General features: G+C 42.2%; 1 protein-coding gene across 3 annotated transcripts; it reads right to left on the minus strand.

Annotated features, from left to right (window-relative positions):
• Positions 1-18,364: 18,364 nt before the first annotated feature.
• Positions 18,365-52,138, minus strand: CCNT1 (cyclin T1). Of its 3 annotated transcripts, XM_063426054.1 has the most exons (10): positions 51,993-52,138; positions 44,863-44,944; positions 41,766-41,894; positions 36,940-37,000; positions 36,297-36,359; positions 35,257-35,302; positions 34,910-35,073; positions 30,901-30,971; positions 29,095-29,922; positions 18,365-18,821 (listed from the first exon to the last, which is right to left on the minus strand). In XM_063426054.1, the coding sequence occupies exons 1-10, from the start codon at positions 52,136-52,138 to the stop codon at positions 18,810-18,812; spliced, it is 1,602 nt and encodes a 533-aa protein (XP_063282124.1). In that variant the 3' UTR covers positions 18,365-18,809. The 3 variants fall into 3 exon arrangements, with proteins under 3 accessions (XP_063282124.1, XP_063282123.1, XP_063282125.1); XM_063426053.1 differs by lacking the exon at positions 18,365-18,821 and having other exon boundaries at positions 28,661-29,922; XM_063426055.1 differs by lacking the exons at positions 18,365-18,821; positions 29,095-29,922; positions 30,901-30,971; positions 34,910-35,073 and having other exon boundaries at positions 35,244-35,302.
• Between the last annotated feature and the right edge of the window lie 19,951 nt (positions 52,139-72,089).

Genomic DNA, 72,089 nt, shown 5'->3' on the forward strand with positions numbered 1-72,089 from the left:
AGCATCATCAAGCAGTACAGTGTCATGCAACATTATTTATAAAATATTTTATTTATTTATAAAATATTTTACCAGGAAAGATACATTGAGATTTCTCTCGTTTTCAAGTATGTCCTGGGTAATGCCACATGAGACATTAGTATGGCAGGCTAGGTCATTGCACATTTTTAAATTAAATTATAACTGGAGAAGCATAGCATATAATCCCATAAATCAGGGTGCCACACAGTGCTAAAGGTAGCTGGAGATGGGGTAACTAGATTCTCAAAACGTACTGGTCTTTTAATTAAAATTGCATCGCCTCTGAGTGTCACCCGGATGTATATATCTGTAAGGCAAAATTCGAGTGATGCATGCAACAGATCTATCTCTGAGTATTTAAACATTTGCCTACTGAGTACTACATAAACATAAGAAATTGAGTTTAACATGAGGATAGTCAAAGGTATAACTCGCTTGCAAGGTATGGCTGGCTAGGTGCAAATGCTTTAAGCTGTGTGTAGAGGGAGTGATCCCACCTGAGTGCCATAAACTAGGAGCACCCACACGGCGTTATAGTCAAGGCAACAACCAATATAGGGGCTTTCACGAGGTTAGATAACAGGCTGAGTTTCCCCTGAGCTAAAAGAAAGGAGTATAGCCTAGTTGTGGAGAGGAGTCTCAGGATATGAATCTTAGCGTGCTTTGGTAAGTAGCGACTGTGGATCAAGTGACTTGGTTACTAAGAGTCAGTGTCTGCTTGTATAATGGGCGATACTCAGCTGCAATTGTGTAGTCCTTTCCGTTTGTCAGTCCTAGTAAGGTGCTCTGATGTCTGCGTGTGGGTCCGGTGTGCGAGGCGCTGCTTCAGCCAATTCCCTTGGCGGTTCATGTGGCGGTCAGAGCGTGCAAGCTCTGGATGCTGCTGACAGGTTGTGAGATGCTGCTGACTTGACAGGCCTCATTGTCAGGATCCCGCGGGCGGCTGCGAGGGGAGGCAGCAGTCCGCTCGCGGCACTCACCCTCCAGCCATCTGCGGTCCCATTCCTGCTGTGCGCTCGGCGCAGGGCCGCCATCAGGGCATGACAACCATAACAGTTGTCATGGGCCCGGCGGCCCTGGGGGGCCCGGCCGCCCGGGCCCCACGTGTGGGGCCCATCGGGTGGCCCACACACTTAGGGCCACCCGATGACCCCCCTTCTTCAGGGGCCCGGTCAGCGCTATGGCCGTTGTATAGCGCGACCGGGCCCCTTTAAAAAAAAAAAAAAAGCAGCCGCAAGTGCTGCTGGGAGGAAGTGCTCACTTCCTCCCAGCTCACTCCGCGCGGGAGGAGCGCGCCCGCCCGTCCGCCCAGCCGTAAAGAGGGAGAGCCCAGCAACGAAGAGGGAGCAGCGCCGACTCCCATCATCCCCAGCCACCCTCCTGCAAAGAAAAGGTAAGAGACAGGAGGGTGGCTGGAAAATGAGCTGTGTGTGTGCATGTATGTATGTCTGTGTCTGTCTGTATGCATGTATGTGTATGTCTGTCTGTCTGTGTCTGTCTGCATGTATGTGTGTGTGTGTGTGTGTGTCTGTATGTATGTCTGTGTGTCTGTATGCATGTATGTGTATGTGTGTCTGTATGTATGTCTGTATGCATGTATGTGTATGTCTGTCTGTCTGTGTGTCTGTATGCATGTTTGTGTATGTCTGTCTGTATGCATGTCTGTGTCTGTATGCATGTATGTGTATGTCTGTGTGTCTGTATGCATGTCTGTGTGTCTGTATGCATGTATGTGTATGTCTGTATGTATGCATGTGTGTCTGTATGCATGTCTGTGTATGTATGTATGTCTGTCTGAATATATGTCTGTCTGTATGCATGTATGTCTGTCTGTCTGTATGTGTATGTCTGTATGCATGTATGTCTATGTATGTATGTCTGTCTGGATGCATGCATGTCTGTCTGTATGTCTATGTCTGTCTGTATGCGTGTATGTCTGTGTGTCTGGATGCATGTATGTGTATGTATGTCTGTCTGCATGTCTGTATGCATGTATGTCTATGTATGTCTGTCTGGATGCATGCATGTCTGTCTGGATGTCTGTATGCGTGTATGTCTGTCTGGATGCATGCATGTCTGTGTCTCTGGATGCATGTATGTGTATGTATGTCTGTCTGTGTATGTATGTCTGTCCGTATGTCTATGTGTGTATGTATGTATGTCTGTGTGTATGTCTATGTATGTCTGTCTGTATGTATGTATGTATGTATGTCTGGATGCATGTCTGTGTGTATGTCTGTGTGTATGTCTATGTCTGTCTGACTGCATGCATGTATGTCTACGTATGTATGTCTGTCTATGTATGTTTGTGTATGTCTGTATGCATACATGTATGTCTGTATGCATGTATGTCTGTATGTATGTCTATGTATGTGTATATGTATGTCTGTATGTCATTATATATGTATATATGTATGTCTGTATGTCAGTATGAATGTATGTCTGCATATTATTATGAACGTAGGTCTGTGTGTATGTGTGTATGGATGTCTGTATGCATGTATGTCTGTATATATGCATGTATGTCAGTCTGTATGTCTGTATGCCATTATGAATGTATGTGTGTATGGATGTCAGTGTCTGTATGTATGAATGTGTGTGTGTGTGTGTGTGTGTATGTATGTCGGTGTCTGTATGTATGTGTGTCTGTCTGTCACTATGTATGCCTGTGTGTATGTCTCAGTATGTGTGTGTCAGTATGTATGCCTGTATGCGTGTATGTCTGTTTCAGTATGTGTGTCTGTTAGTATGTATCAGTGTGTGCGTTTGTGTCTGTGTGTGGACCCAGTGAGCGGTATTTGGAGGCGGGCCCCAGGGGGCCCAGACCCTGAGCTGAGTTAGGGGCCCCAAAATTTCTGGTGGCGGCCCTGGCTCGGCGGGCGGCATCCTCCCAGCCACGGATGCCGCCCGCGTCTTCCTCTGCGTCCCCCAGCGGCAGCATGCATGACGCTGCACGCTGGGAGACCGCCCATTTTGATAAACGCCGGGGTCAGCCACCTGACCCGGCGTTAAAGGCACAGTGCCTCAATCACAGTGGGAGGTCTAGATATCTCCCACGTGTGATTGTTAATTCTGTTTGGAAATTATCCAATCAGAATTAACCTATGGATTTAAATACTTACCTTTCCTGTTACTGAACTTGTGTTTCTGGTTACGTACTCTCTGGCTTGTTTATCTGAATTGGTGACTTTCTCCTACCCTTTGACCTCGGCTTGTTTCTCGTTATTCTGTCTTCTGGTTCCCCTTACTCGGCTTGTCTCCTAACTATTCTTTGTGTGCTTAGCCCGGCCACTCTAAGGTCCGGTACTGCACCTTTTCTGTGTGTGTGTTAGCGTGTTTGGTTCCCGGAATCGTGACACTCATGTCGGGTCGGCTTCTGCGTGCCACAGACTCGGGCATCTATGTGAGCCAGGTCTTTCCCTGTGTGGGCGCCGCAGGTGGCCCTGGTGTTTAGCCGCCGCCAGCGGCGGGCGGGCTTCTGGTGTTGTAGCTGAAGCTTTGGAGGAAACCTCCGTAGGACCTCCAGCCCAGGTGGGTATACAGCGGTCATAGCGGGGGTAGGTTAGCATGCTTTACCCGGGATTTGTCCGCTCTGTCTCCTCTTCACCTTTACCTCTTCTTTTGCTCCGTGGGCAGGGGAGGACTTGGCAAGGAGTTGTTCCAGACGGGCCCAAAATTTCTGAAAAATCAAGTCCAGGCTTGAAGGTTGGGGTTGTGTAAGCGTGGGCCCAGATTTTGTAGCCGCCATATTGCTGGGTTCAGCGCACTCAGGGACCCAGCTTTGATGATCAGTTGCAGGCCATGTAGCTTTGTGTGCCAGGTGTGTGGGGACCGGGATAACCCCCACCGGTCTATAGGGGGGGGGGGACGGTGGCTCCAGCTGTGTCTTAAAGTGCGTTGGGGCGGTGGGAGAGCGGCCGTCTCCCCCATGTCCGCCTCGTGTGTAGGCCTCATTGGCTTGGTGGTCAGGACCGAAGCGTAAAACCTCGGGAAAGTTGTCATCTTGTGGGGCTTGATGTCCCGATTCACCCAGGATTCAAAAGAAGTCAGGTCACACGTTCTGTTCAGCAGGATTCAATTGTTTTTGCGTAAGCTTGCAGGAGCTGCAGCACCATGCGACTGCTCTGCTCTGTGGTTAGGCCCCCCCCCCCCCACTTTACACTTTTTATATTTAGAAAAAAGGTTGCATATTTATTGTTGTCCCACAATATTGATGTGTGTTCTTACAAAACTCAAGTGGTTCCCGACCTTTTCAAATAATAAGCTGCCTTTTAAGCATCCACAAACTGTTGGAGAATACACCCAACGTTGCAAGATCTAGACTCCTTGTTTATTAAAGCAGCACTGTCTTGCCAAACCTACCTTTCTCCTATTGTTCCCTCTGACTCTCAGAATTTGTTGTTGTTTTCTTTATTTCTGCTCTAGTTTTCTTTAAAACATAAGACAAAGTAGGGACTGCTTTTGTATGTATTTTTTTTTCTACGCTTGACTTTCTTTGACCAAAGGAGAAGCTTAAGTCAGCTCCTTTTCCTGTGTCTAGGACAGGCTTCCCCAAACTCCTGCCCTCCAGATTTGGCTAAACTACAACTCCCATGATTCTATGAATAATATAGATAGGCTGAGAATCATGGGAGTTGTAGTTCAGCAACATCTAGAGGGCCGGAGTTTGGGGAAGCCGAGTCTAGGAGAAGGAGTACTTTCTCTGACATAGGAAATGGAGCTGACTTAAGCTCCTCCGTGGGTCAGAGAAAGTCAGGCATAGAAAAAATACATAAGACAAAGTCCCTCCTTTATCTTATGTTTTAAGGAAAACTAGAGCAGAAATGAACAGATTCTGAGAGGAAGAGAAGAGGAAACAATACAATGATCTTATCACTGCTTAATCCCATGGCATCCTAATTCTCCTCGACCTCTCTGCTGCTTTTGACACTGTTGATCATCAGCAGCTTCTTCTCATCCTCCGTAGTCTCGGTCTACGAGATACTGCCTGTAAAGGATGCCTCCTTTATGGATTGCACCCTGTAGGCTTTTACTATTTATTTTTGTACTGCCTTGCTTACAGACACTGGTTGCGCCTTTTTGGACTTGGACAGTAACCCTTCGAGTTCCCTAAGTGGTTTGAAGCGGCACTTCGAACTCTCGAAGACGCATTCAAACACGTGGAGGCGGCCATCTTGTTTAGTCGAACGCATCCAGCAGGGTTTGGTCATCAAGTGCATGGAACTCAAATCGGACACTAGACGGCACGAACACCGCTCACTACTTGCCTTCCATGGATGTTCGGCCATTCGAACAGGAGTCGAACGGTGTTCGGTAAGAACAAACTCCCGAAGGAGAGACATAGACTAAGGGCCATACGAACTCTCTACGTTCAGTATTTTTATTGTTACTTCGAATGCCCGAAGTAGACCGACTTCCATAAAATTTGTGACCCCTGAACTGATCTGGGTGATTTTTTGGATATGTTAGTCACCCAGATCAAGGCTATCAGGGCATGCAACAATTGTGGGGATTTTATGTGTTTTGGGGTACTTTTGGAGTTTTATTAAAACTAGTTTTTTCTGCCTGGATATATTTGAGTTAATACATTATCTGACTCAATTATCTCCCAGGCAGAGGGAAGGGATTGTATGTTTGTTATAGGTGTGTCATGCATTTAATCACTGTTTTTATTGGTCTGTGTCTTTGTGTTGGAGTCCCCAACAAGGTCCATGTGGGCGTTCCCCTTTGCATCAGGATTGTCATAAAAGGTCAGAGTGGCACCATTAAAATTCAGTCCTTGCTTACCCTCATCATAGAGTCTCATCTCATGATTGTAGGGACCAGCTATACATGCTATAATCACTCCGCTCTTGTAAGAGCTATACTATACTATACTGCTTGTCTATGCTGCTGTCCTCTCTTGCCTTGAATACTGTAATCCACTTCTCAATGATCTAACGTGTTCCCAACTTGCCCAGTTACACTCTAGGCTTCCCAAAACTCTGGCCCTCCAGATGTTGCTGAACTACATCTCCCATGATTCTATGAATTAAATAGGCTGAGAATCATAGGATTTGTAGTTTAGCAACTTTTGGAGGGCCGGATTTTGAGGAAGCCTGCTCTATAATGAATGTGGTAGCAAGGTTCATCTTCCTGTCCGCCCACACCTCCCCTCTTTGTCAGTCCCTCTATCGGCTTCCCGTAAGATATAGGGCTCAATTTAAGATCCTGACACTTGCTTACAAATCTCTACACAATGCTGCTCCCACCTACTTATGCTCACTAATACACAAATATATCCCGTCTAGGCCCCTACGCTCTGCCGGACACCTACATCTAACCTATGTTCGTACTCCTAACTCTGATGCTCACCTTGAAGACTTTAGGGCTGCACTGTTCCTATGGAACCCCCTTCCCCTCTCTGTTAGACTGTCACCCAATCTCAATCTCCTTTTTTTTGAAAACTTCTTTAGGAAAGCATATCAAACTGTGAACAGCTTTCCCTCCCCGCACCCTGATTCCTCTCCTGAAACTGTCATCAAACCAAAATAATAAGCTCTCAATGAATACTATCCTAGCAACCTACCTTTCTACCCTACTCTTACCTTTTCTGTCACTATACCCCACTCCTTCTAGCATGTAAACTCATTGAGCAGGGCACTCAATTTTTTTGTTACTGTGTGTCGCTGCAAACTTTGTACCCATTGTACAGCGCTACAGGACTTGTTGTCGCTTTATAAATAATAATAATATGAGAAAGGTAAGTTCAGTGTGTCCGTGCCGCTTTAAGCTCAGTCCCCAGGTTTCTCATCGCTCTCTCCCTACTACTCTCTCTTCCTGCCTTAGAGGTTTCATCCACATTTTATTCATCAGCTCTCTTTTCCACTTGAGCTCTTCAGTGTCTGCTGTTTACACACCTTTCCCAGTCTTTCTTATTGTAAGGACATGAAGGGGTGCTGCCCTGCGACAGTACTGTCCCTTTAAATGTGGGAACCAACTTAGCAGAGAAATAATGCAAGGACACGATGAATGGAGTAATTAAGAAAATGTATTAAAGAAAACCAAAGAATATATATATACACAAAACAATATATGTACAATGCCACAAATATATAAAATAAATCAATATAATACAATAGAGCAGGCAGAGTACACGTGATAGTCCTTAGGCAAAGGTAAAGGCTTTAGTCAGGATAGTGCAGCCACCACAGAATATAAGTGGGGCACAGATCCTAAGCCACCAAGCACTAAATAAACACCAAGGAGCAAAGTCCGAAGCAGGTCACACAAAAATAAGGCAGCAAGGTCAGGATCACTGGAAAGGGAGTATGGGCAGGAACACTGCAGGCGAACACTGGAACAGGAGGCACAGGACACAGGACCAGGCAGAGACAAGAACACAGGACCATAAGGACATTGGAACACAGGATCAGGATCAGGATACACAGGATACAAGACACAGGAGCAAGGAGTCAGAATCACGGGAACCAGGAAACAGCAGGTACAGGATGAAGGATAGAGAATAATCATCTGACAGGGAGTGAGGGGAGAAACCAGAATATATAGGTGCTAAACAAGGGCCAGGTGTAGTGCTTAACGAAAATAAATTAGAAACAGTGCCAAACAGAAACAGTGGTGAGTGCGAGTACTGCTCGAGGGCATATTAACTAAGGAGTGTCGTGACACTTATGCACTCTGCTTCCTTTTTACATAGTTCCACCGGATCTTTCACAGTGCTTTCCTAATCCTTTTTTTTTATTGCATTCTTTACCTTCCCTTCATGTTGTTTCAATTGTTTTCCCAAATCTCTATAACTCCACGATTTTCCCTCCTCTCTTCGAATGACACTCTTCCTTTTCATTGCTCTCCCTCCACTTCATCCATGATTCTGTCATGGGAATGCTCTTTACGCACTTCCTCCCGCTCCCTATTCCTATTGCTCTTTATCAATCTCACTGAATAATGCAACAGAATAAAAATCGTTGAAATATTAGGACACACAAGGCCTGTGAAATAATAAAAATATATATAAATATGTAAACATATTTATAAACAATAAAAATCAGTGTGTGGTCATATAATCACCAAAATCTAGTGTTTTGTATATAACCACATAAAAAAGAAAAAAGAAAAAAAACCACATAAAAAAGCCTGCTGTAAGTAGGTGCCTCGCAAGCTCTTTTTTTTTTGTACCTTGAGAGTGATAGGTGTGATTTGCTCAGCAACATCTCTGTGGGGTGAAGTTCACTCCCTCCTCGACTATTTGCGTCACAATGTCGAAAATCTTCCTCCAGTATAGGGCTAGGTGTGGACATTCCCAGAAAATGTGTAGCAGTGAGCCACCTGGGACTCCGCATCTCCAACAGGCATTTCCGGGTTGTATTTATGGATTTTCTGGGGTGTGTCGTATCAGCGAGTAAGTATCTTATAATTTATCTTATTATTTTGCGCAGCGAGAGCCGAGGTGAGTGTATGTGAACATCTGGATCCACTCCTGTGATGAAAATGTCGTCCAATGAGTAGAGCAGCCTCGGTAGTACATTCATTTTGACGGCGTTTATGCACCCTGTCCATGAGAAGTGCGGAGCCAACCAGTTTTTCAGATCAGCCGAAAGGCGAGATAGCAGTGGTTGGAAGTTAACATTGTATAGCTGCTTAAGATCTCTGGGGATCCACAATCCTAGGTATTTAATATAGTTGTTGCACCATCGAAACATAAAGATGCCTGTGAGGTGGTTCAGGTCTCGCGCTTGGAGTGTGATGTTGAGAGCTTCTGATTTGTCCAGGTTTAATTTGAAATGACTCAAGGCTCCATATTTCTGGAATTCACTGATGATGTTCGGGGGAGTGATCAGTGGTTGTTCCACATAGAACAGTAAGCCGTCCGCGAACGCTAATATTTTGTGTTCTTGGCCGGCGTCCTGAAAATCTGCGGATGGAGGGGTTGGCCTGGATAGCCTCCAGTGTCAGCACGAACAGGATGGGTGAAAGCAGACAGCCCTGTTGTTTGCCATTTGAAATCCACACCAGTGTTGAGAGCCCCCCGTTAACTCGCACTCTAGTAGTCGGTGCCATATACAGTGCCCTGATCCATCGGCAGAAGGACTCCCCGAATCCCATTTTCTGCAACATAAGGAGCATGAACTGCCAGTCCATCCAGTCAAACGCATTTTCCGCGTCGGTGGAGAGGATGACCAGGGGGCGGCACGTGTTGTGTGGCCAGGTGTATGATGTTCAGAAGACGAATGGAGTTGTCCTTCGCCTCTCGCTCAGGTATAAATCCGCTTTGGTCTAGGTCAATCAGGGATGTGAGGGTTGGTTTTAATCGGGCTGCAAGGATCTTGGCGAGGAGTTTGCAGTCGCAGTTCAGTAGTGAAATTGGCCTGTAGCTAGTGCATAACTCATGGTCCTTGCCCTCCTTCAGGAGGATGGTAATATATGCCATGAGTGATTCCATTCCCAGCTTCTCGCCCTGTAGCAGGGAATTGAATGCCATCAGCATGTGCAGTAGTAGTACTTCCTCTAATTTCTTATAATATCGCAAGGAGAAACCGCCTGGGCCTGGTGCTCTGCTCGTCTTGGAGGTATTGATGGCCCCCTGTAGCTCTTCTATGGTAATCCCATTATCTAGTGCTGCCGTCTTCTCCGCTGATAGTTTCATCTTGACATGTGCGGAGAGATACACATCTATGTCTGCAAGGCGCACGGCCTCTTCTTGGGGGGGTTTGTGCCTTCCATATATTGTATAGGGTGTTATAGTATTTGCTAAAAGCTTCTGCCATTTCCGTAGGGTGCTCTGTGTGCCTCCGAGGTTCCAGTTGTTTTCTGGTGACGTTCTTGCTTTTTCTTCAGCATTTTCGATAGCAGTCTCCCGCATTTATTTGAGTGTTCGCAAAAGAAGCATCTGGATTTCTGTAGTATATGTAGTTGTTGCTGAGAGAGTAGAGTCTTTAGGCCCTTTCTGGCCTCTAGTATGAGTTTAAGGTCCGCATCTGTCATTGTTAGCTTGTGTCTCTGTTCTAATGTTGCTATTACGCTTAGTCGTGATCGGAGTTCCTCTGATCTGGCTTTTTTCCTGTTCGCGCCTATGGCGATAAATTTTCCCCGTATCACATTCTTGTGCGCCTCCCAGTGTACTGTCTGAGTTGTCTCCAGGTCGGCGTTATCGATGAAGTATTGGGTGAGAGAATCTTTTATTGTTGTGGACACGTCTGCTTCCAACAGCAACGATTCAATCAGGCGCCAGGTGCGCTCTCTGGGCTTGAACAAAGAGGATTTCATGCAGATTCCCATGGGGGAGTGATCTGACCACGTAATATTACCCACCTGGGAGTCTTGCAGAGCCGTCAGGAATGGTTGCGTGAGGAACATGTAGTCAATCCTAGAGTAGGACTTGTGTACTGCCGAATAGTGGGTATAGGTCCTTCCCTCTGGGTTCAGGGTCATCCAGTAGTAGATCAAATGTAGTCTCTGTAATGCCTTCTTGACTTGTCTGATGTGTCTGTATGGGGTAGCACTAAGTGCCCGTGATGTGACCATCTTGGGGGCTAAGGCCAAGTTAAAGTCCCCCCCCAGTATTAAGACACTGTCATGAAGTCAGTTAGTTTGAGGTGGGGGGGAAAACAATAGAGGGAAGTAGAGTCTTGGAAGAAGGAAAAAGTGATAGTAAAGTGGGTGTTGGTCGGTGTACCACCTCGGCCACGCGTGTTTACCTGCAAAGCGAGACCCCCTTCATTTACTGGGGTGGTCGCTTCCCCGGCAGAGTATTCCGTTAGGAGAATGTCACTGTAACAAAACCCCTATTTTTGCTCTCCTTATGCTGTGCTCATTCCCTGTCTGGGAAACTGGTATAAACTTTGTCTCTGCTTCACTCCCATTCGGTATTAAAAAGTACCGAACACCGACCACCCCTGGCTCATTAAGTACAAAGTGACCGCAAGAATTAAGTGCTCTTTCTGGGCGGCCGTCTTGTCACACGAAAGCAGGCAGGGGGACTTGGCTGTCGAGTGTCTGGGACTCCGAGGCGGACACTCAACGGCACAAACACTGGTAAAACATTGAATGCCTTCTTCAATTCTTGCGCACACCAGGAGAGTGCTGTTCGGTACGTTTGTTTGCATGGACCTCGCGAACAAAAGCTACCAATGAACCAGGGGAACAGTATCCCTTTTTGTGCATTTTGGAGCTCCCAAATATGACCGACCGCTACCTCTGAAACTGTGGAACTATTTTGGGCAGGAGCATCATGAGCGGTCGGTCAAAACTTCACCCCGGTGGCGATTCAGCTGTGTTCGTGGCATCTGAGTGCTATTTGGACAACTTGGGCGCTAAGATCCAGGCTATCCAGGGATGTAAGAACTATGGGGGTTACTCTATGAGAAATATGCATTTTGGTATATTTTGTAGAATGTCATTTTTTTCCCCAGTCATGGTGACATGTCATTTTGGGGACATTTTGTGGGTGTGCTGTTGGGAGTGTCAGGGGCGTGTTTTCTGTGTGCTTGAATTGTATAAAAGCTGTCCATTGAGCCTGAATTAAACACATTGATTTACCCCTTTATAAAGTCTTGGCTCATGTTTGGGGAACCGGGAGCTATATTCACAACTACTACCATCACTACAGCGCTTGGGACTTGGGAGATTCTGCAGGGATGTACTCAGCTAGAGTACTGGAATCTGTTACAGTCACATTGAGGCCTCCTGGAAGGCAGAGCCTCGATGCCTGGTAACACCTTGTTGTAGAAGAAGGTCTTGCCTCCACTCGACTAGTGAGTTAGTCCTATGTGGAAAAAACACTATATGATAAGTCCCCTGGGGCAAGAGCTGACTCCATCTCTTGGTCATGCTACTGTCTAATCTATATGCATAGGGTGAGGTAGAGGCAAACAATATGCCTAAACAATCACAGCCTGACAAAAAATGGTTAAACCTGTGCTGCAGAAGCTCCACACTGTAGTCCCAGCAGTGTAATTTGGCAAACAATTAAAGGACCACTCTAGTGCCAGGAAAGCATACTCGTTTTCCTGGCACTAGAGTGCCCTGAGGGTGCCCCCACCCTCAGGGACCCCCTCCCGCCCGGCTCTGGAAAGGGGAAAGGGGTTAAATCTTACCTTTTTCCAGCGCTGGGCGGAGAGATCTCCTCCTGCTCTCCTCCTCCGATCCTCCTCTTCTCCTCCCCGTCGGCTGAATGCGCACGCGCGGCAAGAGCTGCGCGCGCATTCAGCCGGTCACATAGGAAAGCATTCATAATGCTTTCCTATGGACGCTGGCGTGCTCTCACTGTGAAAATCACAGTGAGAAGCACGCAAGCGCCTCTAGCGGCTGTCAATGAGACAGCCACTAGAGGACATAGGGGGAAGGCTTAACCCATTCATAAACATAGCAGTTTCTCTGAAACTGCTATGTTTATGAAAAAATGGGTTAACCCTAGAAGGACCTGGCACCCAGACCACCTCATTAAGCTGAAGTGGTCTGGGTGCCTAGAGTGGTCCTTTAAGGAAAAAGAGTCCTGCGCATCCAGTATAAGTATGCACACCCAAGTGCTACCACAGTTTATTGGAGGACAAACAGCAAACATTTCGGGCAAGAGCCCTTTCTCAATGCTAATGTCCTACAGTGTACACAAGATACAGACAATATATACACAAACAAAGTGCTTACATGACCCAGAATGCCGCCCCCAAGTAATCAGATACACAAAAAGGATAAGATGTGTGGTAACTTTCCATAACCCCGGCCTGGGTGTGCACACTTATACTGGATGCGCAGGACTCTTTTTTCTTCGTTGTTTGCCATCTGGCGGCCCCATTTAGTGTTGCCTTACCTATGGTTCACGTGCTTTTGAACATAGCGTGGAGCCTGAAGGTGATGCCAGTTTCAGTTCAGTACCTGTCCTAGATGTCTGTGGAGCATCTTGTCGGGATTGTGTGCTGTCTGTTAGTGCGTATGATAAGACCCCACCTGTAACGGCTTTCAATGGGCAACCTGGGACATGTGTTGGGAGGCGGTTGGGCTGTAACCCGGTGCTGCCTGGCATGCTCGGGAGGGATCATTGCCGGTTGCCCGATTCTGTTGTGACACCCCTCTTTCCAGCAGGGCAGAGAGCCGGTGGATGTAAGCGGCCTGATCCCCCCGCCCGTCATTTCCCCCATGTGGTGGCCCATGTTGTACATCATCTTGTCCTCTAATGTGGGTGTGGCTGTGAAGTCTGTGGTTTCTCTTTCTGTCTGGGGTATGGCGGCTCCTCTTGGGGCTTCCTAGTACTTAGCTCAGTTGTGTCTCGTCTCCCTTCCTTGGGTCGTGGGGGAGCCAGTCAGCATTCAATAGTTTGAAACCATAAATGGCTCCCCTCCACCCCGGGTGAATCCTTCCTAAACTCCTTTTAGCCAGGCCCAGAAATTAACACTGTCCCAGTTACAGGTGCCAGCCCAATACCACGTGCTCCTTCTCAATGTGACTAGACCCCACCCCCTTATGCCCTTATGTAGTGCCCTCCAAATGCTTAATCCTACTTCAATGTATGTGCCTGTGATAACAGATTATACTGGTGTTAACTCTTGGCTATTTGCAGCTGTAGAACATCAACAACATCTAAACAAGTGTCCGCAAGTCATACATGTAGAAATGGGAATACAATACTCATTGATTAAACATCTATACATTTGTACCCATGACCCAGTCTTCTCTTGATAGGGCACGTTGATCGATAAGTAACTAGCTGGTTATCTCTTTCTCCATGCGATTCTCTCTAGAAGTGTGTGTCCTGTAATTGACTTTCTGTGGCTATTCCTCTAGGTCAGGCCCCTTCACCCCTAATCCGAACCAGAGGAGCATCGTAGTGCCACTATGTCCTTCTATATGTGCCATTGCTGGACCTCAGTGAGATTGCTTTTACCCAGTACCTCCCCATCCAAACCAACTTGGCTCCCTCCCCAGGAGCAAAATGGTAAACTTGTATTGGCACCCTGGAATTGCACATTTTTACCGGAGGTGCCCAGTGTTTTGGGACCTATCCTGGGGGCCCTGCATTGAGGTAGTGCCCTATTGGCCATTGAGGGAGCATTTCTCCCGACTCCCACCCCACCTAAAACTAGGTGTATCTCCACCCAATAGGGTGGGTTTGTGACCCCCAATGATGCTAAGCTTACCCCGTATTTGTGATGCTCCTTTCCGCTTTCTTGGGTGATCCTGCAGATCAGGGTGGAACTGGTGTTAGAGGCTGATTCACTCCTCCTACCTGCAGGGCGTCGCTCTCAGCGTGTGCGCGGCTGGTAAGTGAGGTGTTGCTTCTCTGCGTTGTCCAATTCTCTGTTCCCTGGGTGGCATAGTGGAGGGGTGCAGTATCCAATTCTGCACCTCGGTGTGGGGTAGAGCAAGGGTCCGCAGATAACTCAGGATGTCTTCCGGAGTCTTGATAGTAGCCCATGAATCCCCCGATCTAGCATGTAGGCTGAATGGGTATCCCCATCTGTAGGTCATGTTCTGTTCCCTCAGCATAGTGGTGATGGGTCTCAGTGCCCTTCTGGCCTCTAGAGGCAGAGGAGATAGATCCTGGTAGAGGCTCACGGCTGCGTTTCTGAATTGCTAGATTTGGCATTCCCGGGCTCAGTGCATGATCTTTTCTTTCTGCTGGCACGAGTGGACACAGCACACTGCATCCCTTGGAGCTCCATCTAATCTCAGTTGGTGAAAGGTGCGGTGTGCCCTGTCTAGCTAGATGTTTTCATGTTCAGCATTGCCCAGTATGTAGTTAAATAGGGCTTGGAGGGTTGCCTCCAGGTTTTCTGCTGCTGTATCCTCTGGGAGCCCGCGGATTCTTATGTTACTCTGCCGGCCTCTGTTACCCAGGTCTTCAACTTCCTGATGTCGAGCAGCATATTCCCTTGCCTGGTTGCCGCCAGTTCTGCCGCACCATGTTGGGCATTGGATTGTTCGGCGGTTGTTTCCAATACTGAGACCCTGTCTTGTAGTGTCAAGACCTCCTGGCATATTGCGGTCAGTTCCTCCTTTATAGTCTGCTTGGTCTCCAGTTCACCAGCATCCGTTTTAGTAAACATGGATGTGGTGATCGCCCGGAGATCCCTGATTTGTTCCATCTGGGTAAGTGCTGCTTCAACCTCTACGGCTCTCGGACTCCCTGGCTCTGATTCCTCATCCACGTGGTGAGAGGCCGCGGTGACTGGGAGTGTTGTTGGAGTTGTGAGGTAACTGTCCATGGACCCAGTCGCGAAGACGTTGATGGGTGCCTGGTAGGTTGGGGAGTTCCTACTCTCTTGGTTTGATCCATGAGACCTGAATAAAGGCACTTTTAGATGCTTTTGGAGGACTAGGTAGCGAGAGAAGTCAAGTTAAGCGTCCATCTTGCCCGAGCACGAGGACATGCCTCTTCCTCCCCCCCGAAGCCTGTTCTTTAAATACTATTTTATCCAAGCAGTTTCTCTTTAATCGTGTAATTTGGCCTTTCGGTACATTCGAGAGCCATGGTCGATAATGAAAACTAGTTCTGTCAATTGCAGTATTACAGTCTGAGCTCTTGAAGAAAGTTTTACTCTTTAAAATAAATGATCTTTTTGTACATAAAGGGTTATATCTAGAAAGTTGATTTGTTGTTATCTATAACAATGTAAAATTTAGATTATAACTATTGTTGTTTATACCTTCAATAAAAGAATTAAGGATGTCTATGGATCTTTCCCAAATGTCGATGTAGTGCCGCCATAGGACGAGACTGCCTCTACAAGCCTCGCCCAAATGTATGTTTTTTTTTACCTATTTCAAAGGATGTTACAATATTATTCCTGTCTTAGTGGTCATGGAGAAACTTCAATATTTGTATATGTGTAAATTTCCTTCCCCCTGTTTAGACCGTCCCTATATTAGATACGATCAGCGGACTTTGCATTCCACAGTGGAATTCAGAGTATACGGAAGTCCTAATGAAGTGGAAGTGACGACACTTCAGACTGGAAATCACAGAGCGTTCCAGAGTGGAAAACACGCCACGAGATTGCGGACACAGCCAGCACTCTTTTTGAAGATTTTTCATCCTATTTATAGGGAGGTTGACAAGAAGGGGACATATAGCTCTGAAGAAGTCAAGCCAGACGAAACGCGTTGGATACATTCACTTTTGACTCAGGGTTTGTTTGTCCTGGGATGTTATCTTATTTTATGTTATTGTTCCGGTCACAGACAGCTTTTGGAACTACCTATAACACTGAGATCCGCTGGTTGCGGAGATATGCTGGATTTCAATTTTTATCTTGTAAGTGCAATTTTAATAAACTGTGTATTTTACATACATCATCTGCATCTTGTGTTCTCTGTTTCTATTGCAAGTGAAGATTATCACGATGCTTAAGGTGAAACGGACCCCTTCTACATTCTGATATTTCCAGGCTGTTCTATCTATGATGGGTGCATATTTATCCAGGTTCCTGTGAGTGCAATTTATGATTTGCTGGTTGATTGGTTCCTGACGATATTACCATATACGTACTTTGTTTCCCTTCTAGATATCTGGATATATTTAGTTTACTGTGTTTTAAAGGTGGTATTACCTCCTTCATATAGGAGATATATATTTTCCCTCTTATTTATACCCCATGTAGTGGTTATTTTGTGTGCCTATTGTGTGATGTACAGGGGGCACACTGTTTTAAGTGGGTGTATACACTTTGCATTGATAGTGGTTATATATAGTATTTTTGTTATTTGTTTACAAGTAGTTTGCCACGTTAGGGGCTATTTTGCCCCAATAATGTAAAATGTACATCGTGGTCAAAATTTTTTTTTCCTAAAGCCAGTCTCACAAGTGCTGTACTGTATGCATGTGATCGCAAGGACAATCAACAGCATGCCTATCACTGGTAGCCATTGTCAGGACCTCCACATCTAACAGTACATAGAGCGATCATGGCATATTCTGTACTGTTACTGGAGGCTTCAGCAGACAGGCTTTCAGCAATGATTTAGAAAGTCTGTTTAACAGTAAAGAATTGTTGTGACACCCTTGGAACACCCTGTCACAGCGGTACTATGCTATTAGTAATAGCTGCTATTAAGCTCTGACTTATTACTGGGCTTCCTTATGAACAGCGCCAGGGCACTGCTGGCACCTGACCTCTATAACACGCTGTAGTGGTTATGGTGCTTTGAGTACACCGTTAAGGGGACACTGTGGGCACCCAGACCACTTCAGCTCATTGAAATGGTCTGGGTGCCAACCCTTAATCCTGCAAGTGTAATTATTGAAGTTTTCATAAACTGCAATAATTACCTCTGAGGGTTAAGTCCTCCTCTAGTGGCTGTCTACTAGAGGGACTTCAGGCTTCTTAGACGACTTTTGGTCGTCCTCACATTATGCATGAGGACCTCCAGGTTTGCCTGAATCCCCATAGGAAAGCATTTCCTATGGGAAGGTCTAATGCGCTTGCGGCCTTTACCGTGCATGCGCATTAGGTCTCTGGCGGGGAGGAGCATGGGCGGAGGGACATCGGCAAGGGATTCAGGTAAGTGTCTGAAAGGGTTTTAACCTCTTCAGCTACATGGGATGGGGGTCTGGAGGGAGGGGGCACTCCAGGATTCTCTAGTGCCAGGAAAACGGGGTTGTTTTGCTGGCAGTAGAGCAGTGATGGCTAATCTTGGCACTAGAGAATCCCTTTAACTGTCAGTGCATTTGTGCTATGTATACATATGGGTTTTCAAAAGAAATCTTTATCTGTCCTTTAAAAAAAAAAAGTGATATCAAAGAAAGGATCAGCAATGCATAGTACAGTACGCAGAAAGTGTTAAACCACAGTGGAACAAATACGCTACAAGGGTTGCTTCTAAAGGCGTGGAATCTTATAAAAGCCTCAGTCAAAACAGGGCTAAAAGAAAATGTAGCATCACTTGACAATAAAAAATATCTAACTGGCCATTTGTGATTTTCAACCAACCACTGAGTAATGGTTAGAGTGCAAAGAGTTTTTTTGGGGACAGCCCCCGGTTAGGTTCAAATCATTTTCTAGTGACTTGACAAAAAACTGGCACCTACAACCCACCTGGCTCTGCAGAGGCTCTGCCAATGCACAAGTGAACTGTACTGTAAACAATCTCTGTAACCCTGATGCCCGCCATCAACATTCTCCAATAAAGGTTTTATGATACAAACTGTAACACAAAATGAGGATTTATTCCATCTTTTGCTCAAATGTAGGCAAATATTTGGCATCTTTGTTAATTCTTTGCAAATGTGATCTCCAGACTATTTTTCTAGGGAGCGTATATTATACAGACCATAATAACTTTATTCTAGTAACGGACTGATCAGTGAACTGCATGCGAAACATGAAAAAGGAATACAATAGAGACAGTATCATTGTTATTCAGCTTTAACATTTATTCAATGAGATGGATAAATAGTTAGAAATGTGTTCTTAGCAAGATATCAAACATCTCTTGGCAGGAATAAAAAATTCAGTTATGACATTCAAGCTGTATTAAAAAGCCCTTGCTGTAATTGTTCTTATGCCTTTGTCACACCAGTTTTGACAAAGACCTTTTCTGGGCTCTGTAAGCTTACAGCAGAGAACACGCTAAACAAGCGTCATGCCCCAGTATTTGACTCAGCACCATATTACTTGTGTATAAGCAGCTTGAGGCTTTTCAGCTGTTTATCTCCCATCACCCTCTCCTAGGGTGCTTATTAAGGACCAGAAGTCGTGACACGCCTTCACAAGACAGATAGCAGCCCATCCATTACTGATATAGCTTCTATTCCTGAGACATTCCACTGCCTTACTTCCAACAATTATTTTTTTTAATTATTTTTTGCTCTTTGGTCTGATGAAAAACAAAATAAACGTTTCACAAGGTTAACACGACTTAATGTTGGCCAAACATTAAAAAAAAAATATATATATAACGACTAATTTACATGCAGTGTGACCATATTGAGTGTATACAGAAACAAATACTAGTAAACATATTCAAGATAGAATGATCCTAAAAACTTTTTTTATTATTTTATGTTAGTAGGCTGCACATGTAACCCAGAAAGCATTACATGTAAGCAGACTGGATTGGGGGTGGTACATATACTCACCATCACAAACTTCTGTGTTTACAACCCTATGTCAACTAAAAATGTTAGCAATAAATATATGTTGATTTATGAATATGCTAGTACAATGTACAGACCTAACTGCCTGCTGTTTAAAGTGCTCCACTATCATTTTTACATGACAGGTTCACATTATGAAACTCCATGTTTTGTCCATTGATGTAGGCTTTCAAACACTGACGTGATTAATGTTAAATTGTTGTTTACATAAAATGATCTTTGCAAGTATGATGAAAGTCCTCAGTAATTGTTAAGGCGTACTTTTGTCAGAGAGAAATTCACTGTTTATTTCAAATTAAAACGAAGGTACAATGGTACCTTGGATTCTGATTCGAATTAAAAGTTAACACAACATACAAGCAACCGTTCCTTACAACTCCAGTAAACTTTCACACATAATCTTTTAGCTACATCTTGGAAACAAAGGTGATATTATGTTTGTTAACATAGATACAAACACTATACATGTGTGTGACTTGAAAGCAAAGCTGGTGAAATCTTTATGCTATTAAAATATCTTACAAATCAGAACCAGATGATCCCTGTAACATAAATATCACATTACCTCAAATCAAATTCTCACAGTAAAACTTTTTTATTCTTTTTGTTTCACACAAACAAATTCACAAGGTTGTCCAGCTTTACACCAGTATGTTTTCAGATTGATACTTAGCACAAATCAATTGATTTAAAATATCTGCTTATTGTGATATGTAAAAATAAATTGGACAACTCTAGCAGGGTTATTTACCATTTAATTTTAGCATTTATATAGTGCCAACTAAGCAGAGCTTTACAGTTATAGACGGGAGATATTTGACAAGTATCTGGCAAGAGTTGGAGAAGGAGCTGCTCAAATTAGCCTACACTAAGGTGAGAATTGTCAGGGATTCAAAGTGAATTTCACATTTATTCTAAAATAGCCGAACTGAAAACAAGCTTGACTTGGATATTTCTTTTTTAATCTCTGGCAATCCTCATATTAATGACTAACCCTGTTGGAGTTTTTACACTCAGTGATTATATGTTGAGCTGAAGAGCTAAGGCCAAGATAGCGGAGATAAAAAAAAAAAACTCCAACTTGGCTATACTAGCGTACTATATGATGTTACTTGGCTGTGGAATCCCTGGTCAGTGAATGATCCCCGTAATTTATCCAACTATCTAGCACATCACGGATACGTTTACTTCTCTTTATTACTTCCCTATACTGCTGATGCACAATGCTCAGGGTATATAATGGGGTAACAAAGCACTGACATCCATGGATGTCACAAAAAGAGAATTGTTCTACTCTTAATTAAAACTCAGCCCAAATTATATAGCTCTCACAAACCCAGTGAACTGCTACTTTATTAAAATTTCCTTTTATCTGATCAGTTTGCTTCACGGTGACATCTTTCATTTCAGTAATTGCCTATATAGTCTAATAAAGAAATAATACCATAAACAAAGTATGTTTCCTTTACAACTCCTAAAGTTCCTCTTCGGCTAAAAACTTTAGTGCACATTGCTTTCCTGGACTGTGTGTCAGCAAATACAATGTCTGTTTCTACATAACCAGTCAGTGTTATAAAATACACGATTCCTTAGACAAAAAAACAAAACACAATAATTACATACTGCTGTAAAGATGTGAGGAAAGCCAAATCAATACAGTCACTCTGTGTGACAACACACCTCTTCAATGACCAATAGCAGTCTCCTCTCTGTTCACAAACATGAACATTGTCACAAAACCACCACCCCCTGACACAATGGGAAGAAAATTCATGGATAAATATGTTACAAAAATAAAATAAATAATACCTTAGGTATTTGCTTTGTGTTTATAAATATATATTTGTATCAACAGACTCTACAAGAATATCCATTATCTCTGCCATTCAGTGTAATCTGAATACTTGTTGTCTAAATTAGGGCACCATTTCACTTGTTCCAACAAGCATTTTATAAATGAATAGAACTTGTAGAAGGAATGAGCAATGCATATGACAGCACTGGCTAACATTTGGCATAGCACCTATGGAGGGCTACATTTCACAGGATGCCTAGCCAACTAGATTAGCATTATAGAAGACATATGTCATCCTCCGCAAGGTACGAAACAGTTGTTACTTGCAATTACCAATATAAAGTTTAACACCAATGTTCACACACCTAAAAAGCATTTATCATATAAACTAGTTTATTCACTGAGAACTGAACTGTAGTAAGTTGAAAATTAAGTAGTAAAATTTAGTCTAAAAAAAGCTGACTTTGGAAAAATGCTCCAAATTGTTTACAGTCACAGCTTAGCTGTTTTAGAATACATTTTACTTTTTATTTTAAATTCCAAAAATCAAGAATGAGCAAATAAACATGAATATTTTGTATATGTATGTATGTATATATATATATATATATATATATATATATATATATATATATATATATACACACACACACACACACATATATATACATATATGTTTGTGTTTTTCTTTTAGAAGAGAGGATTATCATATCCCGTCACAGTTAATTACATTGCGCTACGGTTTTATTTTTAACAGCTGGACAGTTTGAGGGATTACAAACTGCCCCTATTTTAGTAAAGGGGTACTTGTCCTTTACAGAGTAGGCTTATATTAGTTTACACAAAATATTCATCTAAAGTATATAAGTAAAAAAAAATTCATCTTAAAAGAGGGTTCGTTACGGAAAATAAATTAGTCGTACTGTACTTTAAATGTACTGTTAGTGCTATTGGAATATTTTTGCTTCTTCTTTGGATGACGAATTGGAACACTTGTCAAAATTAAACTGATTATAGTCATATTCATGTTCAAAATGATGGAATAGGTATTGAAAGGGACTATGGGTGGGATGAACCACACCCACTTCCTCTTTCTAAACCTAAAACCAACTTCTGATTTCCTAATCATCCATAATCTTCTTAACCTCTTTCCTTATATGCTACTATCTATATCAGCTCATACTAAATTCCTAACTTGATTGACAACAACCACTGTAGGATTGCACATTGGTGACACAATTTATATTGCTTAACCCCTTAAGGACACATGACATGTGTGACATGTCATGATTCCCTTTTAATCCAGAAGTTTGGTCCTTAAGGGGTTAATTTGTTATAGTTTGTATCTTAAACTTAAAGGGACACTATAGTCACCAGAACTACAGCTTATTGAATTTGTTCTGGTGAGTAGAATCATTACCTTCAGGCTTTTTGCTGAAAACACTGTATTTTTTAGAGAAAATGCAGTGTTTACATTACAGCCTAGTGATAACTTCGCTGGCCACTCCTTAGATGACTGTTAGAGATCCTTCCTGGGTCATGGCTGCCTAAAATGCATCCAGACATTCAGTATCTCCTCCCTCTGCATGCAGACACTGAACTTTCCTCTTAGAGATTCAATTCATCTCTATGAGGAGATGCTGATTGGCCAGGGCTGTGTTTGAATTGTGCTGGCTCTGTCCCTGATCTGCCTCTTTGTCAGTCTCAGTCAAACCTATGGGGAAGCATTGTGATTGGATCAGGCTACCACTTCTAATGATGTCAGCAGACTGCTTGTTTTTTGTTGTTGAGGCAAACAGCATTAAGATCTACAGCTTCTGGCTTGAATACAGTAAGATTTTGCTATATTTATGGAGGCATGAGGGGCCCAGGTGGCTAGATGGTGGTTTTACCACTATATGGTCAGGAATACATGTTTGTGTTTCTGATCCTATAGTGATCCTTTAATTTCTATAAAGCAGAGTGGGAAAGGGGATGCCTGACATTCTATATAGACCACATCTCCCATGATTCTGTTGTAGAAGGCTAGGAAAGGGGACTCCTGACATTCCATAAATAGTAAATCACATCTTACGTTATTCTGTTGTAGAAGACTGGGAACGGGTAAGCCTGACATTCCATATATAGTAGACCACATCTCCCATGATTCTGTTGTACAGAGCTGGCAAAACCTCATAGGCAATGTAGTCCCATCATATTTAATAAAATGGCAGGGGTTGTCTCTACAGCAGACCATTCTTATAGGACAACTGTTATTTCATTTTTACTTCTCTTTTTTTCAAGTTCATTACTTTTAATGATACTTGTTTTTCAAATTATGTATATTGTTTTTGGCGGATTGTTTGATTTTTAATTTTCATTTTATTTGTTCTCTGCCTGAGCATCCATGCTGCTGCTCAACCTAACTTGTCCGCTACAAGTTTACACAGAGCAACCGCAGCAGGCAATTTAGGATAAACAGTAGGTGGTTAGCTAAAAGTAAATCTGACCCAACATTGCTAGTAAAAAAAAACAAAAACTCAAACAATATCTCACTCTTTCTTTCTCTCTCTCTCTCTCTCTCTCTCTCTCTCTATATATATATATATATATACACACACATTTATTTATTTTTAAATTAGGTTTCATTAAGTGTAATAAACATTTAAAAATGAAAAGTTAAATTTATTTGACAGTTGTCCTTTACACATACAATAACACTGATTTATGTTTGTTTTATTTACAGTGAAGCACATTCAGACAAAGATGGTATAAGAGCCATGTAAATAAGGATTTGTAAACTGCTAAGAGGGAAACTTTTCTCTAGGATGAACACATATCACCTTTTATAAGGCAGGTGATATGAAAGTGAAACGTAAAGAGCCGCACTGACAGTTCGTGGTAAGTAGTTTCATAGCAACAGTTATGCAAAATGTATGGCCATGAAGGGTTTGGAAATGACCTTTTAGAAGGCTGCAGTGGATGGCAGGCCTCTGTATATTTATGTTAAGCATGTCCTGTAAAGCAGCCAATTGATTTTGAAAACAATCTATTTTTAGAGTGAAAAAGCAAGAAAAACAAAAAATGATCTCATTACTACTTCAGCAACCCTGAAATAGTGGGGATACTAAAGACCATTTCTGAGTCAAAGTTTCAAAATGGAGACTGACCATCAACATGTGTTGCAGATTATATTTCCAGTTTTAGAACTTTGATTCAGCTTTTCTCTTTATTGATAAACTGTGCATGTCTAACAACATACGAAACAGCTTCGAAAATCAAGTATTTATTCAGTATTTATGTGGAGAGACAAACCCCAAAGGAACAGATGGTGTATTCAAACAGCCAAACATGCTGACTAGCAGACTGATGTACCCTAACATATTTTTGAAAGGCCACTGCAAACATCACAAAACGAGTGGGCTGTTAACAATCACATTAATTTCCATTCAACATATATATACACTGTTATATTGTGTCCACTGCTAGAGTGCTGCTATTCAACATGTTTGTCTGCTTTGTATGTCTCTTGGAAACAAAACTTTGCCACAGCATACTGCACTGGGATTACACACCTCTTTACTTAACCCTATCTATTTTTAATTGGCCCTTAAGCACTTGATGTTGTTTCTAAAAGTTGGCTTCCCCCAAAAAGAAACATGGTTTACAACTTCAGTCGCATATTTTGCATAGATATTTCTTAGCAGTATATACATATTTATTTACAAATAATATATTTACTTTGCACACAGTCCAGTCTAATAATCTGTTGACAAATATAAAGTATATTGATATATTATATTTTTTTCCATTTTCCCTTTTTTTGTTGTCATTGTTTCCACTGAAAAGATTACTACATTAAAAAAAAAAAAAAAAAAAAAAAAAAAAAAGAGCATGGTTGCTTAAAAGAAATATTTATTTTTTCTAAAAACATTAAGAAAAAAGAAATTGGTAAAATTCACCAACCTATAAAAAAAAATTTGATTTGAGATCCCTAACAACCATTGTAATGTAAATTAGTTGAAAGATCCGAGCTGAGATCAACAAAAGCAAAATACATTTTAGGGTTCTCAACTATACCGAAGATCCAGGTTTATATTTCCATTAATTAATTATCTAAATCAGTGTTTTACATTACAGTCCCTTTTGTAAGAAATCCTGAAAAAAATACTATTCAGTACACAAGTAGTTACAAATGTGGCAAAAGAAATTAATAAAAATTATTTTTACCGACTTTAAAATATGGATATTAAGGAAGACAGAGACTAAATATTTATATGTATATATTAATATGTAAATCTATAATAATGACATAAGAAATATTTGAAATTTTTTTAGTCATTAATGTGAAGTTTCAAATTATGCCAGTCAATTCACAAACTGCTTGTTCTATTTTATTTATCTATAGGGTCGAAATCTTATTAAAAGAATACTCCAAACACTATAACCACTACAGGGGCTGTATGGTGCCAGGAGTGCCCTGGCACACCGCAATGTTTGTTATCAGACTGGTATGACTTCTTACATCACGGTTTGCCCGGTGCGTCATCCTTGCCTGCACTATTTCGGACAGAAAGCCATAAGCTTCTGCTTTCTTGTCACCTCAACACTATTTAAATATAATAACCCATTGAGCAAATTTTGAAAGGAAATAGATATTTTGTTTAAAAAAAAAAAAAAAAAAGTGAAAATCTTATACCTACTTTAGTATATGACAGGATATGCTTGAATTAGACAGTTAGTAGGTCTGATGATGTCACTGCACTGTGCAGGGAAACACTGTCTGACCCATGGTGTATGTATATGGCTGAAGGATCTTGTCATATACTAAAGAAAGGCATTCTCCCCTCCCCTTTTTAATTTTTCTATTTTAACATACACTGTAAAAGTGTAATACAATTGATGAAAGGGTTTTTATATTAAGAATTTGTGTTGAGATGACAGGTGTCCTTTATGAACTTCTGTCGGCTTACCTGAGCTAAGCCATGCAGTGCAATGTAGCTTAGTGGCTGACAGCAGCTGATTACTCTCAGCTAATGAGCTAAGCCCCGCTTCCAGGTGCGAAAGTGGAGAGCAGTGCCTGATGGATTCCAGGTAAGAGTTTATACCATTCTAAAACTGAACTTACAACAGGGTGCACCAGGGCACGTCTGGCACCATATCCACTACAATGTGCTGTAATGGCTGTGGTGCTTTAAATGTTCCTTTAAAGGACTGCGTTTATTTATAGGTTTAATTTTACTTTTGTAGGGACACTTATTAAATGGTTTATCCGATTTCCTTTTAAAGACACTGTAAACTATTGCTAAATTGTTTTAGAGCAACAGAGATACTGGGATTGTGCATAGAGCTCTTACAGTCAGTTAAAGGACCACTCTAGTGCCAGGAAAACATACTCGTTTTCCTGGCACTAGAGTGCCCTGAGGGTGCCCCCACCCTCAGGGACCCCCTCCCGCCCGGCTCTGGAAAGGGGAAAGGGGTAAAAACTTACCTTTTTCCAGCGCTGGGCGGGGAGATCTCTGCCTCCGATCCTCCTCCGTTCCGCCCCGTCGGCTGAATGCGCACGCGCGGCAAGAGCTGCGCGCGCATTCAGCCGGTCACATAGGAAAGCATTCATAATGCTTTCCTATGGACGCTTGCGTGCTCTCACTGTGATTTTCACAGTGAGAATCATGCAAGCGCCTCTAGCGGCTGTCAGTGAGACAGCCACTAGAGAATTAGGGGGAAGGCTTAACCCATTAATAAACATAGCAGTTTCTCTGAAACTGCTATGTTTATAAAACAATTAGTTAACCCTAGCTGGACCTGGCACCCAGACCACTTCATTAAGCTGAAGTGGTCTGGGTGCCTAGAGTGGTCCTTTAAGAAATGGAATTAAAATATTTCTGGATGACCTTGATGTAAATATTATTTGATTAGTGGCAGCATCCCATACAAGATTACTAGCCTCCTCTCATTTGCCATATGTTAAAAAACCTCTGTAGAAAGAAAGAATTACAGAAATTTAGCTCTGCTTCTAGTAGTGGAAGGAACATATCTCAATGCAAAGGGTAAAAACCAAAACAAAACATAAAACCCCCAAACATTAAAAATGTTTGAAATAAGACATATATCACTATAAAATGTATCTTATATAATTTGACTGTGTTAATAAAGATAGCAAAAACATTTTCACTGTAGTATCCCTTTAAGAAACAAGTCGCTCATGGGCAATACTTTTCAAATAGCTCCACTTCACCATTAGCTAACCTAAAAACATTATCTGGTCAACTGACAAAACACTCTCTTATGGAGCCTTCTAAAACCATTAAAACTAGAATAGCAGACAAACAAGAGCATGGTTTACCCTTGCTAGATTTACTGAAAGCAGACAAAGGATCACCACTTTGACATGCAATGTTGAAAACACAATACACCATTGAACAGTCTGTATGTACTATATTATACAAGCGGGAGTCCATCATTCTAAAGAATTAAATGATATTGAAAAATATATGCAAAACACATTTGCTGCTCATATAGCAGCATTTCAATTTCTAATTAGCTATGGTGACAAGGTGTGTAACAACTATATAAAATATTGGAAGGATTCCACAAGATACAATGTGCTGTCATTAACGAGATAACTGCTTTCTATTTTAAGGGACACTCCAAGCACCATAACCACTACAGCTAGTGGTTATGCGGCCAGGACTGCCCTAGCAGTGTTCCACAAATAGTAGCAAATTGTTTTAGTGCGGTTTGACAAGTTATCTGGGCCCCTCAGGTTGCCTCCGGTCTTCTCCTGCAGGAGAAGCCAGATGTCACTGCAGAGTTGATCCTGTCCAATGCATAACAGGACGAGCATGCTCACCTGACGCTCTCAACCAATAAGTGTGATTCTCCATGGCCCTGCTTAGACTGGAGTCTCCTAAAGGAGAAGATTGGGCTGTGGATACACTTGTCTGGAGGGACACAGGTAAGTTCTCAAATCATACTAAAGCAGTTTGACTACTTACCATCTGATGGCACCAAGGCACTCCTGGCACCATAACAACAAAAGTGGGCTGTAGTGTTTCATGGTGCTTGGGGTGTTCCTTTAAAGAGACACTCCAAGCACCGTATTATCTTACATAACAGTGCAAGAAGGTCCCAATTTCCTACTCTCTGTTGCTCACAGTTGCAAGGATTTGAAATTCTAAGCCTCCTGATAGAAAAAAAGGAATAAAAAATTACAAGAAATATTTTAGCTTTTTTTGTGTGGCCTAAACTCTATTGACTGCAAGAGAGTCAACAACAGTAACTCTAAAAAAATCTGGTGTTTTTAAATCATATCAAAAGGCCTAATATGTAAACACGCAACCCGTATAACATGCACAATGATTCGACCTGACAAATACATCATCCTTCGAAAGATAAATGAAGACCTGAGATGACACTGTGACGATCACATTGATAAAAACTAAAGATAACCTATATACATATTCCGTACCTGTAGCATAATGCTTAGAAAAAAATAAATGAACAAACAGAATTAGCATCAACATCTTGTTCTCTGGGTTACATTTTCTCATTGCTTCCAATACCTATTTTTAAAACCTATGACCCGTTTTAGAGAGGCAAAGAGCAACCATGACAAGATATCAATCACACAGAGCAAGGTACAGAAAGGATAAGATGATATTGTGAAGGGGCTGACATCCTAGACTGACAAAAAACAAAAATAAAACCCCCAAGGACATTGTCTAAAGTAGAAACTTTAAAATCAATAGGAAAGTTAAGAGTATGAAGACGAAAAAAAAACATGGAAGAGCAGAGACTGAGAAGAACAGTATGCTGGTAAAATTGTGCTAAAAAGGTGGCTAATATCTATCCACCTGTCTAGACACACAAGTGAAGCAGAGACATGTCATCATTCAGGGAGTGGTGGGAGTGGGGGAGGTGGTTCAGCAGGGAGTGGGGGAGGTTTAGGCTTGTCTGTGCCGCTAGGTCTAGCCCTGCGATAGTCACCATATTGATTCAAATACTGAGGGGGCGGCATGGGTTGCACTCCCTGTGCGCTCAACAGTGAATGTAACATATTTACAGTGTCCTGATAATCAATGGCTTTGGGGGCACTATGTCCATTGGCACCAGTCGGCTCCTTGTCTGGTTTGCAGTGACTTGCACGTGATCTGTGTGTAGCCTGTGCCATAGGAGATTCAATTGCCAATGTTTTAGAAGTCCTACTCACTTTGTGGGAAGTAGGTTCATGCCCACTTATTTCATCTGATGCTGGTCTTTTACGGGAAGGGACTGATGATTTGTGGGAGGAGCCCACTAGAGGAGTAGACGATCTTTTACTGCTTGAGCTGCTAGATGTTTCCTGGTGGTGCTGGCGGACAGACTGGTTGTTATGGTGATGGTGGTGATGATGTGAGGATGAAGAGCTACGTTTATCACGGCTTTTGCTGCTGCTGCCTCCACCCTCCTCATTTGGCACTTTGATACGAATCTTACCCTCTTCATGCTTTTCACGGCTTGACACAGAAAGACGGAGCTTCAAGCTTGATTTCTCTTGTCGCTCATGGCTTACCTCATGCAAAGGAATCTTCAAGATGATTGGGGAGGTGTTTACCTCCCTTTCACGTTCTTTCTGTTGCTGTATCAGCAAACTCTGAGCAGCACATGCATACTGTTCTTTCAAACTTGCACCCATGTGCTCCAACTGCCGCTTCTGCGCAGCCAACTCCTCTGCATGCTTTGCACGATACTCCTTAAGCGACACTTTTGCCAGTGAAACTGGCTTGGTGCTAATTAGTTGAGACTGTTCTGAAGAAACACTATGTTCACTAGTCCTGTGTTGCTCTCGCTGATTAAGTAGTGGGGCCCCCCACTGTCCACCTGACATTCCAGCATCCCCCTTTGTTACAGAAAAAGGCTGCAAAGAGGAATCTGAAAAAGGGGAGCTGTTCATGACACCTGTTCGAGAGATCATCCTAAGAATTGTCTGTTCATTGAGACTGTTGTCATCATCATCTTCACAGCCATCCTCTTTTGGTTTCCTAGCTGCCTGACTGATCTGTAAATAAGTAAACAGAAATTTTATATACTACATTCAAAGGGATTTTGGCTTCTTCAAGTTTTACATGCACTAATCAAAAATATTTTTGCCCATGCTAATTGTCAAACTAAAGAGGTTGCAGGTTATTACAGTTGTTGTTGTGAATATGCCCTGAACAACATTCTCATTGAAAAACATATTTAGGTTTCGTGACTGAAGAAGATGAGTAACTGCGAAATGTTATAACTGATATTGACACGTGACTAAATGCACAGTTGCTGCTGGGTTTAGTTAGAAGTTATACAGATCAACCAAATGTTTAATCATAATCTGTATATTAATCAAGAAAACGGTTTATTCGTTTTAACTTTTGCTTCTCTTACAGCGTTGTCTACTACTGTTTCAGGTTTATGTGAGAGGTGATCTTGTTTTGTTATGGGGTATTTTCCTGACCCTGTTTGGTGTGAAGGGAAGTGGTGATAAAGAGGACTGGAGACCGTATCTTCAGAAGGATATTGATACCTTAGAGAGAGTTCAGAGAAGGGCTACTAAACTGGTTCATGGATTGCAGGATAAAACTTACCAGGAAAGGTTAAAGGATCTTAACATGTATAGCTTGGAGGAAAGACGAGACAGGGGGGATATGATAGAAACATTTAAATACATAAAGGGAATCAACACAGTAAAGGAGGAGACTATATTTAAAAGAAGAAAAACTACCACAACAAGAGGACATAGTCTTAAATTAGAGGGACAAAGGTTTAAAAATAATATCAGGAAGTATTACTTTACTGAGAGGGTAGTGGATGCATGGAATAGCCTTCCAGCTGAAGTGGTAGAGGTTAACACAGTATAGGAGTTTAAGCATGCATGGGATAGGCATAAGGCTATCCTAACTATAAGATAAGGCCAGGGGCACATTCTATGTTTCTATATATTGTAAATCAATGTATTATCTGCACTGTAATCATTAAAAGAAGATCTGCTTTAGCTTACCCTCCAGTTTCTGATCCGCTTTAAACGATTGGGAGTTTTTTCAAGAATCTGAAGAAACTCATGAGTCAGCTCTGCAATAAACAACAAAATACATGCAAAACTCAAATGAAATATATTTTTAGAGGGCTTTTGAACAGAACAAAAAAAAAACCCACAAAAAAACAGATTAGAAAAATTTACAATAACCAGTCTTTCCTCCCACCACCTTAACTCATGGACATCCTCAGACATCATCAAGACAGTAGGAGGGCATTTACTAAGCTCATGGTTAGCTCAAACGGTCTACACTTGGAGAGGCTTGCCACAGATTAAAGATTCATTAACGCTTTAATAAAAGTTGAATGTGCAATGCAGGTGATTGTAACGCAACAAACACGTCGGGCTGTAACGTTAATGACCTATTCCCCAAATTATCTTCACAACTTAGCTTGAACTTTTGTCTAATGTGTACTTTTCCCATCTTGCCAAAATTTACAGCAAATATTGTAAAAAAAAAAAAAAAAGAAAAGAAACTATATAAACGGTATTATTTTATAAAGTGTTCTCACATCTGAAATTGGCAGATTTATGTGGGGCATTAACAGTGCCAAACATGAATATTTTATAATGACCTATGCATATAAAAATTTGCCAATAAAATGTTTGCAATATTAATAATTAATATTACTAATTAATTATTCACTCTATCTTTTCTCTTCCGCGAGCAAGGATTATTAATGCAAACATCTTATATGCTAGTCTGGGTAGGACTGAAAACCTAGACAGGCGTTTAGTGTCATAGTCAGTCTTGTGGTTTTTATTATGATGTCTCTAGAACCCCTCAATTGTATTATTTACCCATAATACATGGTTCACCATTATATATCATCTATTACTCTCTTTATAATTTTTTTAAATTATGATGAAATATAAATGAATATGTGTGAGGTGAATGACAGCTTTGGGTTTGGCACACAGTTACTATAAAAATCTGTATTGAAATATAGAAACAGGGAGGCGGAGCCTGACTGCCAGGCAGAGCAGACGCACACTTCATGAGCTCCTGCTATAACTCGACGAAAACGCAATAAAAAAGCATAAATTCAGGGCTCATTTACCGATACCCGGAAGCAGTGGCACCCAGGGGACTCCGGGCAAGCGACATCAAACGCATTAGAAGCACCTTTTACGACAATAACCCGAGAGCCCTGCTGCGGCCTACTGGCACCTGGACGGGGGAGAGGCGGACGACCTCCCGACGTTCCGGCTCGACCGGCGGACCCACAGCACTCTGACCCGCCACCCCCGGACCGGTGGGGGATATCCCGGTCCACTCAAGGTGGAAGGATGAGCACCTCAGGGGAACCGGAGGACGAGGGCACTGCACGACAGGGAACCCGTGGCGCGTCCAAGATGGCCGCCACATGGAATACCAAGCCCGATGACCCGGACACTCCCTGGGAGGATCTATTCGAGGCCAGGTTTAATGCCATCTGCCATAACTTCTGGCTCCGCATGGCCCAATGAGCAGCAGCTACAACCTGCCTAAACACTGTGCTGAAGTCTACCCCTAAGAAGCACCCCCGCGAGCACAACAAGCAGAGAAGGAGACGGCATGAGAACGGGCCGCACCAAGACACAGCATGCAGAGCTACCACTGCTGTCCGCCCTCAGGGCCGACCTGGGAAGTTGGCCAACCGGAGAATATCTCCAAGGCACCGACCACAATGCCCGAAGCCCGACCGCCGCTGGTGGCGGCAGAACACCCGGGCTTCCAGAGGCGCCCGACAAAGGGGAGACCCGGCCCCAAGAGGCACCCGAGTCTGTGGAACGCTGGTGCAGGCCTCTCCAGCACCCGGGGACCGGAGAGCGGCTTCTCAACAGAGGCCCCATAACGCCCGCAGGGGGAGGCCCCAACTACGAGGTTCCCTTGCACTCCGCAAGGGCATCGGCTGACAGGGGACTCATCGACCTGCAGGACCCGCTCATGGACACTTTTGACCGTGAGACATAACGTACCCAGATCACCGACCGCACTACTCACGTTGCATGTCAGCAACGGCACTATAATGGACTAGAGACTGCCATGACACACTTAAGGGCCTATTAAAACCCACTGTACTGTATTACTAATAGTTTACAGCAGGCCTGACGTTTCTGAATAGATCCACTTAGATCCGCAGACCATAGCTTAGGAATCATCACTCACGCATGGTACACACGACCACATAGCCTACTTGATTCCTATAATGTTACAATATACACAGGGTCTGCCCAGGGGATGCTAGCACTTAACTTGTCCAGGGCTATTGCCCCACCTCCGGCTAACCCACACAATACCGCCATATATTCTTTTACTAACACGAGAATATAGCACATTTATATATGTACATTATGCGTACACTACTACTTACTAATTTAACCACATTAGCCTGCTTCAGTACCTAGCTTGTTATACCCACACTACCTATACTGTTACTAGAGCAGCTTAAGTATTGTATTGATAATTTATACCACACAGTTATGGATGTGTTAGCAATCTACTTGTTCTTTTATAAAAAAAAAAAAAAAAAAAGGCAGACGCTTCACAGAGATAGTACCAACTGTATTGTTATACCCCTTTTGAAATGTATCCCAACTGTCTCCCCTTCTTTTTTCTGTTCCCATATAACTATATGCCTCAATAAAAGAAAGATTGACAAAAAAAAAAAAAAAATATAGAAACAGACTAGAAAAACAATGACTGTATAAAAAGCAAATAATGTCAGACAAAAAACCAGCAAAGAAAATCCAGAAATAACAAGAAGCAATACAAATGTTGGTGCAGGTGCAACCATCAGAAATCATGTGGCCCCCTCAGAAAATCATTTGTAAGGATACCCCACACATACAAGCGGATACAAACTTATGCACACACACATACATATTACCATCTACACATAAATTCTCAAATACATTTGCAGACACACATACACACACAACCATATGCATTTAGCCACCCTTCTATTTCAAAACCTTGTGGGTGCAGGAAGATAATTTCCTTGAGGTATAGTGAGATGATCCCCCTCCCCATACAAGGAAATGTTTCATTTTCCAAATCAGACCACGCAGCGCTCTGATGGTAGCAGCTCTGTGCATTGCTAATTATACACCACCTCTGGTAAGGCATAGGATCACCTATGGTTAACACAACGTACTCAGTTTCATGTGTGCAGGAAGAGCAAATATTTAAAAGACATTAAATTATATTAATATTGAAGAAAGATGACATGTTTAAAAGTGAAACATATATATATGAACTTTTTTTGCTCGATATCATTAATGAATTTAGTTTGTCCATATAATTCATGACACCCTGTACATTTCTCTACTATGTCATAGAATATCCCCATAGTGCCGCTGAGAGACCTCCTCCTATTTCCCCCCCAAGCATCTTATCTATCAGTACCTTCAGCATCTTATCTCTCACTACCTTCAGTCTCTCAAACCCCACTCACTAGTATCAGAGTTTCTTCCCAAATCTAACAGATTTACCTATCCTCCCCTTTATCTCGTATGCACACTGTTATAACTGTTATATTTGTTATATTCTATAACTATTTAGCTGTGGGTCACTGCCTTACGTGATTACAGCTTATTTAATTGCTATAGCTCATCACAACAGTGATCCACAACTAAACAGATAATGTATATTGTATAACTTATTGGGTGGTTTTCTGGGGACTGCAAAAGCTCATGCATAACAAAATATGAAATATGGACTAACCAACAGAGGAAATGCATTACTCCAAAGCAACTAAGGACAATACAATTAGCAGTGCTTGAAAATGATTTTCACTTATTTAGGCTCGTCCTTGCATCCGAAAAAAAAAGAACCAAAAGGTAATTTACCGGCAAACTTGACTAAACTTGATCTACAAATATTTGTATAATTTCAACCACCATCATCTATCTGAAGATATAAAATATAGATTGGTCATGGCATGTTCATACAAAAGTAAAATTAAGAACACAATTACTTAATACTAACCGTCCAAAAGTTTTAAAGTAACAGTTACGTCCACATACTCCCACCATGGTTTTCCATCTGTTGATACAGGGATCTCCCAGTTCGACCACTTACAGGCCAGGTGAATGCAGACACATGCCACAACTGGGGGTGTATACTGAAGGCTGAAGGTGGTTAAATGCAGGCTATGGAAAATTAAAACAGGTATTAGAGAAAATACTTACTTCTGGTGTCTTTCTCAAAAAAGAAGTAGGTAAACCTGTGATGAAGACTCCCAACTTAACTTAGAACCCATAAATGTTCCATTCCAATATACCACTGTGAAAAAGTCCCCACCAAGAGACTGAAAAGAAAGTCAGGATATTAACCTGTTTGTTGCCATGAAGTAAGATGTCTGTGCCAAATCCTTGCTCGCTGAGGAGAAAAGATAGAGTGAATTAACTTACGTACTATTAATACATATCTACTATTACACCACTAAAAAGAAAATAAATGACCTGCCAGTTACATCATTTCTGCAGTATGATCACAGCACAGGTCATATGAGAAAAGACAACTTTAGATCAACAAGAGAAAGAAAGGACTGGGAATATAAACCTATGAATATACTTAGCAAGTTGAAAGAGGTTCCAGTCTGGGAATGAGCCTTATGTTTCAGTATGATATCTAAAATGTGTGTGTGGAAGGAGAATACATCCTTTAATTAAGTATTTGATAATGACTGTCAACATGTGATTAGCAGAATTGCACAGATATTGGATATCAGAAAATAGTGCAATTCCAATTTCATCAACACTGCAAAAACATGTGAGAGTACATAGAATGTGGAAAATTAGTAGACAGTCATGCATGCTTCAAATATTATATACATAGTCTATTGAATAGGGAGCTATGGGATGTATAAGCTTTCCTACAGGCTATATTACGTGACTGTGCAGTTATGTACATATATTTTGTGTCCTTACACTATAGTCTTTTATCATACCACATCACCTTTATGAAGTGCACCAAAACAAAACAAAACAAGGTAATAAAAAAAGCTGTGATATTACTGAACAAAACATGTTATATCTTGTAAATCATTATAAGAACTGTTTATGCTTCATTCTCATTTCCCTTTTTGTCTTGTTTAAAACAGCCACCAAATATGTGATATTTTTTACGCGTTAATGAAGAGAGTATTCATTTGTTATCGTATTACCTTTTTTGGGCGTCTAAAGATTAACGAGAATAACTATTTTATACTTCCTCTGCCTACATCTAGATATCAATAGTGTAAACATTTTTATACCCCAGGCACACACAAATGGCAAATACATTTCAAACATAGTGAAGATGTTAAATATAATGTTATATAATATATAATTTTCTAAACAGTGGAGTATATATTTATATAAGAATGTATTACCTCGGACTAGCTGAGTGCATTTCACAACATGGGTATGAGGATGGTCTATCGTAATCTCAAATCCTGTAAGAAGAAAGGAAATTAATAGCTATAATGTACCACATATAATGTCAGCTTACTCGAAGACTGTACGATTACTCTGAAAATATTGAATAAAAACATGGATAAAAAATAAGTCAGAGATACAGGTAAATGCCCGCAAATCATGTTTCTCAATTTGTGACATCCTCTCCATTTACTTTCTATATCTTAGTATAGGCCTAAAAACATATGTGTAATTATATAGAAAATACAAACTTTGTAATATCAATAACAGTCATAATCTATGATAATACTATTAAACATCACTTATATAAGCAAACCATGTAGGCGATGTTACCATCACTGTACCCTTTAAGAGACTCCTCGTCCTCCTAAAAAGGGTATATTTTAGGGTAAGTTTTGTCTGGTAATGATGGAGACTAAAAACTATGGAATCAAAAGATCACATTTGGTAACACAACAACATGACAAACATTATTATTCAACAGTGCACTTTTATTCTGCAGACTCGTCCTCCAGGTCAGTCTTGGTCCACAGCTGTGGACAAAGCTTTGTTAGGGCTTTTCAGGTACCACATATCCAGCCGCTCTGGAAGACTTACCCAGGGTCTGCAGTATAATGCTCTCTAGAATGACCAGGTCTTGGGCTTGTTGCAGGTATGCCTATTGTTGAGAGGACAGGCACATTACTCACTTGGAAGCACTCCGTACAAAGTCCTAAAACAACCAGAGCTTATGTGCAAGGCCACCAACTGGCCATGGTTCTGCATAACCTGATAGTTAGCAAATAGTAATATTTTAATTTACTGTAATTGGAATGTGAAACCCATTTCAGCATGCAATTTACAAATTCATTATAGTTTCTGAAGCACTCTACAAAAGAAACATATTGTTAGAGAGCACAGAACCAAATCCAGTTGGCCGATCATGGAGGGACTTTGACCAAGCACAGACCATGGGGAATGAAAGGATCCATTGATATGAAATATGTATCTACATGCAAAAAAAAAAAGCTCATTGTAAATTTGCCGGTAGAGCTCACTATTCTCATCAATATCATAATTACTGATAATGAAATGTATGTATGTATATTGTGCTGGGTGGATAAAATCAATTATTTAAAAAAAAATCAAAAAAAAAAAAATCAGTTTTTAAAATAAAAAATAAGATTTTTTTATGGAAATCAAATTTATTTTAATGAAATGCTTTTGGAGGAAATATCTATCTAAAGATAGTTTTCTATTTAAGATACATTATAGTTCAAAGGTTAATCATCATGAACTAGAATTTAGAGTTATGTAACATGAGGCTGTATATTCATGCAATAATTACATTTTTGGTAAACTAATTCAATTAATCCAAGTTATCAAAACTGAGATAACATGCACTTTTTCACAGTAAACATTTTATAAAATGAACAAAGTTCAGGAAAAGACCTTAATCCCACAATTGTTCTGCAAGTCTATGTACAAACAATGAATATATTACCTTAAAGGAGCACTATAGTGTCAAGTATACAAATGTGTATTCCTGGTCCTATAGGTCTAACTAGCTGTTTAGGCCCCCGGCCACTTTATCTCTGGTTAAAAAAGGTGATTTACTCACCTTTTCCCAGTGCTGCATGGGTCTGGTTGCTGCTGGCTCCGCCCACGCTTCGCAAATCTCAGCCAATCCAATGCTTTCCCATAGGAAAGCACTGGAAGGCTATAGCTGCATGGCAAAACAACACGCTGCGCCAATCAGCATCTTCTCATAAAGATGCATTGACTCAATGCATCTCTGTGGTGAAAGTTCAGCGTCTCTATGCAGAGTGGGGAGGCGCTGAACAGCAGTGCAGTGTCTGAGTGACTGCCACTGGAGGCGCGCCTAGGGAGAAATGCAGGGACATGTTATAGACACCAAAACAACTACATTAAGCTGTAATTGTTCTGGTGACCATAATGTCCCTTTAAGTGATAGGTATTTAAGATTGTTTGGGATGAAATAGATCTGTACCAGGCAGGATGGAGGTGCAAGCAGTAAAATGAAAGTGAAACCATCTGAGCAGTTTAAACTTCAAGATCTTTGTACACATAGCTCGAAGTATTATATCCACTCCCTTGAGGAGCAAAATGGGAGCAGGACGTAAAAGAGACCATGTTTGGAAATATTTTGATAAAGTTCCTCTACCTATGGGAAAAGCAGGTATGCGTGCAAAATACTAGCAGTGCAATAAACACATGCAAGGCCTGGCAGCCCCAATGAATAATCACTAGAAGTGCTGTGATGAAAGGAACATGTTTGAAGAGGCAGGACCTTCAGGTTGGTAAATGGTTTTTATTTCACCATATATTTTAACGTCTGCCATAAGGTATTGTCATGCTTGAGCAATTATATATATTTGTTATTGTCACTACATGGCACTGCATTTTATAAAGTCGCTAAAAAGAAATAAGGAGTTGAAATAAGCAAATATAATTTTTTATGCTGTACTGAGTGAATACAATGAGAAATATATAATAAGCATAGTAAAATAAAACCATTTAAGTAGTTCTCCAAATATGAGTGATTAACCTATTAATCTAAAATCAGTTCTGATATAGCTGTTTTCCTAATCTGAAAGGTTATTATTCTAAATATGAAATCTTCATCTGGTTGCAAATATTAAACCGTATAACTACCAGCAAGACTAAGTATTTACATTTAAAAATCATGATTTAAATTGAGATTTAAATCAAATCCACCCTGATTTTTGTGCAATTTGCACATTAAACAAACCGTATCCCATATAGCCACTTTCTGACATAGTGTTAACTAGAGAAGAATAAATATTACGGAGTAAGAAGTGGATACTTAGCTAAGTTAAAGGGGCACTCCAAGCACTATAATCCCTACTAAAGGCCATTGTGGTTACAGACCCAATTCCTATGTGCTATCCCACATTAAGCTGTGAAACGGTTTATGAGCAGTTTGACATTTACTGGCTTTGCCAGTTACCCTCTGTCCTTCCGGACAGCTAACACTTAGCGAATAATTTATGTCCAAAGTTGCACAAAATTACCATTGCTAATGCAGAAGTATGAACTACCACTTTAGAATATCAGAGCTGAATGGAAGGAATGTAGTTGCCCAACAGAGCCAGGTAAGTGTGAAACCATTCATAAACATTTGATACTTTATCAAAGGACAGCACCAGGAGACTTCTGATACCATAACCATTACATAGTGTAAAGGTAAACACGCTGTAATTATAGGAATTTAGCATATCGACTGAAAATATTGTTTCTCAAAAATAGTGCTACTGAATCCAAAAATTAGATAATAGCTACCTAAAATCAAGGACTGGTTTTAAAAAAAAAAAAAAAAACATTTTAAGGACTAGTTCAGAAAAACAATTCAAAATACCGTATTTATCGGCGTATAACACGCACCTAATTTTAAGAAGGAAATTTCCCCCCCTCCCATAGTATTCTCCCCCCCCTCATCCCATAGTGTCCCCCCCTTTCTATAGTATTCTCCCCCCCCCCTCCCATAGTATTTTCCACCCCCTCATCCCATAGTGTTCTCCCCCCCCCCTCCCCTTGTCCCATAGTGCACTTTCCCTCCCCTTGTCCCATAATTACTTACCTGTCTTGAAGCGTGGGCCGGCTTCACAGCGCGCACCGCGGTACAGGAACTTAAATTTCAGGTTCCGGTTTCCGGCGGGACTGAAAGGAAGTGTTCACACTGAGTGCGCACTTCCTTTCAGTCCCGCCGGAAACCGGAACCTGAAATTGAAGTTCCAGTACCGCGGTGCGCGCTGAACACCGGCCCACGCTTCAAGACAGGTAAGTAAACCTTCACATTCGCTCCATAAGACGCACAGACATTTCCCCTCACCTTTGAGGGGAAAAAAAGTGCGTCTTATGGAGCGAAAAATATGTATATTGGCGTATAACACGCACACATCATTTGCCCCCTATTTTCAGGGAGAAAAGGTGCGTGTTATACGCCAATAAATACGGTAATAGTTTTCTAATGAATAACTTATGGAAAAAAACTTGAGATGGATAACTTTCTTTCATTTCACCAAAAAACCTTTGACTTGGGTGATTTATTATTCAATATTCTTAAAGGCACAATCCAGGTTAGAGTTGACCCATTCATATTTTTAAAGGGAGAGTCTAAGCACCTAAAACATTTCATCTTAATTAATGATTTTGAGGCCTATATGCTATTCCTGCAACATTTCAGATGTAAACAGTGCTGTTTTTTGGACACTCGAATTGCAACAAAAGAAACAGGTGATTTTATTTGTTGGATTAAAAAATATCAAAAAAGCATAGTTTTTTTTTTTTTTTTTGCTAGGTTCATGTATAGTCTTATCACAAATGTGTGCATTCATTTTTTTTTTTTTAAATCAATTTCCATAAGAAATACAAGCTGGTGAGATGCTAAGATAATTGCAAAAAGTTAAAGGAACACTATATTGTTTGGATCTGTAGCCTTAACGATAAAGTTTGCATGCCCCAATATTGTTTCAGCCCTTCCACCCCTGCGCACTGTAAATATAAAAACAAATTGAATGATCTTTGCACTTTAACAGCAACATCTATAAAGGAGCTGTAAACAGTAGTGAAAGATAAATAACAACCACAAATGAAAATAGATTTTTAACAATATACACATGGTGTATGTGACTGATATTTAAAGGAACACTATAGGGTCAGAAACACAAACATGTATTCCTCACCCTATAGTGTTAAAAAAACATCTAACCCCCATCTCCTTACATATAGCAAAATCTTTATTGCAGTCTGCTGCTGCGGGCTCTGCCCCTGAAATGCCTGCTTGGCTGACATCATCAGAAGTTGTGCTCTGAGCCAATCACAATGCTTCCCCATAGGATTGGCTGAGCTTGTCAATGAGTTAGATCAGGGTCAGAGCCAACACAACCTTGCCCAATAAGCATCTCCTCATAGAGATGCATTGAATCAATGCATATCTATGAGGAAAGCTCAGTGTCTTAATGCAGAGGGTGGAGACACTAAATGGCAGTGCTGCTGCCCCAGGAAGCACCTCTAGAAGCCATCTGAGGAGTGGCCAGTGGAGGTATACCTAGGCTGCAAAATAAACATTGCATTTTCTATGAAAAGACAAGTGTTTACTGCAAAAAGCCTGAAGGGAATGATTATACTTACCAGAACAAATACAATAAGCTGTAGTTGTTTTAGTGAGTATAGTGTCCCATTAAAGGTTTGTGTGTCACACATTGCCAATTTAAAAGGGCAGAAGTTAAGTCTGGGCTAATAGGATTGGCTATTGTACATGTGAGATTTATACATTTTGCTGACTAATTGTCTAATACCCAATTAACTTTTATGCAAATGTAATGAAACATCTACTACAGAATGGAAAATCTTTCCAACTTTTGTTTTGTTTGTAGAGTAACCCTTCTGCTATTACCTACCTCACTTCGGGTATCAGGAGCTGTATCCTGTGGATTCAGACATGCATGTGCTACCTTAATTACATGTTCCAACTTCCGAGGCTGTTCCTCTACTTTTGCTGCCAAGAAGAGTGCAGCTGGTGCTACAGACTAATAAAAAAACAAACAAAAAAACACATTAAGAACCATAATGAAAATTACAAAAAGATGTTAACATGACTTTGTTGGTAAACACTTTATTGTGAAATTCTATGCAGTGCAATATTTTCTAGGCAAATTTCAACATCTACAACACCCTCCCCCCCCCCCCCCTCCCTCCAAAAAATAGAACCTGTCTTGTCTATAGTAAATTCTTGGTTTGCATTTCAATCATCTCAATGGCATCACTATGAACCCCAAGCTTCCACTAGTTAACCCAATTGCAAAGTTAGCAAAGATTAGTTGCCTGATGACATTATCACCCCAATATGGTATTCACATTAAAGGAACACTATAGTCACCTAAATTACTTTAACTAAATAAAGCAGTTTTAGTGTATAGATCATTCCCCTGCAATTTCACTGCTCAATTCACTGTCATTTAGGAGTTAAATCACTTTGTTTCTGTTTATGCAGACCTAGCCATACCTCCCCTGGCTATGATTGACAGAGCCTGCATGAAAAAAAACTGGTTTCACTTTCAAACAGATGTAGTTTACCTTAAATAATTGTATCTCAATCTCTAAATTGAACTTTAATCACATACAGGAGGCTCTTGCAGGGTCTAGCAAGCTATTAACATAGCAGGGGATAAGAAAATCTTAATTAAACAGAACTTGCAATAGAGAAAGCCTAAATAGGGCTCTCTTTACAGGAAGTGTTTATGGAAGGCTGTGCAAGTCACATGCAGGAAGATGTGACAAGGGTTCATAAACAAAGTGATTTAACTCCTAAATGGCAGAGGATTGAGCAGTGAGGCTGCAGGGGCATGTTCTATACACCAAAACTGCTTCATTAAGCTAAAGTTGTTCAGGTGACTATAGTGTCCCTTTAATGGTTGTCATATCAATCATGTTTTCCTGAACACACGTCAAATCTGTGCAATAATTATGTCTGTCATAAGGGTGCTGGTAACAGAAGTAATGAGCATGCCATGCCTGCAAGGTAAAACATGTATCTTCCCTTATTTGATTTAGGCCCTCTCTGTCATATACTCATGACGTTAATTTTTTTTTCCCTTTCTCAAATATCCCCTCAGCCACTCTCCCCTTACTGGCCCAGGGTGCACAAATGCGCTTTGAGCCTCTGATACGGGAGATCCTTGCCCAACACTGGATTCTAGGTAAGTTTTAGCTAATCATTTTTTGGCAATATTTACGTCTGTCATCAGAGTGAGAAATATTTTTTGAGACACTATTAAATACAAATATATTACATTAACTGCTTTGTTCAAATGCATTACAATTCATGCATTTTCAAATGCATTACAATTCATGCAATTTAAAAATGGTGGGTTTAGCGCTACAGGGTCAGGAATACATGTTTGTGTTCCTGACCCTATAGTGATCCTTTAAGGTTCTAGAGTGGCCATCACAGTCTCCTGATCTATATATCATCGAGCCACTCTGAAGAGATCTCAAACGTGCGGTTCATGCAAGACAACCAAAGACTTTGCATGACCTGGAGGCATTTTTCCAAGACGAATGGGCAGCTATACCACCTGCAAGAATTAGGGGCCTCATAGACAACTATTACAAAAGACTGCTTGCTGTCATTGATGATAAAGGGGGCAATACACAGTATTAAGAACTAAGGGTATGCAGACCTTTGAACAGGGTAATTTCAATTTTTCTTTGTTGCCATGTTTTGCTTTATGATTGTGCCATTCTGTTATAACTTAGAGTTCAATATGAATGCCATAAGAAATAAAAGAAACATGTTTTGCCTGCTCATTCATGTTTTCTTTAAAAAAAAAGTACATATATTAAAAATTCTCCAAGGGTATGTAAACTTTTAACCCCTTAAGGACACGACATGTCTGACATGCCATGATTCCCTTTTATTCCAGAAGTTTGGTCCTTAAAGGACCACTCTAGGCACCCAGACCACTTCAGCTTAATGAAGTGGTATGGGTGCCAGGTCCAGCTAGGGTTAACTAATTTTTTTATAAACATAGCAGTTTCAGAGAAACTGCTATGTTTATCAATTAGTTAAGCCTTCCCCTTTCTCCTCTAGTGGCTGTCTCATTGACAGCCGCTAGAGGCGCTTGCGTGATTCTCACTGTGAAAATCACAGTGAGAGCACGCAAGCGTCCATAGGAAAGCATTATGAATGCTTTCCTATGCGACTGGCTGAATGCGCGCGCAGCTCTTGCCGCGCGTGCGCATTCAGCCGACGGGGAGGAACGGAGGCGGAGAGGAGGAGGAGAGCTCTCCGCCCAGCGCTGGAAAAAGGTAAGTTTTAACCCTTTTCCCCTTTCCAGAGCCGGGCGGGAGGGGGTCCCTGAGGGTGGGGGCACCCTCAGGGCACTCTAGTGCCAGGAAAACGAGTATGCTTTCCTGGCACTAGAGTGGTCCTTTAAGCACAACTGTATAATACCAGCCAAACACCAACAAAGCACCCGTCTTCAATAAACTCAGATTCCATTTAGGAACAAATATAATATTTGATTAAAGGGACACTATAGTCACCAGAACCACTACAACTTAATGTAGTGGTTCTATTGTATATAGCCTGTCCCTGCAGGCTGAGTACTGTAAACACTGTCCTTTTAGAGAAAATGCAGTGTTTACATTGCTGACTAGGAACACCTTTAGTGGCAGTAACTCAGACAGCCACTAGAGGTGCTTCCTATCTCAGTGCTGCACAGCTAGCAGCACCAACATTCAGGGTCTCCACACTCTGCATTCCCCACAGACACAATCAAAACTCTTGTGGAAAGCTTTCCTAGAAGAGTTGCAGCTGTTATAGTCACAACGGTGAGGAACACCATACTAATGCCCATAGTTTTTAAATGTCAGGTATCCACATACTTTTGCCCATATAGTGTATATTTAAAACTCTACCCCATCGTAAAAAAACAAAACAAAAAAAACACTACTGCATAAAAGATAATACCAATTTAATAGTGGCTAACTTACATTACGATGGAATCGTGTGAAAGACTGGACCATGTAAAAACGATGCATATAAACAATAGCCGTGTTGATGGTCAATTGAGACCTGTTGATCAAGGTTAAGGAAACATATCAACATAAAACACAAGATGGTTAAAATCCACCATATCACTTTTGACAACCAGTTTAAAGTGACTTTGAACACTTATTTGAATTTCTGCTTCTTTCACGAATACAAAAAATATATAATGAACCACATGCTTTAAACACATTTGCTCTTTTACCATTATAACAACCTCATGCATAATCATGCAGGAAGTACAGAAAAGTCAGCACTGCCTTTCTGCAAGTCTACTGTTGGGCAGTCACATTCTAGAGTAGTGATAGAGCCTTGTTACTAAATAAAAATATATAGATTACATATTAACCCCTTAAGGACTGAGCCAAATGTACATGATGTGATCAAAACAAAACATAAACAAAAACTGGAATTTGCGCTATATGTCTGTTCAGGCATAATTCGCCTGTGCACCCACACTTATTATATATCATTTTATTCAGGGGAAACAGGGCTTTCATTTAACATCAAACATTTAGATATGAAACATAATTTAATATGAATAAAATATTAAATAATGGGAGAAAAAAAGAATTTGTTTAGTTCTAAATGACATTCTAACTGTGAATGTCATAATACTGTTTGCTTTTACTGCAATAAAATACACATATTTGTATTCAGCGATGTCTCACGTGTAAGTGTTAATATTTGTGAGTAAAAAATGTAAAAAAAACTAATTTGAACGCCAATTGTGGCCAGTGTTTGACTAAGTGGCTACTAAAAAGTCTGGACATACCCCATTTGCAATACCTTGGGTTGTCTACTTTTGCAAATGGTATGCCATCATAGGGGTAATTTTCATTCCTGGGCTACCATGCGGTCTCAAAGGCAACGTAACCAATCTGGCGAATTTCAATGTGAAACAACTGAAATGCAAGCCTTATATTTGACTCTGTAACTCTTGAAAACACCATAAAACCTGTACATGAGGGGTACTGTTATACTCAAGAGCAGTGGCGTACACATGACCTATGGGGCCCCGGTGCGAAAATTGATCCGTGCCCCCCCCCCCTTACTCTGCGCAGGCTGGGGCCGCAACACATGGCGGCGGGCACCTGGTCGCAGGGGTTGCAGGGCTGCGACCGCGGTATGTACACCAGTGCATGCAGATGCACACACACTTAAAGGACCACTACAGACACCCAGATCACATCAGCTCAATGAAGTGGTCTGGGTGTCAGGTCCCTCTAGTTTTAACCCTGCAGCTGAAAGCATAGCAGTTTCAGAGAAACTGCTATGTTTCACTGAGGGTTAATCCAGCCTCTAGTGGCTGTCTCACTGACAGCCGCTAGAGGAGCTTCCGCGATTTTAAGACACTGAACGTCCATAGGAAAGCATTGAGTAATGCTTTCCTATGGGCGGTTTGAATGCGTGCACGGCTCTTGCCGTGCATACGCATTCGGAGTTGAGCGGCGGAGGGATCCCCAGCGCCAAGGGAGTCCGGCGCTGGAGAAAGGTAAGTGCTGAAGACACACACACACTCTCACAAACAGATGCATACACACTAGCTAACAGACACACACATTTACTGACAGAGACACACTCAGCGACAGACATACATACACACTCACTTACAAAACATACACTCTCACTGACAAACACACACTCACTAACAGACATCAAACAGACTCACTAACACAAACACACTCAGTAACAGACACACAGTAACACACTCACTGACACTCACTAGCAGACACACACTCATTGACACTCACACTAACACTCACAGTAACAGTAACACACACAGTAACACTAACACTCACAGTAACACTAACACACTCACAGTAACACTAACACTCACAGTAACACTAACACTCACAGTAACACTAACACACACAGACTCATTAACACTCACAGTAACACTAACACACACACACTAACACTCACACACACACACACTAACACTCACAGTAACACTAACACACACACCAACGCATTTTTTTTTTAATTTAATCCCCCCAGCCTCCTTACCTTTTGGAGTGCTGAGGGGATTCCCTGGGGCCCAGTGGTGCTGCTGGGCTCCTGGGAGGCCGGTCATCCGGCGGGCAGTCAGGCTGGCACTGCGTACTGATGCCGGCGCCGGAAGATGACGTCATCTTCCGGCTCCAGTATCATTGCGGTGCGCGAGGGAGCTGAAGAGGAAGCACTCAGGGGAGGGTGCTCCCTCGCGCACCGGCCAGCCTGACTGCCCGCCGGGTGGAAGCAGGGCCAGCCTCAGGGGGCCCGGAGGTGGCCGGCTCCTGGGCCCCCCAGGAGAAGAGGCTGGCCCAGAGCGTACATACCGAGTTGCAGGGGCGGCCAGGCCCGGTCGCAGCCGCGACCCCTGCGACCCTGGTCACTGCTCAAGAGACTTCACTGAACACAAATATTAGTGTTTCAAAACAGTAAAACGTATCAAAACAAATATGTCATCCGTGTGCCATTTGTGTGTGAAAAATTCAGAAAATGTCACTTTCACTAATGATATCATCGTTGTAATACATTTTACTGTTTTGAAACACTAATATTTGTGTTCAGCGAGTAAAACAGTACCCGCATGTACAGGTTTTATGGTGTATTGGAAAGTTACAGGGTTAAATATAGTGCTAGCAAATAACATTCCCTGGACATTTCGGCCTGGGTTGTCAGGCAGGTCCCGCAAATTGTAATTAATAAAATTACCTAATTATGTAATATAATTACATAAATATATACGTAGAATTATTATATGTATACGTGTGTGTATGTATATATATATATATATATATAATTTTTAAAAATGATTATTTATATATAGGTATATATACGTATATACTTATGTATATAGATATATATATTATTTCGTTCTACGTATATTTTGATATCTATATATATATATATATATTAAATTATACATATATATTTTTTAACGTTTTTACATATATATTTATTTTATATTATATATATACATATATAAAATCAATATTCTACGTGTATTTTGATATATATATATATATTTATTAAAATACACTTAGACAGTGTATGTATGTATATGTGACAGTGTATGTATGTATATGAGCTAAACACTACTTCGTCAGTAAGGGTGAGTGCCATTATACTTATAAAATATATATTTATATATATATACACACTTAGATCACTGAAGGACACTGTATACTATATATATATATATATATGATCTAAGTATATATAATTTGTTAAGTATATATAATTTTATTTTAAACTGTTATTAACTTTTTTTTTTTTCAGGCAGCAGGGGGAGTACCTGTCATTACAAGCACTCCCCTTGCTGGCATTGCTGTGGACTATGCCGTCCATGTGATCGCGAGGTCCTCGCAAGGACCTCGCGATCACATGGCCTGGGGGGCCGGAACAGAAGGAGGGGGACTTCCTGGGATGCCAGGTGCGTCCCCGCACCGTGATCTTCGGCAAAAGGGTAAGTACAAAGGACGGCGGAGACGTGCTATGCTGCCCCCGGCGTTTAGAGCCGGGTCCCCAAGGATGGCATAGCATGCTCACCATCCTTAAGGGGTTAATAATGGATCTGCGATACAGAAACTAACAGTTTTACTGGATGTTTTGATTGTTCAAAATAGAGGGCATAAATCAAAACATAAAGAATGTTAAATAGTATTTGTCTGTGTTTTTAAATGGTCATCGTGCTGCTTGGACTGTAACTGCAGCATTTCAGTATTAAAGGGACACTCCAGGCACCCAGACCACTTCTGCTTATTGGAGTGGTCTGGGTGCCAACTCCCACTACTCCTAACCCTGCAAGTGTAATTATTGCAGTTTTTTTTATAAACTGCAATAATTACCTTGCAGGGTTAACTCCACCTCTAGTGGCTGTCTTTTAGACAGCCACTAGAGGGGACTTCCTGCTCTATAGCACAGGAAACCTGTGCTAGAGCGTCGCTGGACGTCCTCACGCTGTGTGAGGACCTCCAGCGTCATAGGAAAGCATTGAAATTCGTTTTCAATGCTTTCCTATGGGGAGACGTAATGCGCATGCGCGGCATTGCGCATTAGGTCTCCTCGGCCGGTGGGCGGGATCAGTCTCGCCCACGGAAGAACAGGGAGGAGCGTCGCGGAGGAGGAGACAGCGGCGAGGGACATCGCTGCTGCCTCAGGTAAGTGACTGAAGGGGTTTTCACCCCTTCAGTAACCGGGGATTGGTGGGTGGGAGGGAGATGGACCCTCCAGTGCCAGGAAAACGGATCGTTTTCCTGGCACTGGAGTTTCCCTTTAAGTGCTGCATATAGAGATACAGAACTTTGCTACCAGAGGTGTAACTCTACCTCCGGAAGCATCTTAACAGCTGAAAACAAGAATCCCAGATGTTAATATCAGTTCTGGCATAAAAGGCAAACGTCGTAAAACACGCATAGCATTCTTGCAATGGACCGAAGTCTTCCCTCAGCCTGGCATCTGGGACATCTATTCCCCTGCAGTGATGGGGAACGATGTCACCAAAAGAGAATCAGGCTGCCGGGAGTCACAGTTAATTAATTTTAGCCTGAATTCTAAGTTCATTTGCAATAGATCAGTGTTTCTGAAACCAATAATATTTTACCTATAATCATACTAAAAGAGAAAGGAGGTATTTCTCAAGCCAATTTAGGACCACTGTTGGAGATGCTCTATTAACTACTTTAAAAAAAAAACAACAAAAAAAAAAAACAGCAATTAACCCTTTCAATACCAGAATTGAGTAGTAATTTATTTTTTTCATGTATTTTGCAATATAAAATCTAGTCTATAAGACTCCCTCGGTCATAATCTAATTATGCTTGCCAGCCTGTAGAGGAATGAATTTCTCTGCCAGCAGCTATAATGATATAATGAATGTAAAGTTGCTGAAAATGTCAGCTCACCTTGCTGACTTACTTGCTTCAAATAGTACAGAAAGTTTCACTGGGTTACAGCATTGTTACAGCTAGGAAGGGGTAGTAGTGAATGGACTCTATTTCACTGTTAGCATAACATTGGAATTCCAAAATTGATAAAGATTTCTATAGCAGTTTTAAGTAATTTTCCTTTAGAAACATGGCTTAACTGTATTTACTGTATGTATGCATTATGCTCAAATGCAGGCTTTCTTTTCACATTTAGTTGCAATTTTTTTTGTAAACCCATAATGCTTTCAGGGTCCTTACAAACACCTATAGAAAAGGTTTTTGACCAGTTTTATTTATATTTTTTTGTCACACCTACTGTATGTGAGAACATTTTAATTTTTGCTCTTATACTAATATATCAGACTATGCGTGAAATAATGCAAGATGATGGACACTGTATACTATTTAAAGTTTTTTTTTTTTATTTCCCAAATATTTATATAAAGGATGAAGGAATAAGTGAATAACAAATATTGTGTATATTCACATATTTTCAATTTTAAAGTTTTTCTGCAAAGCAGTCAAAACTCAAAAGTGCGGTGCTAGGATATGTTTATGTGCTAGCTATGCATCCCTTGCTTCAAATAAATGTTATATTTTTTCCAGTCAAAAAGTGCTTTGTAGTGAGATGGGGTTAAAAGCTTAAAGGGAAACTCCAGTGCCAGAAAAACGATCCGTTTTTCTGGCACTGGAGGGTCCCTCTCCCTCCCACCCACCAATCCCCGGTTACGGAAGGGGTGAAAACCCCTTCAGTCACTTACCTGGGACAGCGGCGATGTCCCTCGCCACTGTCTCCGCCTCCGCGACGCTCCGCCTAATGATTACGTCGGCCGGTGGGCGAGACTAATCTCGCTCACCGGCCGAGGAGACCTAATGCGCATGCGCGGAAATGCCACGCATGCGCATTACGTCTCCCCATAGGAAAGCATTGAAAAATCATTTCAATGCTTTCCTATGGGGTTTTGAGCGACGCTGGAGGTCCTCACACAGCGTGAGGACGTCCAGCGACGCTCTAGCACAGGAAACCTGTGCTAGAACCCAGGAAGTGACCTCTAGTGGCTGTCTAATAGACAGCCACTAGAGGTGGAGTTAACCCTGCAATGTAAATATTGCAGTTTATGAAAAACTGCAATAATTACACTTGCAGGGTTAAGGGTAGTGGGAGTTGGCACCCAGACCACTCCAATGAGCAGAAGTGGTCTGGGTGCCTGGAGTGTCCCTTTAACTGAGCTTTAAAACACCAATTATTAAACAATCATATTAAAATAAATAAAATATATATAATTCATTTTGTACACTTTAGATTGTAAGCTCACGGGCTATCTAGTAAAGTACTCAGGCTAGATCTCCGTTTGCCAGTAGGTCCCTCTACCTTTTGAATTGGTCCGTTTACATTGTACTATTTTTTGTTGCACAGCGCAGTTGATTATGATGGTTTTTTTTTTTCTTTTTAATGCCAGCAATAAAAAAATAAAACAAACTTTTCAAATTTAGCATGTATAAAAAAAAAAAATCTAAAATAATGAATTTCCCAAAAGTGGTAAGCCATTATTTCACTGTTTATCTCCATGAAAACATCCAACTGTAGGTAGGGGCTGATATATATACACAGTGGCAATTCTTTCATTTTCTAAACTTGTCACACAGGTTTTGCTAGAACACAGGGCACACAAAAATAGGTGTTCGAACGTTATTGATCAGAAAATGACACCACGCAATTCATTGCCAATTTTTATTTTATGAATATTTATATATATATATATATATTTTTTTTTTTTTTGCTGTTATTTGTGTGTGCCTTGTACTCCAAACATTTCTCTCCAGAACCAGCTGAGTTCATTTATCGACCTCTCTCTAATGGCGATAAGCCCATATGATGATGAATTGGTATCATTCTATGTTTATCTCTGCAGTATTATAGACTGTGTTTATTATATTTGTGCCTATCCCTGCCCGGGTTCTCATTGCTGGCTGTCATTAAACAGGCCGAGCGCTCTGTGTTCGTGCTGGGTGTTCTATGAGCACAGGTACCCGGTGTTTAGTAAATATCGGCCGGCCTGCTCCCCCACATCGCGGAGTGCGGCCTTCCCCCCAGGCCCCTGCCTGATGTCGCACGCACGGCCCGGGATGGCCGGCCTGCCCCGAGCGCGGAAGGATACACGTTGAGCCTCTGACCCATGTCCTGCAGAAGGTTGGCCGCCTGCTGCCGGTTCGAGAGCTCTTTATCCGCGTCCAGGCCGGCGCGGCGGGATGGGCTGCGCTCTAGCTGCTCCCGGGTAAAATACCAGCGGCTTGGCGGCGCCATGACGGAACAGACTGTGACGCGCACGTCAGGGGAACGAGGTGACGTGAAACGTGCCGCCGAACGCTGCGAACGGGCGCGTGCAAACGTACGTACGTACGTACGTGCGTGCGTCAGCTCTGGGCGCGGCCTGAGGGAGGGAGGGAGCACGGTGATGTGCCTGATGTTCAGGAGACATTTATAGGAAATGGCAAACAAGGAATGCAGCGAATCCTGGGGCCCACTGGACTAGCTTCCATGTTAGGATATATATATATATATATATCTCACACACACACACAGGCTTACTCACTAGAGTAGGAACTGTTTAAATTTCATTTTCCCCAGGAAAAGCAAACTGCCGGCAGGAGCGCCGCTCATTGGCTAAAAGCGGTCAGCTGATGCTCTCAGCCAATAAGTGACTCCCGATTCACAAAACTGGCTTGAAAAGGCACAGAAGACTGATGCTGCCTGTGGGAGTAGAGATCAGCACTGGAAGTTCACTTTTTAGGGATAAGTCGTTCGACGGTATGGGGCCTCCTAGCTCCATAACAACTTTATTTACATAATGTTGTTATGGTGTCTAAACACTGGTACCATAACAATTTCCTCAAAACATGAAGTTGTTATGGTGGTGTGGTGGAATCTAAAAATTAATTTAGTAGACCGAGATTGCCATGTGGTATGTGCACGTGCATATGCTGATGTATCGGTCGGTTGGTTGCACGTGGCAACGATACAATCAGTAGTGTAAGGAGCATGTGTAGGAATACAGGATATACGAGTATTCCCCTCCTCCATTGTGCTGGGCAAGTCATGTGGTCAAACAGGAAAGTTAGTCTTTACTCTGTTGATTGGGTTAGAGTACATGTAGGTGGAACTGATTATAGGAGGAGCTATATGTCTATATAAGGGACCTACACTGTACGATCAGGACTCAGATTTTAGCTGTTTTTGGTGACATTAGTCCCTCTGAGTCCCGGTCGGTGAATCGAATAAAGATCTCTTCCTTCCTGAAGAAACCTGTGTCCATCTCTCTGTGCTTGGCTTCCGTCAGTTTCTCCGGTATCATTTGGTGCATTGGCCGGGAATCTCATCGTTCAACGGTAGCTGAGAAACAGAGGCGTGAGACGGTCTATCTTTGCCCACGCTCTTTACGGCTGCACCCCTGAACTTTTGCGTGGACCTCCCTTCGTCTTGGCGCCACTGGTCTGTTGTCCAGGAGATCATCGGCCTCTACGTAGCAAGTGCTGGGGTGCCCCCGTCGATGAGTGTGAACTCAGGTTCAGGAACGAGGCGGTAAGACGACTACTGTTTTAGACGGTGGACCCACTAGGGGTATTGGATACCGATTGTGCGGTAGGCCCATAAGGGGTTTGTATCTGGAATTGTGTATGGAATTGGCCCCCTCAGTAGAGGGAAGGAGCGAAGGCGCACCGCTCGTAATTAAACGCCCTGTAGTCAGCCCGTTTAATCTTGGTTTGGAGTCAGGCTGGGTCCTGTGTAAATAGCCCAAGCCGGACACCGGTGTCTTGTCTAGACTAGCGTATCTAGGGTGTATATTTTGTTCGCTAGGTCGGAGGGACCGGGGAGCCTGTTATATATTCTGTCCGCTAGATCTCAACCTATCTTGGCTAAGTGGGAAGGCATGTAAATCTGGAACCCACTAGACTATTGATAGAGTAGATAGACTAAGAGGGTTTTGGGTAAATTCCGCCCTCTAGTTCGCTATATGTGGTGCTTGGGCAGCGACGGCTAACCAAAACGGATGTAAATAGTTTTAGATAGTCCCTCTAGGTACTGGCCAATAGATTAGTTGGGAAACTGTAAATGTGTTAAAATTATTGTAGTAGAGTGTATATCTTGTTAGATAGCGTGAACTCTGCCGTCTAGCGAGAGTGTGAATAGTGTGTAACTGTATCATAGCGCACGGTACCATAACCATGTATTATAATTACTGATACTGTAAATAACCACTAATAACTGTCGTTTATGTTGTATGTTTAACATCATAACCACTACTAACTGAACTGTGACTTTAAAATTGTACTTTAACCAATGCTAACCGTACTATAACTACTCTTTGTAAAGACGATGTTACTAGGGTGTGTTATAGACGGGTAATTTAAATATTGAGAATTATAACGTGGGTGATTGTATAGTTTCGCCAAAAGGTACAGTAATAGTTATTTAGTGACTGGTGTAACAGCTGTGTGCGTACGGGAATTCCCTGTATGTTTTGTTGTGTGCGTTTGGCCTAGTAACTGTACCACGTGGTGCTGTTGCCAAGGGGAACGAGTGTGACTGCTGGAAGTGTGTTTGTTTTGCTTCTGTTGGAGACGACGCTCCGCTGCTAAGTATTGTCAGGGTATTTATATCGGCAGGCATTTTGTGCTATGATAGAAATTAAAAGTGTATATTCTGAGTCATTATGAACAGACCAGACTCCATTTTGTTATTTTCAAGTTAACAAAAGACACAAGATTTTAATCCCTTCTGTAAAACTGACCGCTTTGCCAGAGCTATGGAATATATAGTATAAACAAACCAAGTGATAAGAGACTGTCTAAATTGCTAATGGAATAGAATACATTCTAAACCCAGACATAGGTGACAGAGAAGATTAAATAATTAAATTTTACTTTCTATATCTAACAAGATCCCACTGTAAGTGAAAGGTTATTTTAAGTTTAAGAACTGTCATATTAGAAAGTACAGCAGAATTTGGAGACACATTGTCTGAAGAAAACCCCTTGATCTGACAGAAAACATAAAATTATGGCAACATATAGATAAGCGAAAATGACGTCAAAATAACCACCAGGAAAAGTTAACTCTTTCCTGGATAGGTATGTTTAGTGGGATGAGACTGCCATCTATAGTCCAAATACTAAAATGGTTATCTAGAAGGGAACCACACCCCAGTGTTCCTATTGGTCTATACCTAGTGACGAACAGAGAAATTTTCCCTTTAAAAGTTAAGACAAAGGGGGGGGGCGGAGCCTGGCAGCCATGCCGAGCAGTCGCACACAACATGGGCTCCAGGGCAAAAACCTAAAAAACGCAGAAATAAACGAGACAAAGCCCTTAAAACTGCTCGCACAACAGCCCCAACCTAAGGGGCACACCAAAGCAACCTTACCAGCCCAAAGTCCCAACTGCCAGCATCAGTCTTTTACCGGAGACCGACCCGGGGCCTACGGAAGGCAGCAGCAGGCGACACGAGGGAGGCGGCCGATCCCTCCGCAGCTGCAACTTTCGGGGACTGGGGTCTCCCCGGAGGACTCTACCTCCCCCCCCCCCATGCCGGCGGGGGATATCCCGGCAAACATAAGCGACGACCAAGCACCAGGGAATCACCCTGAGAAAAACATGGCGGACACCGCATGCAGCCTCGCGACCGGCACCAGACTGCCCCCGTTAGCGGAAAGGATTGACCGCATACTGCAGGACTTCTGGGCCAAACTTGCACGCCGGGAACACACTTCTGAGGCTAGGCCGCCCACAAAACGGCCACAAGACATGGCACCAACACTAGAGATCAAGCGGAGGAAGCAAGCGCTTCGGAGAGTGCCACGACGCAAACAGCCTGGCGCCACCAAGGTACGCCATCCTAGGCCACGGCCTAGGCAGAGACAGTCCACCACGCATCACCCACGATATTGGGGAGCTGCTCCCAGCCGGGGACACAAGCACTTCACGGAGAAAGGCTCTTTACTAAGCAGTTGCAAGCCCTCGGACCAGCAGAGTCGCCAAACCCGCAAATTCACTGCCCAACGGAGACTTACCACACCTAGAGACGGCGGATGGCCTCCTGCTTCCTCAAGGGGTCTGAGAGATGACTATCGCAGCCGCTCCCAGCATGCTGAACCGCGACACCACGGCATCACGTACCAGACACGGCTACAGCTCATGGTCCTGACTACTCAGCTGCAAGTACCCTATAACAGTACAATTAGGGCCATACTACGGGCCTCTAGACGGGGTATAGGCTAACCAACATGGACTGCTGGGAGGCTTCATCTTCTGCATCACACTGCAGGGACAGACCACATGGCACACAGCCAATATTACTTTCTCTTATGTTATTCTTTTCGTTTTTCTACTGTTATAATATGTTGATCTGCGGTCTCCTAATTATTCCCACAATGTTTTAACACTATAGGCATAAGTTTAAATTACTTTTTATTCTCTCACTTTGACAATTGCATTATTTTAACATATAAAAATGTGTCGACGCATGAGCTTTTGTAATAGACAGCTAAACTGTCTGAAACCTGGATAAACCGGCATAGGATGGCACTCAACCGTTTAAACTATATACATCATTGTCATGCCATAGTCTGCCTAACGAATGTTCCTATCTGGTTTTAAAAAAAAAAGTGTTTTTCTCTTGTTTCTTTTTTTTTTTTTTTTTTTATATATTACTTTTCGTTTGTATGCCGGTCAAATTAATGCTATCTTTTTCATGCACATAGTCATCTCATGGCAAGCATAAAATTTTACCAGTATGAGCCTGATCAGTTAGCAATTTGGTGTTCAGTCGTTCACTCTGACAATGTTAATATCTGCCTACCTAATATGCCTTGATTACACTGTCTCAGATGCCCACAGCAACCTGTAATGTGCCCCCTGTACCCTAACAGCAGAGTCTAAGCTAACGTATTAGTCCTATCATTTAAAGGAGCTCTACGCTAACATTTCGTGTTACTCATCATTACTTTGTACCTAACGGGACTTTTCGCAACTAAACGGTTAAAGCGCGTTTAACATAGAAACATAGAAACATAGAATGTGACGGCAGATAAGAACCATTCGGCCCATCTAGTCTGCCCAGTTTTCTAAATACTTTCATTAGTCCCTGGCCTTATCTTATAGTTAGGATAGCCTTATGCCTATCCCACGCATGCTTAAACTCCTTTACTGTGTTAACCTCTACCACTTCAGCTGGAAGGCTATTCCATGCATCCACTACCCTCTCAGTAAAGTAATACTTCCTGATATTATTTTTAAACCTTTGTCCCTCTAATTTAAGACTATGTCCTCTTGTTGTGGTAGTTTTTCTTCTTTTAAACATTATTATAAAAATGTGCTTGTTCCTCAAATGTCATTCCCAGTTCTAAAAGTATAATACTGAAACTTGTTTACAATGCTGTGACATACTGAACGCTTATGTGATTATCATAAATGCACAACCAAAATAAAGAATTAAAAAAAAAAAAAAGTTAAGACAAAGGGAAGAGAGAAAAGATCAAGGCAGATGCAAGGAGGTATGTATTAATCAAGAAAATCAAGAGCAGAGAAAGCAGTCGGGGCAAAAGAGTCGGAAGCAGGCTAAGAAAGAAAAGACAGAGAAACATTCCTGGACACTTGGCTATCTGAGAACATCTGGTGAGAATATCTATTTAACTGGTAAATATACTGGCTTCATTTAATTAATTTAAATTAATTAAAAATGTTCTAATAGCATGATATATGACTGGATAAATCACGATCAGATTTCGATATTTAGAAATCTTAGTTAACTAAGAAATATATATTAAACTTTCTATTCTGCAGTTAGAAAAGATTAATCATATATTTATGTGATTAATATCACATGTTAGCATATCGTGACATTTATCCAGCTGTATTGATTTGCTATAAAATAAGATTAAATATCTGTTTAGGCAAATTAATAAAATATCAGCCTGTAGAATTTGGTAGATTTCTTCTTATTGGATGGATCCAGGAAATGATTAATGACTGGTTTAAATGTTATTTTATTTAAAATTACATCAGAATAGATCTTAAATGCCTAGAAGAGGTCTAGCCAGCATTGAAAGGGTTATTCTGTCAGCTAAAGTTTTTACGACCTTACGCTTAAATATAAAAATAAATTGTATCTATTTTTATAACAAATTGTGATTTTCTTTATATGGAATACATTTCACTTACATGATAACGTTCTTTGGGATCTGAGAATTAAAATAGTGGGTAATTCTCAACTGTTTACTATTATTATCCCATAAATATCCCCACAGTATGGGTGCGTCGGATTCAAAGATCATTGATCCCTTAGAATGTATGTTAAAGAACTTTAAAAAGGGATACTATGTACATGATTTTGGAGTAAAGATGTCCCCAACACGCCTGACTACTTTATGTAGTAGGGAATGTCCTGCCTTGGTGGCTGCATGGCCTCCACGTGGTAGTCTTGATCCTAATCTGGTGCAGCGCGTACACGTGGCTGTATCGGGTAGGCCTGAAATTTACGGCCAGTTTCCGTATATCGATTGTTGTAAGCGGGCCGTAAATGACTTGCCAAAATGGATCAGGGTATGCCACGAGGAGCAATCTCGCCTCATGTTGGCCAGAACTCGTTTGTCCACCAAGGCCGTGATTACGCCCATTCTGGACACGCCCCCTGAGTCATAGATCCTTATGCCGCCCCCTTACTCCTCCTCTACAGGAAGAGGAAGAGGAGGTGCTGCTAGTAATATTACTCCCCTTGCTCCATTGTCTCCACCTACCCCCTCCTCTAGCTCAGAGTCTAGCCCACTTGTTTTAAACCCTCCCCTTCCGGTACCTACCCCTATTAAACCCACCTATCCAGATTTGGCGTCATTTTTGGTTCCTGGTCAGGCTCCTCCCAGCCCGGCCCGGAATATTCTACTCACTGATCTTCCTTTCAGTAAAGAAAAAGCGTCCCCTTCCCCTCGTCTTACTACCCCTCGACCGGAACCCATAACTGACCTTCCTCAACGAAGCCCCATACTAACCCGACAATTGACCGGTACCCTCCAACCCCGACATTATCAAATGCCTCTCTGACTGACACCGGGCCTGACACATATTAACGGTGAGGGCCAGTTACAACATGCTGATCCCGTATTTGTCTATGTTCCCTTTACCACTACTTACTTATTCAACTGGAAGACCCATAACTCCTCCTACACAGATAAACCTCAAGCCATGACAGATTTGATTACCTCTATAATCCAGACGCATAATCCCACTTGGGCTGATTGCCAGCAATTACTTATGACATTGTTCAATAACGAGGAAAGAACTCGGATAAATCAGGCGGCAATTATAGCACTTGAAGAAGTGGCCCATACTCAAAATCAGGCCAACCCGGCAGCATGGGCCGCAGCCCATTATCCAAACACAGATCCGAATTGGAATGTTAATGGCGCAGATATGGCCCGTTTAAGAGCTTACAGGGACGCCATTATTGCTGGCATGAAAGCCGGAGGAAAAAGGGCGATCAATATGTCAAGGACGGCTGAGGTATTGCAGGAATGTGATGAGTCGCCCAGTGCCTTTTATGATCGATTATTGGAGGCATACCGGTTGTATACCCCCTTTAATCCAGAGGCTCCTGAGAATTCCCGGATGGTTAACTCTGCCTTTGTCAGCCAGGCCTATGGAGATATAAAGATAAAATTACAAAAGTTAGAAGGGTTTGTAGGGATGTCTATAACTCAACTAATGGAGATAGCAAATAAGGTTTATATGAATAGGGAGACAGAGACGAAAAAGGAAGAAGAGCGAAAGATGAGAAGGAAAGCAGACGTGTTAGCAGTAGCTATCGCGGGTGTAGATAGAAGGGAAAAGGAAATGTATAGGGGAACTGAGAAAAGCGAGAATAAGTGGAATAGGGAGCCTTTAAGTAGGAACCAATGCGCATACTGTAAGGAAGAAGGGCATTGAAGAAGTGAGTGTCCACTGAGGGAACAATATGAGAGAGATAGAACAAGGGCAGGATATAGTAATAATTATAGAGGCAGAGCGAGAGGAAGAGGAGGCCCTGGAGGAAATGGTGGGAATAATAGAGGAAGCGTTCATGGGGATAGGTATTACCCAGCAGCGCAGAGACCCCGAGAAAGAGAAGATAGAGACTTTGTGGGTTTGACTAACACTGTCATGGAGGACTATTGATACCGACCGGGCTCCATCCCCCTTGGCCGAGTGGAGCCTATGGTCGATGTAGCAATAGGGGGAAAAAGGAGTTCTTTCATGATCGACACTGGTGCTGAACATTCTGTGGTGACTAACCTAGTCGCTCCTCCTTCAGGAAGAACTATCACTGTAATAGGAGCAACTGGGAGGAGTGCTGCTAAACCGGTTCTTAAAAGTCGACTCTGTACACTGGGAGGCCACGTAGTAAAACATCAGTTCCTTTATATGCCTGAATGTCCAGTCCAACTTCTAGGACGAGATTTGTTGTCGAAGTTACAAGCATAGATAACATTTCTGCCTAACGGAACGACATCCTTGAAGTTTAATGGACCCTCAGGTATAATGACATTATCAATACCGAAGGAAAAAGAGTGGCGACTTTATACAGTGTTGACCAACCAAAACCCTAAGAGTGATGAATCCTTGTTTAAAATACCAGGAGTGTGGGCAGAGAGTAACCCACCAGGACTTGCTCGCAATATACCACCTATACGGATTGAACTAAAACTTGGGGTTTATCCAGTGAGCCTAAGACAATACCATATTCCCCAAAAGGCAAAGAAGAACATACAGTCTTATTTGGATAAGTTCATAAGGTATGGTATCCTAAAATTCTGTACTTCCCCCTGGAACACCCCATTGTTGCCTGTTCAAAAGCCTGGGACAGATGAGTATCGCCCTGTGCAGGACTTAAGAGCAGTCAATGATGCGGTAGTAAGTATACATCCACTTGTGCCCAATCCATATAACCTGCTTGCCTTAATTCCGGGCGGGGCTACTTACTTTACAGGTTTGGACCTTAAAGATGCCTTCTTTTGCCTACGAATTGCTACAGAAAGCCAGTGTATCTTTGCATTCCAATGGGAAAACGCTGTAACGGGCTCGAAACGCCAGATGACTTGGACAAGATTGCCCCAAGGGTTTAAAAATTCACCTACCCTATTTAGATCAGCATTAAGTCAGGACTTACTAGACTTTAAGTCCATCCCAGGAGAATGTGTACTACTACAATACGTAGATGATTTGTTGATAGCGGCAGTTACAAAAGAGATATGTCAGCAAGCAACATATGATCTACTGCACATTCTTTGGAAGGCAGGATACAAGGTGTCCAGGAAGAAAGCTCAGTTGTGTCAGCCAACTCAAGTATCTGGGATTCCATATCTCTGAAGGTCAAAGGATAATGGGGCCTGAGAGAAAAGAAGCTGTATGCCAAATACCAACACCCAAGAATAGAAGACAAGTGCGAGAGTTCTTGGGGGCAGCAGGCTTCTTCAGGATATGGATTCCCAGTTATGCGATATTGGCGAAACCCCTTTATGCAGCTATAAAAGGCACAGAACACGATCCCTTCCTGTGGACCATCGAACAGCAGAAGGCATTTGAGGATGTTAAGAAGGCATTGATGAGCGCCCCAGCATTAGGTCTACCTGATCATACACGTCCATTCTACTTATATGTACACGAGCAAAGAAGGATGGCTGTGGGAGTACTGACACAGTACTTGGGATCATGGCAACGACCTGTTGCATATATGTCTAAACAACTGGATGTAGTGGCCAGTGGTCTTCCACCTTGTCTAAGAGCCGTAGCTGCCGCCGCCCTGCTGGTAGCCGAAGCTGACAAGCTCACTCTGGGTCAGGAACTCTACGTGCGAGTCTCGCACGCAGTACAGACGTTGCTAGACTATAAAGGCAATCATTGGTTTAGCAATAGCCGTATGACTAAGTATCAAGCCATGTTATGTGAGATATACAAATTATACCAAACAAGTGGAGCGCTCTAAACAGTAGAGGGGTTTACTCACCCCTTTGGTACAGTGACAGTCTTGAAAAACTTGAATGTACATATAAAAGGAAACAAGAGAAACAAAAATATAGTGCAGATGTTCCAAAATGGATAATTGGTAGTAAGTAATGACTGAAACCACTCACATGTACAGGAGCCTATATGGTATTGGCTCCGTAAAAGGATCCTTTATGCTTTTAGGGCAGCAACACACCCCTTTATCCCAGGTAGTGTCCCTCCAGGAGTATACAACGAGAAGAAAAGCAGAAAAACAACTGTGTAGAATTGCACATACTATAATGGTATTTTGAAATATAAATAGTTGTGCTCACCTTCTGCAGAGCCCTGAAATCCCGGCTCTGAGGTTGATAAACAATGTGCTACTTTAGAGGGGGAATAGCACTCTCCCCAATGGAGTTCCTGATGGCTATAAAGGACTTTGGACTAAAGTATAAAATAGTAAATAACATTTATTGTTAATACATTAAAAACAAAATAAATGGGTACTTAGAAAGTAAAAAGATCCAATAAAAGTCCAATAAAAAGTCCAGAATAATCAGCTAATTTTTAAATCAGCTATAGCTGATTATTCTGGACTTTTTATTGGACTTTTATTGGATCTTTTTACTTTCTAAGTACCCATTTATTTTGTTTTTAATGTATTAACAATAAATGTTATTTACTATTTTATACTTTAGTCCAAAGTCCTTTATAGCCATCAGGAACTCCATTGGGGAGAGTGCTATTCCCCCTCTAAAGTAGCACATTGTTTATCAACCTCAGAGCCGGGATTTCAGGGCTCTGCAGAAGGTGAGCACAACTATTTATATTTCAAAATACCATTATAGTATGTGCAATTCTACACAGTTGTTTTTCTGCTTTTCTTCTCGTTGTATACTCCTGGAGGGACACTACCTGGGATAAAGGGGTGTGTTGCTGCCCTAAAAGCATAAAGGATCCTTTTACGGAGCCAATACCATATAGGCTCCTGTCCATGTGAGTGGTTTCAGTCATTACTTACTACCAATTATCCATTTTGGAACATCTGCACTATATTTTTGTTTCTCTTGTTTCCTTTTATATGTACATTCAAGTTTTTCAAGACTGTCACTGTACCAAAGGGGTGAGTAAACCCCTCTACTGTTTAGAGCGCTCCACTTGTTTGGTATAATTTGTATACCTTATTTCTGTATATTTGTTTTTTATTGTGGGTAAGGGGTATTCCACTTTTAGTGTTGAGCAGCTTTTACATTTTGGGCACTGTAAAGAAACACTTTCTATCTCTTTATTGAGGTAGTTTTCTCCATGTTATGTGAGAACCCGAGAGTGCATCTTGAAACTGTCAATTCCTTGAACCCAGCTACCCTTTTGCCACAACCCACTCAGAGTCAACATGATTGCCTGGAGGTGATGGATGAAGTGTTCTCAAGCAGACCGGACCTTCGTGATTTTCCCATCCAGAACCCCGATGTCCAGTACTATACGGACGGCAGTAGTTACGTGAAAGAAGGGATTCGCTACGCAGGATATGCAGTGACAACCATAGACAAGGTGATAGAAGCTCGGCCATTGTCAAAAGGAACATCGGCACAGAAGGCAGAATTAATCGCACTCACACGAGCGTTACAATTGACTGAAGGATTGAGGGTAAACATCTATACGGACTCAAAGTATGCGTTTTTAACCACTCATGCCCATGGAGCCTTGTATAAAGAAAGAGGACTACTGAACTCAGAGGGTAAAGAAATCAAGTACGCAGCTGAGATATTACAACTATTGGAAGCCGTATGGGAGCCGAAAAAAGTTGGTATCATACATTGTCGAGCGCATCTGAAAGGTGATGGTGATGTGGTGAAAGGAAATCGGATGGCAGATAATGCAGCCAAGCGTGCCGCTGAATCGGGACAACAGGAATATGTGGAGTGTATAGCTGCTCTCATACCGACCCCTCTGTCTCAGTGGACTCCAGTTTATACAGCTCAAGAAGAAGAGTGGTTAAAGATTGAAGCTGGAAAATATTTGGAGAATAATTGGTATCAGTTAGAAGATGGAAGGATAGTTATTCCAGCATCGCTAGCTATAGAAATTGTCCAGAACTATCACAATGGGACACATTCCGGGAGAGAGAGTATGGAAGAATCTCTTAGGAAGCATTTCTACATACCAAGATTGTCCAACTTGACTCAAGCCATTGTACGAAGATGTGTGTTATGTGCCAAAAACAACGCAAGGCAAGGTCCAGTGAAACCACCGGGAGTCCAGTACATGGGAGGGCTCCCTATGTCCGATCTCCAAATAGACTACACGGTAATACCTAAATCCAGTGGACATCGTTACCTACTAGTAGCTGTGTGCACCTACTTAGGTGTCACGTTCACATAGAGTTTGAAGGAGCTCAACTGCAGATTTCTGATTAATTAGATGTGAATGTGAGGAGTTGAGAAAATAAAGAGATGACAGTTCACCAGGAAGTTAACTGATACTGTGTCTTTAATAATTTTGATTGAATAAACACAGGTACTGTATCTTTAAATGGTTCAAGTTGCTGAGTGGATTCTTAGATTAATTTATACAATTGAATTGAAGCAATAATATGAAGGAAGCAATGTAGCTTTAACTTGCAGAGATTCGTTTTAGCTTAATTGATAGAAAACATCTCATATGGAGGTAGAAAGTTAAATAATTAGGAATTACTCCTATAACGATAGGAGGATGTGTGAGCAGGCTGAGCTTGAGCTCAGTAGTCAGGGAAAGTTTGTATAATACAGCGAGGTAACTTAGCTTCCAGAGGAGTTGAAGTTGGTTCCAGAGTGCCTTCCGGAGAGGTTCCGTGGAGAGAGGTCGAGAGGAGTCAAGTGCTAGCCATGGTCGAGGAAGGAGAAGGAGGTTAGTCGTTTACGAGTCCGGTTCGGTACACAGGTAAGGTTGAAGAGAAAAGTTGCAGCCGGTATAATTCCGCGGTACGCTGTTCATTAATCCAGCGTCTGTTGCCTGGCGCGGTCGCATTATGTAGCGCAATGAGACCGCGTCAGAGGGGGGTGTGGCTACAGTCCGTCAACCCGGAAGAGACAGGCAGTGCAAGTAACGGCCATGACATTAGGATGGGTAGAAGCATGTCCCACTTGTACAGAGAAAGCAGGTGAGGTAGTGCGATTTCTGTTACGGGAAATAATACCCCGATATGGACTACCATGTTCTATAGGATCAGATAATGGTCCAGCCTTTGTTCACCAGTGCCTACAACAACTGACTCATATGCTTGGTATTAAGTGGAAACTTCATACAGCATATAGGCCTCAGAGTTCTGGGAAAGTGGAAAGGATGAACAGAACTATTAAGAGCCAATTGGCAAAAATGTATCAAGAAACCCAACTCAAGTGGAATGTTCTTTTGCCAATAGCTCTGTTGCGCATTCGTAGTACACCTACCAGAAGGATAGGTCTCTCACCTTTTGAAATTATGTATGGGCGTCCACCTCCCGTACTTAGTAACTTAAGGGGGGATTTGAGTCAGTTGGGAGAAGGAATTACCCGGCAGCAGGTTGTAGAGTTAAGTAAAACTATGGAGGAGGTACAGAAATGGGTACAAGATAGGTTACCTGTGAATATTTTTCCACCTGTCCATTCTTATCATCCAGGAGATCAAGTTTGGATAAAGGAGTGGAACAGTGTACCGTTGGGGCCAAAATTGAGGGGTCCTTATGTTGTTCTTTTGTCTACTCCAACAGCTATAAAGGTGGCCGAAGTGACTCCGTGGATTCATCACTCCAGGGTTAAATCAGCAGCAGTAGATTCTTGGCAAGTTACACCAGATCCTGAGAATCCTTGCAAGATCAGGTTGAAGCGTGCAACTCAGTCGGAGTGACGAGGAAATATTGGGACTTCTAGAGTAATCATAGAGATCAGCAAGTAGGTGTTTTGACGGCCATAATAAAGCCTGACCACCTGCCTACGTTACATAGTCAGAGTGTCTTGAAGGGATCTCTGTGAAGAAAAGTGAGGATCAGGAGGACTCCATTCCCTGCAGCCCTCACATCCTGGAAGCTGAGGTGCCATCGCACGGTCGAAGAGTCAGGACAAAGATGTCAGGAGTGATGTGTTTGATAATGTATATATGTGTGTTTTTAATTATTCAGGAAGGTAGAGGTACCGACACACCAGGCTGTGAGGTTTGCATTAAGACTACGAAAACAGGCAATCACATTTCCCAGACCCTTATTTGGCATTCACAATATGAGTGTAAAGGACATGTATCTAAGTGTAGATACTTAGGTATAGATTATAGTGTATGCCATTTAGGAGCAGGAGAACCTAAGTGTTTTAGTCCAGAGTATCAACCCCGTACAATTTGGTTGACTATTCGGAATGGAGACTCACAGGGGACCCTGATAAATAAGACCATACTAGAAACCGTACATTCTTCAGGTGTTCTGCTATTTGATGCATGTAAGGCGATATCAGGTGGTAGAAATCCGTGGAATGTATGTGGTGATTTTAAATGGAAAAAACGTATGGGTCTAATGATAAGTATATTTGCCCCAGTAGTAAGTACAAATATATGGATCCAAAATGCCCAAATAAAGATTATAATTATTGTCCGTATTGGTCCTGTGTAGGGTGGGCAACCTGGGGACAGACAATAGATAAGGATATGATTGTCACTAAGTTGCCTACCAAACCTTATTGTAAGTCTGTGGAGTGTAATCCAGTCCATATACTTATCAATGACCCAGAACTATTTATAGATAGGTTTGGGAACTTATTTGGGTTCCAGATATATGGAACAGGTTTGGATCCTGGGACAATATTATTTATAGGGATAGAGACCGATACTGTGGCAACCCAGACTCATCAGGTCTTCCATTCCTTCTATGAGGAGATGAGTGTGGAAAATAAGATCCCCATAACGCGAAGAACTTATTTATTGATTTAGCCGAGAGTATTGCTGGTAGTCTTAATGTAACCAACTGCTATGTGTGTGGAGGTACTAATATGGGAGACCAATGGCCATGGGAAGCAAAGGAGGTAATGTATTCCGGTTCTGAGACAGTTGAACAGTTAATATCTTCTCAAACTGATTATCAAATGAGTGTTAGAGGTAAATCGGAGTGGCGATTAAAGACCTCCATTATAGGTTATGTTTGCATAGCAAGGAAAGGAATAATGTTTAATACATCTGTAGGAGAATTGACTTGTCTAGGGCAAAAAGCTTATGATGATGATACAAAAGATACAACTTGGTGGTCAGCTTCAAATGTCTCAGAACCACCTAATCCGTTTGCAATTTATACCAATTTAAAGGATGTGTGGTTTGACTTATCTGCTACATCTAGTTGGAAAGCTCCAGCAAATTTGTACTGGATCTGTGGTAAGAAAGCCTATTCGGAGTTACCATAGGACTGGGAAGGGGCATGTGTATTAGGTATGCTCAAACCATCCTTCTTCTTGTTGCCAATTGAAACAGGAGATACTTTGAGAGTTAAAGTATATGATGTGAATCATAGAAAGAAAAGGGGACCCCTAGAGATAGGTACCTGGGAAGATAATGAGTGGCCTCCCCAGCGTATTATAGATTATTATGGGCCAGCTACGTGGGCAGAAGATGGTACTTTTGGATATAGAACCCCAATATACATGCTCAACTGTATCATAAGGTTACAGGCAGTGGTTGAATTGGATAATTACCAATGAAACATCGCAAGCGCTCAATCTCCTAGCAAAGCATAACACTAGGATGAGGATAGCCGTCTACCAAAATAGCTTTGGATTACCTATTGGCAGTAGAGGGAGGTGTATGTTGGAAGTTTAATCTAAGCAATTGTTGTCTTCAAATAGATGATGAAGGGCAAGCAATAGCTGAGCTTACTAGCCATATGGTTAAACTAGCACATGTGCCTACTCAAGTATGGAAAGGGTATAATCCGAGTAGTTGGTTTGGTAATTGGTATGAGCAGCTTGGAGGACTCAAGGCATTGGTAGGTGGAGTCATGCTAATCTTGATGTTGTGCCTTCTCCTGCCATGTCTGATTCCTTTGGTAGTTAGGTCTGTGCAGAGCATTATAGAGAATATAGCAGAGAGAAAGGCCGCTGCACAGATAATGGCTGTTTACAGGTATGAGGCTCTAAATCAAGGAGAACATGTACAGGAAGAGGAATGCTGAGGGATTCGTATCTTTAGAGAGTCGCAAAGTCTAGTCTGGTTTATGGCAACTTGAGGTGTAAGCAAACTCTGATTAAGTGATGCATCTAGAATTATGAAATATCAGAAGCATCAAAGGGGGGAATGTGGTGGAATCTCGGTAAAAATAAATTTAGTAGGCCGAGATTGCCATGTGGTATGTGCACGTGCATATACTGATGTATCGGTCGGTTGGTTGCACGTGGCAACGATACAATCAGTAGTGTACGGAGCATGTGCAGGAATACAGGATATAGAGAATTCCCCTCCTCCATTGTGCTGGGCAAGCCATGTGGTCAAACAGGAAGTTAGTCTTTGTTCTGTTGATTGGGTAAGAGTACGTGTGGGTGGAGCTGATTATGGGAGGAGCTATATACCTATATAAGGGACCTACACTGTATGATCAGGGCTCAGACTTTCCTGTTTTTTGGTGACATTAGTCCCTCTGAGTCCCGGTCGGTGAATCGAATAAAGATCTCTTCCTTCCTGAAGAAACCTGTGTCCATCTCTCTGTGCTCGGCTTCCGTCAGTTTCTCCGGTATCAGGCAGATGAGCGGGAACTGCTCAAGGCGGGAGACGGAGTGGCGGATGGTTGAGAGGGGGCAAGGAGGACAGCAGTGGTTGATGTGGCTGAAAATGCTGGACCAGGAGGAGGATGGCGGCTTAGAGTAGGCGTGCTGCTTGTACTCATGTGTTGATCCCATAGGCGTTTGTGATGTGAGATCATGTGCCTACGCAAAGCAGTTGTACCTAGGTGGGTGTTGGACTTCCCACGACTCAGTTTCTTTTGGCACAGGTTGCAAATGGCATCGCTGTTGTCAGAGGCAGACACACAAAAAAAAATCCACACTGCTGAGCTCTGCAATGACGGCATTCTGGTGGTGGACACAGCATGCGTTGATTGGCGTGCTGTCGGGCTGACCCCGGGTGCCAATGCATGCTGTCTGACTGTGCCAATAGCTCCTTGCGACGACCTCCCCCTGCTTCCAACTCGTCTCCTCCTCCTCCTCTCTGTCTCCCCATCTGAACTTTCGCCCTGTTCTTCTTCTTGCCGAGCGGGCACCCACGTGACATCCATGGACGCATCGTCATCATCAACCGCTTCACTTGTATCTGACAACTCAGCAAAGGAAGCAGCAGCGGGTACAACATCATCATCATCACACCGTACGTCCATGTGTGTAATGCTGCCTGCCTGAGACATATCCCTGTTATCTACATCCTCTGCCAATAATGGTTGCGCATCACTAATTTCTTCAAACGGATGTGTGAATAACTCCTCTGACATACCAAGTAAAGCGGCTGTGGTGCTAGTTTTGGTGGTGGCGGCGGCAGGCGGGTGAGTGGTATCTTGAGAGGTGCCTGAAGCTAAGCTGGAGGAGGATGGTGCGTCAAGGTTCCGAGCGGAATCTGTAGAAGATTGGGTGTCCTGTGTTAGCCAGTCAACTATGTCCTCAGAACTTTTCAAGTTCAGGGTACGTGGCCTCTGAAAACTGGGCATTATTCTAGGGCCAAAGGGAATCACAGCACCACGACCACGATGGCCCCTGCGGGGTGTCCTGCCTCTGCCTGTCATTTTTTTGGGGATTAGTGGTACTATGCGTGCAAGCTACTGTGAGACCAGATATGAGTGGCAATGTGCAATGGCAGAGGTCTGCAAAGTACACGTTGCAGGCCTGACACAACCGCTTGAAGACAACTAACTGCTATTCAATCTATAACAGTGAAAAAAAATTTATGTTTTTAAATGCACGCTATTGTGACACCAGAAATAAGTGGCAATGTGCACTGGCAGAGGTTGGCAGAGTACACGCTGTAGGCCTGACACCCGCTTGAAGACAACTAACTGCTATTCAATCTATAACAGTGAAGAAAGTTTTTTGGTTTTAAATGCACAAAATTGTGACACCAGATATGAGTGGCAATGTGCACTGGCAGGGTTCTGCAGGGCACACGCTGAAGGAAGGCCTGAAACACCCGCTTTAAGGACACTGACTGCTATTAGCTTACACTGGAAACCTTTTTTTCTTTGTAAAAGCACGCTACAGAGACACCAGATATGAGTGTCAACTGTCAAAGTAGGCTGGCAGGGTTCTGCAGGGCACACGCTGAAGGAAGGCCTGACACACCCGCTTTAAGGACACTGACTGCCTTTAGCTTACACTGGAAAACTGTTTTTCTTTGTAAAAGCATGCTACAGAGACACCAGATATGAGTGGCAACTGTCAAAGTACGCTGGCAGGGTTCTGCAGGGCACATGCTGAAGGCCTGAAACACCCGCTTTAAGGACACTGACTGCTATTAGCTTACACTGGAAACCTTTTTTTCTTTGTAAAAGCACGCTACAGAGACACCAGATATGAGTGGCAACTGTCAAAATACGCTGGCAGGGTTCTGCAGGGCACACGCTGAAGGCCTGAAACACCCGCTTTAAGGACACTGACTGCTATTAGCTTACACTGGAAACCTTTTTTTCTTTGTAAAAGCACGCTACAGACACCAGATATGAGTGGCAACTGTCAAAGTACGCTGGCAGGGTTCTGCAGGGCAGACGCTGAAGGAAGGCCTCACACACCCGCTTTAAGGACACTGACTGCTATTAGCTTACACTGGAAACCTTTTTTTCTTTGTAAAAGCACGCTACAGAGACACCAGATATGAGTGGCAACTGTCAAAGTACGCTGGCAGGGTTCTGCAGGGCACACGCTGAAGGCCTGAAACACCCGCTTTAAGGACACTGACTGCTATTAGCTTACACTGGAAACCTTTTTTTCTTTGTAAAAGCACGCTATAGAGACACCAGATATGAGTGGCAACTGTCAAAGTACGCTGGCAGGGTTCTGCAGGGCACACGCTGAAGGCCTGAAACACCCGCTTTAAGGACACTGACTGCTATTAGCTTACACTGGAAAACTGTTTTTCTTTGTAATAGCACGCTACAGGGACACCAGATATGAGTGGTGGCACTGGGCAAATGGGCACAGTATCCACTGAGCCTGACACAGACGCTGGCAGACAACTAACTGCTCTTCAATCTATTACAGTGAAAAAAGTTTTTTGGTTTTAAATGCACGCTATAGAGACACCAGATATGAGTGGCAAATTACACTTGCTGAGGTTGGCAGAGCACACGCTGAAGGCCTGACACCCAGACGCTTGCAGACAACTAACTGCTATTAGCTTACAGTGAAACACTTTTTTTGTTTTTAAAGGCACGCTATAGTCACACCAGATATGAGTGGTGGCACTGGGCAAATGGGCACAGTATCCACTGAGCCTGACATAGACGCTGGCAGGCAACTAACTGCTCTTCAATCTATTACAGTGAAAAAAGTTTTTGGGTTTTAAATGCACGCTATAGAGACACCAGATATGAGTGGCAAATTACACTTGCTGAGGTTGTCAGAGCACACGCTGAAGGCCTGACACCCAGACGCTTGCAGACAACTAACTGCTATTAGCTTACATTGAAACACTTTTTTTGTTTTTAAAGGCACGCTATAGTCACACCAGATATGAGTGGTGGCACTGGGCAAATGGGCACAGTATCCACTGAGCCTGACACAGAAGCTGGCAGGCAACTAACTGCTATTCAATCTATTACAGTGAAAAAAAATGTTTTCTTTTTAAATGTCAAGCATAAGCTATTGTGAAAACTAGGGGTGCACCGAAATGAAAATTCAGGTCCGAAACCGAAAATTCAGGATGCCCTTGACCGAAAACCGAAACTGCCTTTTTGCCCAAATACTTTTAAAATACTTTTTTTTCTATGATTTTATTAATATAATTCTTTTTCACGAATTTAATAAATCAAATATGAAAAACTACAAGCCAATAAAATAAATAACCACACTTATTGAGAGCAACACACCAAAATTGGACAGAAAATAGCTTTAAAAAAACCAATATATGGGGGGGCGTGGCTTGGACTCTGAGAGTGATGGCAGCCTGACTCCGGAGCTCCGCACCAGAGGCTCAGTAATCCGCCCGGCAACAAGCTATTTCCAACGGAAAATACCCCTACACATACCGCCGGTATCGGCAAGCACATAGTGCCTCCGGCGCA

The sequence above is a fragment of the Pelobates fuscus genome, chromosome 1 (genome assembly GCF_036172605.1).
Source record: "Pelobates fuscus isolate aPelFus1 chromosome 1, aPelFus1.pri, whole genome shotgun sequence".
In the NCBI taxonomy this organism is placed as follows: domain Eukaryota; kingdom Metazoa; phylum Chordata; class Amphibia; order Anura; family Pelobatidae; genus Pelobates; species Pelobates fuscus.

Excerpts from the sequence above, each read along its gene's own strand:
- CCNT1 (XM_063426053.1), bottom strand. The coding sequence starts at position 52,138 with ATGGCGCCGCCAAGCCGCTGGTATTTTACCCGGGAGCAGCTAGAGCGC. Across the intron at positions 37,001-41,765 it reads CTCCTGATACCCGAAGTGAG|GCATACCTGCAACAAGCCCA; the intron begins GTAGGTAATAGC and ends TCTCAACAATAG. Across the intron at positions 36,360-36,939 it reads CATTATACTGCAGACCCTGG|GATTTGAGATTACGATAGAC; the intron begins GTAAGTCTTCCA and ends TTCTTCTTACAG.